A 72,089-nucleotide genomic window follows, 5' to 3' on the forward strand; every position below is an offset into this window, starting at 1 on the left:
AAGAATAAAAGTGTTATGAGAAATGGAAGCAGAATATGACTAAATACTGGGAATACTAACTCCACTTACGGTTAAAGTTCTGCTTCTCCTACAACGACATCTTATCCCCGGGGATGATGTCCGAAGTTCTTACTCTAACGAACCAGATCATCCAACCCCGATATTTGGGTTCGTCAGTACTGGCAAAAAAGGATTTTGTTGTTCGGCACTACAACTTGATGAGCCCTCAAAATAACTATGGACGATACAATCGAACCAGGTGGCTGAGGGTGAATTCCAAACCTTTGTCCTTTTTAGAAAAATATCGCAACATGATCACGATACGCCAAAAGGAAGGGTGGATTTGACCGAGGGTGACTTCGTACGTCTTGCAGAAGTCGATCACCACCGAATCGAGGGGATCTAGTGTGAAGGGGTAAGTGTAAACACTCAAAAACCCCTCCTTATGGGTAGTAATGCTTTCGTCAAGGTTCGAGATCTGAACCTCAACCTCATCTCCCCATCGACAGTCCCTCTTTACATCCTTGATAAGCTTCTTCGTTATCAAGCTAATATATCGAGATGCGTGCTCAAATCGGTCGGGGACATTGGGAGGATTATCGATGCTGAAGTCATTTTTAATAATGCAATTACCGAGGGTGATTTCCTCAAGTGTTGATAGTACTACCAGTTTGGCCGGCGGGGAGGCAGAAGAAGACAATGCTTTATCCTTTTTAGGGACCATCTTGGAAGTTTTGGCCATGGATGTAAACGATACGGGTGCACAGGGATGTGGTGTTTCTGGCAAAAGCTTGGCATTTTCCGGCGCTTAAAGAGGCGGAAGAAATGGGTGATTGGAGAAAGAGATGAAGATGGGAAAGGGTGAAGAAAGAGTAAAGTTCTTTAATCAGAGGAGTCACCTCATATTTATAGAAGGGCAACGACTGTTCGGCGGCATTAGTGGCCGACCAATGCTGGCATGCATTTAATATTTTTAGGGAAGTGGGTCGACGGGACATTTCGGTCACTTTGAACGCTTACATCACGCGGATGATGCCATCACCAAGGACTTCGGGAATCCAAATCGTTTCATTCTAAGAAATGCGGGGACTATCTGTATACGATCAAGGAACCTGATTTCGAAGTCTTAAATTGGGCTATGAGTCCGGGTTCGGGTGATTCCAAGTGGGGGGTCAGACCCGGCTGAAGGACACACACCTCGAGGGAGAAGATCGAAGGCCTGACACGACCTACATCGAAGGTAGTACAATCTTGAAGACACTCAAGAAAGAGCGAAAAATTCTCAAGGACGCGTGGATCAGGGCATAAATTAAGGATAAGATTTGTACGAAATGGCACAGGTCCGTCCTAGGTTATTATACACCTGTACCAATAGAATTTTTTTACCACAATTAGGAATGTGCTATATTGGGGTTTTCTCCTCCTATATAAAGGGTACCCCAATCATTTGTAAAACACATTATTTACTGCAATAGAACATTCTACTCTGCTTTTCTTGTTTACCGTGCTCAATATTTATTTTTCAGCTTTATTATTTTTACTTTATTGCTTTTAGCTTACCTCGAGGCCCCTGAGGTGGTCGAGCTCAAGGTCCTTACTGCTCTAACAACACTGATTTGGTTCATCAATTCTTCTTATTTAAACTTAATATTACCCGTATATTCACTAGTATTGGAATAAATCACATATCTTTAAAACCACAAATCTTTTTTAATTGTTACTCACATTTTCGAGGTAAACAAAGCTGCAAATCTGCTTACTTTTTAGGTATAACTTACCTTCACTAAGATAATGTATTTGCATTAAAATATCCACCTAATGTTTATAATAATTTATCAAAGAACACAATAAGCTAATTTTTCTTGTAGCCATAATCATAAACCCAAAATTCTAGCTCTGTTTCTAATTATTTGCATCAGTTCATTTTTGTCCAACAAGCAACAAAGTTTGAAGGACAAAAGATAATAAAGAGAGAGGTGGTGTCATATCTCAAAATCTGGCTTATCTTTCTCCTTCAAGTACGTGAGAAATATTGGTTAGATTATCTAATTTGCTTGGTTTGACCGCTCCCATTTTTACGAGATCTCATAACTTTCATCTCAAATTGTTTCAGTGATCCTATGAAATTATAACGAGTATTTTACTTTTTTATATTTTTTTTATCTTCTCTACCCTACAGACCAGTTAACTTTGCTACCCAGGCCACCTCATATTTCCATCCGCCCATCCGGAGAGTTTCTGCTGCTCCAGCATGTTCCTCAATTTTCTTTATAATTTTTGGTCATGCCCTTATTTGTGTCAATTTGATTTGGATTGAGATGTAATTTCATTGTATTATTATTATTATTATTATTATTATTATTATTATTATTATTATTATTATTATTATTATTATTATTTTGGTTTCTCGCCCAGGCCTTATTTACTATATGTGTTTGGGGTAAAATTGGTTAGCAACAATTGGACGAATACCGAGATAACACGTGGAACTAAAGACAGGTAAGATGTGAGTTAGAAAATAGATGGCACCGGACAAGCATGTGACCGGTGCTGAGCGAATCCCGAAGGCATCAAATGCGAAGACAAATATTGAAAGTAAGACGTCGGTTGGAAAAGACAGTAATCAATAAGTAGTCGTTACAAAGAATCTTTGCATTTATACTCAGCCGTTATGCACTCATCAATAGCGATTTTATTCTCATTCAAGAGGAGCTTGATTTTAGGGATCTTGTCTCCCTAAATAGAGCTATAAATAAGAGAATTAGTATCCATTGTAGGACGAAAACAATATGTATGCAAAAGCTAAAATCAGCTCGCATTCTATAAGACTGCTCTTTTACTTTGTTCTTAATATTGTTTTTGTTTCTACTACCAGAGAAGCTAAATTCATAGTCAGGCTCGTATTTCTTTCAAGTTTATTTTATAATCTTATTTCTGTTCTTATTTATTTAATATTCCGGTTCAAATTAATTTGCGTTTCTATAAACTATATTACAAATTCAACTGTACCGTTTTACAAGTAAACAGTTTGACGCCCACCGTGGAGCATAGATAATTGTGTAATTCCTTTGATCCATTCATTTGTTATTAACAAATTTTGATTCCTTTCTTAGCAAAAGAAAAATCAGATATGGGAGCTAATGAAGTCAACAATTCCTATAATGTTGGAGCACACAACGAACGTGAGGATGTGTTCCAACGTGATGATTCAACTAGCGAAACCCGCAATAAAAGGAGATGAAATAACTCCGGTTCGCAAAGGTAAAAATCCTCGGCATGTGAGGAGTGCAACTCCTGATAGCGCGGATGACGAACACGTTGTTGAATGGTCTCGTCCAAGTCACACCTTTATTTGAGGTTATAAAACGGTCGATGCAATAGTAATACCTAACAAAGAGTCGGGGTCAATTTTCCACAGGGAGCTGTGAATGGGACTTAATAGCATATATTATAGTGAATGAACTCGAATTATCTCAAATTCCACTTCCACAAAATTAGGTTGTTTCTAAGTCTAAGTTAAACTAAGATTACCAACTAAGAATCAAAACTAGGAAATTATTTTTGTTATTTTTCAAATGATGTAAAAGGCCTAGGGATATGACCTTCACCTAGGTGTTTGTCTAACGGGTTGTAAACTTTAATGCTTGTTTTATTGGTCGGGATGTATTATATCTATCAACACTCGAATACCCACTCAATACCTCTTGGTAAGAGAGTGATTTTGTCCAATTTGGCTTTCTCAAGTCCAAATGGGTATTGAACAAAACGGTTAATAAAAAGCTCAAGTTATCTCTAGGTTCAACCCTTTAATTGGGACTATCAGTCTCTTGAATTATCCAATTTCTTGTTATCCAAGTTTTCCTAGACTAAGTCTCTCTTTCTCAAGTAGATACTAAGTCAAATAGGTATGAACTAATATTTACAACCATTAATTCTACAATTAAAAGCAAGAACAATGCTAAATAATAAACACCCAACCATAAATAAGCAATAAATCAAACACCCATTAGGTTTACACTCTAGGGTTGGGTCACAAACCTAGTGAGAATCTAGATACTCATACTTAAAATACAAGAAATAGAAGAAGAAATGATAATTAAACTCATATTGATAATTAAAATAATGAAATCTATGTTCACAAAGCTCAAAATGGAAAAAACTCCCAAAGAGGGTATAGAAAAACATCTACTGTGGCTGCTGATATCACAACTTGACCTAAAAAAGTGAAACTCTTCTATTTATACAGAGCTGAAATTTTCGGACAAAAATGCCCTTTCGGAGGTTCTGCGGCCGCACAATTCAATGTGCGGCCTGCACTTTGCTTCAGCTTGACAGGATTGGAATCTTGCGGCTGCACAATTCTAAACTGTGGCCGCATCTCTCTCTTTCTTTGGTCTGCACATTTTTGAGTGCGGCCACACATGGCTCTTTTACGGACCGTACAAATGCAACTGCGGATGCGTAGCTGATCTTCTGTGGCCGCACAATAATTGTGTGGTCCACAATTCCGTTGAACTTGATATGCATGTTCTCTGAACTTTTGTTCTTGCCTAGCTTCTGTTGCCGCACATTTCATGTGTGGACCACACTTCTCACAGATCTCTGATGAGTTCTTCTGCATAATCTACCGCCGCAGATGATATTCTACGGTTCACACTTTAAGCTTCTATGCTTGTTTTTTTCCTTGAGTTCAGTTCACTCCTTCTTGAGTTGGATTTCATCTTAGTGGCTCATTTTCCAATAATCCTACAATTAAGCATATTTCATCAATTTTCGGGAACACAATTAAACACTTTTGGACTAAAACACAAGCTAAAAGGCGCTAATAAGTAGTCAAAATCCCCACTTATCAACTCCCCAAACTTAAGCTTTTGCTTGTCCTCAATCAAATAAGGTAATTCTCACCTCCACAAGTTAAGAGCTATTCCAGCTAATCAAAGATGCATCAATCACACATCAATTGGGACCAACAATTACCCACAACACTTATGAATTACTCCCTTTGTTCCAATTTATGTGAACCTATTTCCTTTTTGGTCTGTTCCGGAAAGAATGACCCCTTTCTAAATTTGGTAACAATTTAGTTTAAACTTACAATTCTACCCTTAATGAGAAAGTTTTATAACCACATAAATACTCTGGGTCCCTTTTTGACTTGTTTAGGACCACAAATTCTAAAAGTCTTCATTTTTTCTTAAACTACGTACCCAATCAAACAGGTTCACATAAATTAGAACGGAGGGAGTATCAAAAAGGCAATGATTTGAACTTTTAAGCACAAATAGTTATAATCTGACACTTGAGAATCAAGAGTTGACTTTATTCATCAAGGAAGCTCGCTCTTTCATGTAGTTCATTGTGGATCCCAAACTCCTCCTCTTCTCTGCGTTAGCATATCTCACTTAAGAATGTAGCATTCAATTCAAAGATTTGTGAAAGGTTTGCTCATGTCTCTCAAAAGAATGTCACAAGTACGGCTCTAAGTACCATATGCTTTCCCCTCATGTAGATCACACTAATGTAAGTTCACTCGGCTTGAAATCACGTAGGGCTTTTTCAGAAAGCAATGAAGGCTTTTGGGCTAAGGTTGGATATATTGTAATAGAACTAGTTTATCTTTCCTTAAGCACTCCATTTTCTCTTATCGGCTCATGTTTTGCCTTTTTGAGGCATTTTCTTTTCCTTAGGGGAACTAGAGAGACTTAACATCACTCTTTCTTGGTCATGATATTCATTTTTTTTTGTTTTCTCCATGCTTTGCATCGTTACTTTTCTTTGAATCTCTTCAGCTCTTCAACTTATTCACTTTCTTTTTGCATTTTTCTTTTTGTTCTATCTTTCTTTTTATTGCCTTCCCTTTTCTTAATTTCTTTTCTCTTTTTCTGCCTTGATACTTTTTTCAAACTTTTAGCCTCTCCCCCAAACTTATATTTTAGCCAATTATTTCTCAAGAATATTAAGGAAAGCTCGGGTGCCAAGAGAGTATCACAACAAGCTGGTAAATGCTTGTAACATGGTTATCACATGAAATAGAAAGGTTTAGGCTCAAATGGGTTGACTAGGGATAACACCATTGGTGGGACATGGAAAATTTCAAGTGGGTCAAAGAGAGCCTACAATCACTTCTCAAGCCGAGCAAAACTTAAAATTTTGCCTAGAAATACATTCGGGGCAAGTTCTAGACCATTCACACGGGTACTTGGACTTGCAATAAAAACCTCTCACCTCTTACACAACTGGATTATTAAAGAGGATAGAGTCGAGGGCCCACAACAACCATATTCAAGATTGAAAATCATTAATGGTTCGACTAAACCACTCGATGATTGCTTAAATAAACACAAGAGTCAGAAGATCACTACCTAGAGCTATTTCTTTCCAAGAACTTGTTTTTAATCATAAGCATGTAGTTAAGTGTGTTGGTACCAAGTAAAGCATGTTTGACTCTTCGAGTTTTACTCAATTAGGTCTTTTTATTCATTATTACTACTATTCTTACCTAAACACCAAAAATGGACTCAATCCCTTAAGAAGGTTGTCACACCATCCATCGTTGGGAAGAGTCACCCGCTTCACACAAAAACTACCTTTGGAAAGAACCGTGGCATTAAGAAAACCAAAGGCTTATTGTCCACTTAAACATAAAAAGAAACTACTAGATTAAAAAGAAGCTACTAAATTAAACATTGACTACTAAGAAAATAAAATAAAGAAGCTACAAGGCAAGTTACTGAAAGCATAAATGAATATACAAAATGAGAGAGGAAAAAAAATATACATCAATAGAGAGAGAGAAAAGAATATATACATGCTAAAAAGAAAGAGGAAAATGCTATCAGTTATTACAGTCCAAATGACAAATCATCTAAATATCAAATAAAATCCACCCCTCCCTCCTCGAATAAAAATAAGCATTGTCCCCATTGTGTAACAAAATAAGAATACAGAAGGGTAAGAGTAAAAAGGACTCCCCATGTGGCGCTGGACATCTTTGTGTCCATAGCAGCGTGACTGCCCTCAGCCTCCCCTAATTGGATCTCTTCATCCTCGGCTCTGGGAGTAGCTGGGTTGTGAACATCTGTCGCACCGCCTTAGCAGTGTCGGCAGCCAGGTCTGGCCCCTCAGACTGGCCAGCAGTTGGTTCCACTGGTATTGATGGTGTTGCTGGATTTACTGGTGCTGCTAGATCTGTTTCCATTAGCATATCAAATGGAAGGTCTCCAACAACTACTCTCTTGGTGACCTCTCTCCTCAATCTATCTACTGATTTATTGGATGCTTGAGATTTCTTCCTTCTTTACCTGCTTCCTAAGATTCTCAATTACTGCTCCATGTGCTACCAAAGTGTTCATGATGATCTCTTGTTTTTTCAAAATCTTCTTCAATGTATCTTCCACTATCAAAGGAATCTAGGGTGCCGGGGTAGATATCTAGGCTACAAAAGCACTAGATAAGTCAGACAGCTTTGCAGTAGCTATCTGTATCCAGTTGTTGAGGCTCGCCAATGTTTGGGAGATTCGCAGCGCAGATAGTGGATAAACGGGCATAGACACTAGCCTCAAAGTTGAGGTGGAGGGAACTGATGCTGAAGGCCCTGAAGAAGGAGGTGGAGGCATGGCAGCTGCACTGTTAGAAGGCACTGTTGAAGTGGAAGGCATGTCTACTGACTCTGCAGCTACCACCGAAGCTCATCAGATTAGCCTATGGTAGTAGTCGGCTGCCCCTTATTCTTTGGGTTACTCGGGTCCTTCGGAGAATACCAAGTGAAAGGTTTCTTTGCCCGAACCTTTATGTCAAAATTCTTTGACTCTACCCCCAGATCCGTAAGGTACTCCGTGATAGTGTTGGGATACGGGTAGGAGCTATCACCTTACCTGCCAACCAAAGACATGTTGGCCGACATCACGACACCCACATTGATTGGGTACCCAGCCATGATAGAGGGGACTAGCACTGCCCGCGGGACTGGGAGATTTGTTTCATTTGGCACGGGTCTAGTTTGCTACACACAAATGTCTGCCGTCCTTTTGCCTCACAATTTAGGGTGTTCCGCTGAATAGGAACCCCTGCTATGATTCATACTGGAGGCGGCCCTGGAGCTGCAAGAATCTCAGCTAGCAGTGAGCAAGCTGCATCACCCATAGCCAGCGTTTCCAAGTATTGCACTGGCTCAACATTCTCCAACCCTAAGTATGTGTTCAAAGTGTTCTGGTCAAACCTCACTATCCGATTTCTCACTTTCGTCACTTTGGTCCCCTTCATTATGTGCGCCACATTGGCGTAAAATTCCCGGACCAGGTACTCTTTGGCATCCACCACACTTTGAGTGAACCATCTATACCCCTTTCGTTCCCAGAATTTTCTCGACACCGCCGAGTTGTATTTGTTATGGTGTTTCAACAATAATTGACACTCAAGAGTGAGCGATATCGACGGCCACCAGTCTCGGAATCTATTAAATGCAGTTAGACTGATGAACCTATCTTCCTAAATTTCTTTCTTCTTCGACCTCTCAAGGCCGGCAACTCTAGTATCACCCCCTCAGCCATCATCGGGAATATCATCCACATCCACTATAGTAGCTGGTGTGTCGGGGGAATGTGTAGATGAGGGCTCTGAAGCCTGGCTGTCACCTTCCGAACTCTCGAAAGTGCTCTCTGAGGTGGAAGGTTCATCTCGGAGCTAAATCTTCCCTGAAGTTGTTGTAGCTATGATTGAATAACAGGCTGCTCTTGCACAGAGTCACCCTCCAATGCTTCCCTATGAGGGACATAAGAACTTGATTCAGCGGGCTCTGCAGCTATACCTTGCCCAGCTGTCGCCTTTTTGGATGTAACTCTTTGAAGGGTAAGTGGTAAGATACTCTTGCCTCAGCCTCGGGAGGGTTCACCCCCCCCTTTGATGTATCACCACGACCATGTGATCTAACTATATTGTGTAATAGACATCAGCAAGAGTCAGTTCTAGTTCAAGTGCACATAAGTAGAAAGTTGCAGAACAAAATATGTTGTAGGGTGGGGAAATATGGTCCGCACAATTGCAGGTGCAACCGCAGGTTGGGTTATGCGGACCGCACAATTTGAAAGTGCGGCCGTAGTGAAAAAACTATGGTCAGCATAATTTTTGAGTGCGGCCGCATAGTGGATACCTTAAAAATGGCAACTCTATAAAGACAGAGAATGCCTTGATCTGCAGCTGCACACACTTTTCTGCGGTCGCGGTTAAATTTCTGTGGACCGCAAAATTTTAAGTGCGGCCGCACATTCTTGCCAAACCAAATGCCCTAACCTATACTTATGCGGACTACACATTTCAAAATTCAATTGGACAGAGTCCTATAGGGTTTCGATATTACGCACAATTTGGACATGGTAGTAGAAATCAATCATGATAAACAAATACCCATTCCCCCTATTAGCAACTAAGAGTTTACCCAACACATTTTACTCCCCACATAGAGATGAAATTGACAAATGGTCTAAAATATTTAATAAATTATAAACTAACTCAGAAAATTGAAGAATTCTAGAAATGATTTGAACATACTAGTGATGAAGTGGTGTTAAGGAGTGATCAAATATGCTTAATTAAGTGGCAGATGATGGAATCAATAGTGTGTAAGATTTTAGCCTTTGTTTTAAGTTCTCAGAAAATAGAACGTCTCAACAATAGCCTTAGAACTACTATTTACACTATACGGGATTGGCTAAGGGTTCAAGAGACGAGTGCAGCAGCAGAATTCCTTCTTCGGTTCGCACTCTGTTACCTGTTGTGCTATTTCCCTCTTTTGATTTGTGGTTCGCAGAATTACGTGTGCGACCACAGATTTTGGTGCGGATCGCAAATTTCCTTGTGAGACCGCACTTTGGCCATTTATCTAACAAGGAAACTTCAGAGAGATTTCATTTCTCCATCTCAAGTTGTGCGGTCCGGTTGCTTTTTGCTGTAGAATTTAAAATTGTGCGGTTTTCACAATACATGTGCGGTCCACACTTTTTCCATACTTAACCAATTTTTCTGAGCACAGTTCCTATATAGTACACTCATTCCTGCAACACACTTCAAAACCAGTTAGTACAAAATAAGACCTATCTAAAGAAGAAGGAAATGAAAAAGAAAAAGAAACATGGGTTGCCTCCCAAGAAGCACCTGATTTAACATCGCGGCACGACGCAGATTACCATCTTTTGAAATGAATTACCACCACAACGTGGCCATCACCAACTTTTCCCAGATAATGTTTCACCCTATGACCATTGACTCTAAACACCTCATCATTTTTATTCTTCAAGTCCAATGCATCAAAGGGTGTCACACCCATAACCTCAAACGAGCCACTCCATTTAGACTTTAACTTTCCGGGAAACATCCGTAACCAAGAATTGAACAACAACACAAGATCGCCTTTTTAAACTCTTTGTTCCGAATGTACTTGCCATAAAGGTATTTCATCTTCTCATTGTATAAGGACGAACTTGTGTATGCATGGTACCGGAACTCATCCAACTCGTTCAATTGTGCCACCCTTAAGTTGGTGGCTACATCCCACTTAAGATTCAACTTCTTTAAAGCCCACATGGCCTTGTGCTCAAGTTCCACCGGAAGATGACAAGATTTTCCAAACACCAACCGGTATGGAGACATTCTAATAGGTATTTTGTAAGCTGTCCTATAAGCCCATAAAGCATCATCAAGTTTCTTGGACCAATCCGTCCGATTAGCATTCACTATTTTGGACAAAATACTCTTTATCTCCCACTTGGAGACTTCCACTTGACTGCTTGCTTGTGGATAATAGGGAGTCGTGACTTTATGAGTGACACCATACTTGGTGAGTACGGTGTGGAAAGATTTGTTGCAAAAATGCAACACCTATTGCTTATGTTAGCCCTTGTAGTGCCAAATCTTGTGAAAATATTCTTCTTCAAAAATGCCACCACACTTCTCACTTCATTATTGGGTAAAGCAATGGCCTCAACCCATTTGGACACATAATCAACCGCGACCAAGATGTAGGTGTTTCCACAAGAACTCACAAAAGAACCCATGTAGTCAATACCCCACACATCGAAAATATTAATCTCCAAAATGGTGGTGAGGGGCATTTCATTTTTCTTTGAGATGCTACTAGCCCTTTGACATTCATCACAATGCTGGACGAGATCACTTGCATTCTTGTAGAGAGTGGGCCAATAGAAGCTACATCTTAGTACTTTGGCCGCCGTTCTTGCTCCACCATGGTGACCACCATATGGCGAAGAATGAAAAGCCCTAAGAATTTCACATTGTTCCTCCTCCGGTACATATCTTCTAATCACTCCATCCGTACAAATCCAAAAAGGTATGGTTCGTCCCAATAATAGTCTTGACAATCCCATTTGAGCTTCTTCCTTTGGTTTGAAGAGAACTCAGTCGAGATGATACCACTCGTAAGAAAATTTGCTAGACTCGTGAAACATGGAACCTCTTTCTTTGAAATATCCAAGAGTTGCTCATCGGGGAAGGAGTCATTGATTTCAAGTGCTGCTTCCCCTCCTCATCCAAATTAGATAAGTGGTCCGCCACTTGGTTGTCGCTTCCTTTTCGATCTTGGATGTCTATATCAAACTCTTGCAACAGAGGTACCCATCTCATCAACCGAGCTTTGGAATATTTCTTGCTCATAAGATAACGAAGTGCCACATGATTCGTATGGACAATTACTTTTGTACCCATTAAGTACGGGCGGAACTTCTCAATAGCAAACACAATGACAAGAAGCTCTTTCTCCGTAAAGGTGTAGGTGACTTGGGCACTATTCATGGTCTTACTGGTATAATATACCGGATGAAACATCTTGTTGATGCGCTGCCTCAAAACAACCCTTACTACTACATTACTTGCAGCTCACATGAGCTCAAAAGGAACACTCCAATTTGGAGCGGTGATAATGGGAGTAGTAGTCAACTTGAGCTTTAGCAATTTAAAGGCTCTCATGCAATCATCATTGAAATGCAACTGGGCATATTTATCCAAAATCTTGCACAACGGGTTCACCACTTTAGAGAAATCCTTGTTGAAATGCCGGTAAAACCCCACGTGGCCTAAGAAACTTCGCACGCCTTTCACTGAAATTGGAGGTGGAAGTTTAGAAATCACCTCAATCTTTGCCTTGTCGTCTTCAATGCCATTCTTTGAGATCTTGTGGCCGAGGACAATGCCTTCCTCAACCATGAAATGACTTTTCTCCCAATTAAGCATCAAGTTTGGTTCTTTGCATCTTGGCAACACTTTATCCAAGTTTGCGAGACAATCATCAAAAGAATTCCCGACCACCGAGAAGTCATCCATGAAAACTTAAAGGTAATCCTCCACCATGTCCATGAAAATCGCCATCATACACCTTTGAAAAGTCGTCGGTGCATTGCATAACCTAAATGGCATCCATGAGAAAGCGAAAGTACCATAAGGACATGTGAAAGTAGTTTTCTCTTGGTCCTTCGGAGCAATAAGAATTTGATTGTAGTCGGAATACCCATCAATGAAACTATAAAAAGCACGACCGGCCAATCTATCAAGCATTTAATTTAGGAAGAGAAGTGGAAAATGGTCATTCCTTGTGACTTTGTTGAGCTTACGATAGTCCATACACACTCTCCACCGGTCACTATTCTTGTAGGAATCAACTCATTCTTATCATTGGTGACCACCGTCATTCCCCCTTTCTTTGGGACACATTGAATCAGAGAAGTCCATGAACTATCGAAAATGGGGTAAACAACCCCGACATCCAACCACTTGATGATTTCCTTTTTAGCAACCTCTTACATGGCTTCATTTAGTCTCCTTTGATGTTCTACAGATGGTTTGGCATCTTCCTTCAAGTTAATCTTGTGCATGCAAAAAGCGAGGCTTATCCCCTATGTTGATACCTAATTTTTCCCTATATATTTTTAATATTCAAAATACTTTCAAAATAGCATATATAAGCATGTCCAAATGTTTTATTATTTTTTCATAATTTTGTAAGTTTTTTAAATTGACTTATTTCCCTTTTTCACCCATAAAATCCCAATAATTATGTCCAAAATTATCATTTTTGATGATTTATTTATGGATATTTATATTTATGCCAAAATATGGCTAAGATAATTTTTACATATTTTTACAATTTTATTTAGTATTTTTAAAGCTAATTGCATATAATTGCAATATTAGCCTTTTTAAGGTTTAATTGTGTTTTATATTTATAAAATTAATCCCTATATTTTTAAATTGTTATTTAAATGTTTTGAATCATTTTAGCACTTTCAATTTATTTTCAAAAATTTATTTACTATTTTTTATAATTTAAAGGGAGAAAATTGGCTTTTTAAATAATAGCCCATTTGTATTTCAATTCTAACCTAAACTGAACCCCAATTCCCCAGCCCCAATTTAATTAAACTCGATGCTAACCCAATTTTAACCCTACCCAAATCCGGATCGCCACCTACCCTTTTAATCTAGGTCGTTGATCATTCAGATCAACAACCACCGTTACCCCTTACCTTAATTAATCCCAAACGACCCCCCCAAACCCTCTCATTTGTTACAATCCGCTGCCTTAGAATCCCCTCTCCTCTCATATCTCTCTGCAGCTTCACATAAACCCTAGCCGCCGCCACCCAATTCCACCCTAGTTCCTTGCAATCCCTACCTAATCCATGGACTCCCATGGTTGCTTGAGAGGTGTATCGGTCTCCTATGGCTCCTATGTGTTTGTTTCTGTGGTTTCATGGCCAGATCTCAAAGAGATCTGGTCCAGTCCTTGCTCAACCTCTATCTCTGGTCTTTCTCCGGCCATCCATGGCCGTTCAAGTCAGATCCTTGACTTTTCTGGCTAGATCGGTAACTTTCAAAGTCTTTCTCACTTTTTCTGGGCTCTCTGAAACCCTAGCTTTAAGGTCTTTCGATTTTCTTTCAGATCTATCTTAGATCTGTGCTTATCATGAACTTCTTAAGTGTTTTCTCGAAGGTTCTTTGATTTTCTTTCAAAAATGACTCTTCATTTTTCAACGGTTAGGGTTTTCTCTTAACCTCTTTTAAAAGATTTCTTTTCTGATTTTTGGTGTTGTTTCATGATTTTTGCTATGTTCAAACGACTTGGTTATGCTTTCCTTCTATTTGATTCATCATGTTGAAAACCCTAGGTTTGTTTTGGTCTTATCCGAGTTCTGAAACTATTTGTTTGAATGTATACTTGTTCGATTAAGTTTTTGTTTCTGACTCTCTTTTCTTTGTTTGACTTATCTGATTCTGAGTTCTTATCATCTCTTAAACTCTACTATTGTTAAAACCCTAATTTCTCAAAATGATTTCCTCACTTGTTACTGTGAGACTTTTACATGTTTCTGACTCTCTCTACTTGTTGGACTGGTTTCTTCATTTTGGCTCTACGTGTGAGCCCTGACTATTTGACTTTATTGACTACTGAGCCTTAGCGTACTCTTGTAATTGCTACATGTTTGTATGTATCCAGTTATTTCTTTTGCCAATGCGTTTGGCCTTGCATGTCTGATATTTCTGTTCGTTCTATTTATATGTCAAGGTGCATAATCATGTTTCTTTCTTGATTGATCTTGATTTCCTCAATATTACGATTGATTGCAAAGGGTTCCCTTATAAACCCTAATTTTTATTCATTTGTTTAAAATTAATTGATTCCCCTCCTTTAATTAATATGATGTTTTACCCTGCTGAATCCTTTCCTAAAACTAAGCATACTTCGTACGTAGACTCAATTATTTACTTCATACTTTTACTGCCACCTTATATGGCAATAGTCAATCTGTCTCAAACTGATTTTTTTCCTTAATTAACCCTGTTAGTATTTGTTTGAGCAGTAATCCCTTGATTAAAGGGGAGTACTTGTGTTAATTGATTCTGATTGTGGTTATTTCCATGTTTGAGTTGAAACTTTTCTGGTTACCTTATTCTTCACTCGTTTTCAAAACTATAAATACCCTAACCTCCCTTCTTTCAAACACACGAACAATCGAGTTCAATACACACTTACACTCAAAACTCTCTCTTTCTCTATTACTACTTGTGCTATTGCTTTGTCTAGCCGGCTAAAAGCCAAGGCTAGATTGTGGAATCCTGGTTACTTTACCTTTCTGCACCTTGATTTCTCTACTGGTATGTCCTAATTAATTTTTCAAGCCTCAACAACAACATGCTTCTTTAGTTGTTTCAATTTCTGTTATTCTTGTCTACTCCTGTTTATGGTTCTGCAGTCAAGTTACATTATTATCATGTTGTAATATGTTCCCTTCCCCCTTAGATTAATGCTTCCCCTATGTGTGTTTTGAAGCATACACTGGCAATCACTTGTTGCGTACTTACTGTCTTGTGAATCCCAAACCCCTATAACCCCTCTATGTGTTCGTGTTCTTTTGGCTGGTTTGTGACCATGCCAGCATTAACTATTACTGTGCATGTCCAAACCAGACCCCTGCTGGGGTTATGTTCTTGCAGATGAGTGCATTCCCAAAATCCCTTGACCCCCTTGTATGACTACTGATTCTGTTTGTTTGAGTTTTGAGTTTTATTACTACAACTGCTTTCAAATTGCCTCTGTTACTGATTACTTTCAACTCAATTTTAAACAAACTCTTTTTTCCAAACTATGTCAAGCACTCTCACCTATTCCTAGAATCTAGGTTCTGCCCCTCTTGTGTGAGCCTTGCCTTGGGACCCTTGAGCTCCCCTTGAACTTGGACACATAAGAGCTGGCCCTTCCACACTGCACTAATTCTATTTGGTTATGCAAATTTGGGTGTGAGCACTGCCCGAGATCCCTTAAGATCCTTAGGGAACTCCGACACACCCATATATGAGAAAGGCTTTGAAATATTGGTATTGAAGTGGTTCATCACATAACTAGAGAGGAAGTCAAGATCAGGCTTCCTTTGGTTGTAATTTCTTATTTCTGCACTTTTTTTGTAATTCAATCATTTGGTCTGTAATAATTTGTAAACAATTATCGGGGTGACTAGTGAAAAAGGGCGGGTAGTTGTAAATTGGGTAGACAACATGCCTATAGGGTCTATTTTTCATATATGGTCCGTTAGATAATATGCCTATAGGATCTGCTCTGGTTTAAAATGAATTCTGCGTGCTTTACTTTCACATAATTAAAAAACCATGTCTATAGGATCTAAATGGCTTTAATAATAGAGATCATCCCTATAGGGTTAAAATCAGCTTTATAATTAGATATCATGCCTATAGGGCTAAAATCAGCTTTATAATTTGATATCATGCCTATAGGGTGTAAAGTAATTAAAGTTCAGGTTTCATTACAACATGTATTCAGATTCGTCTCCCTAGAAAGCATGCCTATAGGTCCAAAGTTAGCTTTAAATACTTAGATACCATGCCTATAGGTCTAAAGTCAGCTTTTAATACTTAGATACCATGCCTATAGGATCTAAGTAGCTATAATAGAAATCGTGCCTATAGAACTTAAAACTAGTTTAGTTGGAGAAGCCATTTAGTTCACGATGTTTATTCTGAATTGGATTAGTTAATTAATCTGCCACTTCTTTAATAAGTTTTCAAACACTGCCTTAAGTTAATACCGTTAGAAGCATGTCTATAGGATCTCAAGTTGTCTGTTTTATATTAATCATTGCTCCGCTGCATTCCTAATCAATATAGATATCATGCTCATAGGGCATCACTATTTCACCTAGGCAAGCCTTAGGTAATTACTCGAATAAACTTAGAACTGCCTTTGTTTAATTACCAACTGCTTTAACCAGCAGGCAAGCCTGATTCGGATTTCTTTCTTAGTTATATAATGAATCTGGTTCTGACTCAAACCCTGCTTTAGGATTTTTAAAATTTAGACCTTAACTATGTTTAAGTCATGCTATTTATATGTATAGTTTGCGGAGATATACATGAGCCTTCTAATTGTTTATATGTTCCCCCTCTAAATGCAGTCCTACGTGTTTTTGTATGTCGCCTTAGCCTTTTACCTTTAAACCTAAGCGTCAGCCTAAAATCTCCCTCTTATAGGGAATAGTAGTCCTAAATTCCTTCGGAACTGATAGGAATGGGACGAGTAACATCATGCAATTGAGGTCGAGACCAATCCGCGCTTTAATACCTTCACGGGGTGGGAAGGGTAGATTTGGATATGATGACCAGTGTGCTAATACCACGTGTATTCCCTCTTCTGAGGAGTGTCATACAGGGTATTGCATTGAGGTGATCCATATTACAAACAAACCTAGGACTTCCCTCTTTTTTTACGAGCATGTCTAGCCTGTAACTTTTTTCAAAACCCTTTTAAATCATTTTTTTATGTTTATGTATTTAAACTTAAATCCCCATTACCTGAGCCTTTATTTGTTTACTTGCTAATTGCACAAATTCACAAAAATCTATCTGGCCGGGAACCACACTAGTGGATCCTGAGGGGTGCCTAACACCTTCTCCTTGGGATAATTTCAAGCCCTTACCCTATCTCTAGTTAATAAACATAGTTGTAGTTAAGTCTTATAGGTGCCCTAATGCACCTTAAGATCGTTAGGTGGCGACCCTTCAAAATACCCAATTTCCAAAAGGAAATGAGTTATTACACCCCATAAATGGCGAAACCCGAACTCCTTTCCGACGGAAGGGAAAAAGGGGGGCGCGACAGCATAACGACTCTGCTGGGGATAATTAGGCTTTTACCATTTCAGACTGTTCTTGTGAATTTGTACCTCCTTATGCGCAATTACTTGTTTAAATTTCTTTATGCATTTAATTTCTTTTTCAACTGCAAAACTGACATATCTTCTTTGTTTCCTTCTTTTATTGCTGCTTTAAATTATAAAACTGCTGTATTTATTGCTTTCTTAACGTGCAAATATATGTCAATATATTTTTTATTTATTTATTGCATCATCATGCTCAGCATCATACTCCACTCGTGACAAACAAATACTATAGCAACGTTTTTAATGAGTGGTTGCGCTCTTCCTATATCATTACCCCTAAATTCGGAAAGGCATATTTGAGGTAAAACTAGTCGATCAGCGGTGCATTCGACAGTTCTGTGCCTTCCCCCTTGAGTTGTCCACTCAAGGGTACCAGTCTAAAACTCCATAGAAACCTTACTCTATTCAAATTGTGCATGCATCATGGTCAAACCTAGCCGGGTCAGTTATGTTGTCCACATAATGATCCTTTAAGATAGCCTTGTCCAAAGTCCACTGGGTTTCCCTGAACCCAAACGGACATCACCACGTTCTGTACATTTATTTGGAGAACTAAATGCTTCATACTAATTTTTGGTATTAAATAGTCGAGTCCGGTGGGGGTATAGTCTTAACCCTTTTGCTTTGCAGAAATGAAGAACGAGGTCCCCAGCTTCAGTATGGTTAGCACACCCTCACTCTTGCTAGACTGGTGGAGGAATCTTCCATCAAATGACCAAATCAATGAATGGAAAGAGAGTGCCGCCAAATCCAGTGAAAAACTAGAATATTTGGAATACAGCCTATTGGAATTGGAAGGAAAGGTGAGGAAGAGAGTCACCGATTGCCAGAAAGCTGAGGGAAATGAAGGAGAACATTTGGCAAAGGCATTTTTACTGGTGAACCTACGCGAATTGGAGGACTTAATCAACGAGAACATTCAACCTGAGGAAGGTCCTTCTGGGACCAAATAGATAGGAATTTACTTTTTCGCTTTATGAATGTAATAAGGCCAATGGCCATTAGTGACTTTTATTTTCTTGCTTATTTAGTGTTGTTTTGGGATTTGTCTGTTATTATCAATAAAATGAGGCATTTAGCATTCTAAGTTCTCCAAACCAATTTGTCACTAGGCCTACCTCGGACACAAAGAGGTCCCCAAATTAGGAGATGATTTACATTCCTGCACTATGTGTTTAAATATTGCAATACCTTTTATGATTCTCACTAACTTGGTTACCTTTTTGTTTTTGTTCTTTGTTTTTGTTTTTATTATTTACCTCCCCAAAGGTTAGTTCGTGCACTCTGGTATCATCATCTTAATCCACGAGATCCAGGGGCCCTCCACCAACTCCTCCTCTTAGTCCTGTCAAAAACAAGAACAAAAAGAAAGATGGAAGATTTGAACAACGTCAGGAAGGAGAATCCAACTGAACGGGTAGAGCCACCAATGGCCATGGTACCTAGGTTCCTAATGAGAATGTGTCACAACTCGAACAAAAGCTGCTGAAATTTCAAGAAGAGCTTGATCAGGTTCGAAATCTGGCAAGCCTGTCATTTTCCCCCAGCACCCCAGATATCAATTTCCCCAACACTCAAAACCCTACACCTCCTCAAAATATCCCAAAGCAACAGAATCATCCCGCTCCTCACCATCACACTGTTCCACCAAAGACCCAATGCAACACCTGCCATATCCCAAACAACACTCCACTACTTATTCCAGAACCTCAAAACTCCATAAATGTCCATTTCCACACCCACACACCAGGCCACCATAATACTCCTATCTACGTGGAGACCATGCCATACTCCACCCAACCTATCTCCAGCACACCTAAGTCTGATGAAAAGGATCTGCTTATCAGGAACCTAGCTGAGGAACTTAAGAAATTGACTAGCCGGATTCAGTGCGTTAAGGGAAGCAAAGGAATCGAGGGGTTGAACTATGAGGATCTTTGCATATATCCTGATGTCGAACTGCCCGAGGGGTACAAACCTCCTAAGTTCGAAATGTTTGATGGTACGGGTGATCCAAGGGTCCATCTGAGGACATACTGCGACAAGCTAGTTGGAGTAGGGAAAGACAAGAGAATCCGCATGAAGCTGTTCATGAGGAGTTTGAAAGGAGATGCGTTGTCTTAGTACATCAGCCAAGATCCTAAGAAGTGGTCAAACTGGGTAGGCATGGTATCTGACTTTATGGACAGGTTCAGGTTTAATACAGAGAATGCGCCAGACGTGTTCTATATTTAGAATCTAAAGAAGAAGCCCACAGAGTCGTTTCACGAGTATGCTACTTGCTGGAGGTCCAAATCTACTAAGGTCAGACCTGCCTTAGAAGAGGAATAGATGAACAAGTTCTTTGTCCGGGCTCAAGACCCGTAGTAAAATGGCTGATGATGATTGAGAACCAAAAATTCTCCGACATTATCAAACTGGGTGAGAGAATTGAAGAAGGTATCAAGAGCAGAATGGTTACAAACTTCGAGGCCTTGCAAACTACAAATAAGGCCTTACAATCCGGTGGTGTGTCTAAGAAAAGGGATGTAGGGGCCGTGATGGTTGCACAAAGGACCAAGTCTCCCCTCAAATACCAAACTTATCCAACACCTCCACTCACATACCAGCCAACTCCAAATTACCAAGCACCTTCACCCTCATACCAAGCTCCACCACCAACTTATCAGTCACCTTCACCCCTTACATATCAACCTACCTCACCCAGATACTCCCAACCTGCGCATGTCTACCAAACCTATAATGCTCAACCATCCCACTATCAATCATCTCCTACAGGCCAAAACTTCCCTAGACCTCGACCTAATTTTGATCGCAGACCTCCAAAACAATATACAACCATCGCTGAACCCATTGACCAGCTGTATGAGAGACTCAAAGCTGCTGGTTATGTAACCCCCATCCTTGCTGCAACCCCTGAGAATCCTTCTCAGTGGGTTAACCCAAACAAATCCTATGCATACCATTCTGGTATGAAGGGGCACACCATCGTTGAATGCCGTTCCTTGAAAGACAAGATCCAGTCTTTGATTGACAATAAGATCATTGTGGAAAAAGAACCCGCTCCAAATGTTCGCAACAACCCCTGCCAGACCATAAGGGTCGAGGTATCCACATGATTGAAATAGAAGATGACTGGGATCCCGAGCGATCAATCGGGTTGATCGCAGAAGGTGATGGCCTAAAGAAGCCAATAATTACTCTCAACCCAATCATAGTCCAGATTCAACTGTCTGAGGATGCTGAGGTGAATGTGTTTGTACCACTTGAGTTTGAAGCAACATCATCCGCAAAAACACTGACACCAATTGAGGTTAAATTCGTGTCTCCAGCAAATGCACCCGCATCATTTGAGGTTGCAGTTTTGCCACCCAAGGTGCATGTTCTATTCGGAGTAAGGATAGCCACGCCGATCCCAGTGGCGATGTCAACCATGACACCATTCCATACGAAGGATGTACCCTGAGACTATACAGCCGAGGCAAGGAGGAAAGGCAAGGTTAGAATTGAGGAAATTATCGTAGCACAAGGCATGACAAGAACTTGTAGAGTCTATACCCCTGAATATCTAGCTGAGTCAAGAAAGCAGGCCTCCAATCGGCCACCCATCATTGAGGCAGGTCCAGACGACCTTTGGAGGAAAATACATGCCAAGGAGTATTCGGTCATCGACCAGTTAAACAAGACGCCAGCACAAATATCCATCCTCTCCTTGCTGCAAAACTTTGAGGCACACAAGAATGCTCTGTTAAAAGTGCTGAGTGAAGCATACATACCAAGTAACATCACTAGCGGGGAAGTGGATAACATGGTAGGACAAGTGCTGGAGAGCCATAAGATCACCTTTCATGAGGACGAGCTACCACCTGAAGGGTTGGGGCACAACAAAACATTGTACATCACTATGCAATGCGAAGATTATTTCATCACCAGAATCCTGATTGATGGAGGTTCCAGTCTCAACATTTGTCCGTTGGTAACACTCAAGAAACTAGGTAAAGGACTGCACGAGATAAAAGATGGAGCAATTAGTGTGAAAGCCTTTGATGGTTCTCAGAGGTCCACCATCGGCGAGATTGTTCTATTCTTACAAATGGGACCAACATGGTTCGATGTCGATTTCCAGGTGATAGACGTGCCAGCATCTTACAACTTACTGCTGGGACGACCATGGATTCATGCCGCTGGGGCCGTAGCATCAACACTGCATTAGGCAATAAAATTTGAATGGAATCGCCAGGAAGTGATCATTCACGGCGATACTAGCAACCCTATATACAGTCGTCAGACCATTCCTGCGATCGAGGGAAGAAGAAAGCTGGGTGGAGAGACTTACCACCACATTTAACGGGTCAATGCTATTGACAAAGAAAATGGTGGGATAACAAAATCGAGAGTATACTGAATTGGAATGTGTACGAACCTGGAAAGGGGCTCATTAAGAACCTCCAAGGAATCGCTAAGCCCATAAAACTCAAGATACATGGCACTACTTTTGCTCTAGGATATGAATATACCTGGGAAGAATTCAACAATTTGTCGCCACCATGGCACGGTCCTTACTATACACTGGAGTAGCCAATACTGTGTCTGGAGAAAACTTTCCAACAGGCCGACATTGTTTATGGGTCAGATGAAGAAGAGGCACTGGCAGCGGTGAAGAACTTGTTCCTAGAGGACAACAACATGGACTGTTGTATTGTTCTCGAGGAGGAGGGGGAGGGAGGCCCTTCCATACAGGTTGTAAGCAGAGGTGCACATATCAATAACTGGACCATTAGGACAACCAGAGCCCGACGAGCCTCGGGGTAGCAAGGCTAAAACAAGCATTATCCATTGTTTTTATTAAATGATTTTCTTTTCGCATTTTCAATTCCCGCAATAAGATCTTCAATGTTCAAAATAGTTATGCAATTTATCAAAGCATTTTGACTTTTCTTATAAATCAACACTCATTATCGTTTTCTCTCATTACTTTACTTATACATCATTACTGTTACTTATCTTGATGAACCAATGACTATGACATGCAATGAGACAACGCGACAAACAGACATTGATTTAGAGGAAAATGACATACCTGGCGAGATTGTCAAAGAAGTTGAGAATTTTGAGGATAGACCTAAGCCCAACCTAAACAAGACCGAAATTGTTAACCTGGGAGATGTAGAAAATGTTAAGGAAACACGAATCAACGTTCACCTAACACTATCAGAAAAGAAAGAATACACGGAATTTCTAAAGGAATATGAGGACATATTTGCCTGGTCGTATGATGACATGACTGGACTGAGTACTTCTATTGTGGCTCACAAACTGCCGACCGATCCAACATGTCCGCCGGTAAAGAAAAAGCTCAGAAAGTTCAAGCCTGATATGAGTTTGAAAATCAAGAAAGAGGTCACCAAGCAGGTCAAAACTAAGGTTCTCAGGGTAGTAGAATACCCAACATGGTTAGCCAACATCGTGCCAATGCCAACGAAGGACAAGAAGGTCAGGGTCTGTGTCGACTACCGGGATCTCAACCGGGCTAGTCCAAAAAATAACTTCCCTTTGCCAAATATACACATCCTGATTGACAATTGCGCCAAGCATGAGCTGCAGTCATTTGTAGATTGCTTCGCTGGTTATCATTAGATCTGGATGGATGAAGAAGATGCTGAGAAAACGGCTTTCATTACGTTGTGGGGAATGTACTGTTACAAGATGATGCTGTTCGGCCTGAAGAATGCAGAGGCAACCTATATGAGGTCATGACTACCATTTTCCATGATATGATACACAAGGATATAGAGGTATATGTAGATGATGTTATCATCAAATCCAAGAAAGCCACTAATCACATGGAAGATCTGAGGAAGTTCTTCAATAGATTGCGAAGGTACAGCCTAAAACTGAATCCTGCCAAGTATGCATTTGGGGTTCCTGCTAGGAAATTGCTTGGGTTTATTGTGCGTCACAGAGGAATAGAACTGGATCCATCAAAATTCAAAGCCATTCAAGAATTGCCACTGCCAAAGAACAAGAAGAATATGATGAGTTTCTTGGGAAGGCTCAACTATATCAGCCGCTTCATAGCACAATCTACAGTTATTTGTGAGCCAATATTTAAGATGTTGAAGAAGGATGCCGCTACCAAATGGACTGATGACTGCCAAAAGGACTTCGACAGAATCAAGGAGTACCTGTCAACACCACCAGTCTTAGTCCCGCCCGAGCTGGGTAGACCCTTACTACTCTACCTTGCAGTGTTAGATGGAGCTTTTGGCTGCGTTCTGGGACAACATGATGAAACGGGGAGGAAGGAACAAACCATTTATTATCTTAGTAAGAAGTTCACCCCGTACGAGGCGTGGTATTCTATATTAGAGCACTCCTATTGTGCTCTGACTTGGGTAGCTCAGAAGCTGAGACATTACTTCTGTGCCTATACTACATATCTCATATCAAGGATGGATCCTTTGAAGTACATCTTTCAGAAGACCATGCCCACTAGCAAGCTAGACAAGTGGCAAATCCTGTTGAGTGAGTTTGACATTGTCTATGTAACTTAGAAAGTGGTAAAGGGACAAGAACTAGTTGACCACCTCATTGAGAATCCCGTGGATGGAGAATACGAACCCCTGAAAACGTACTTTCCTAATGAAGAGGTTTCATTCATAGGAGAAGACATTACAAAATCCTATGATGGTTGGAGAATGTTTTTCGACGGAGCAGCAAATTTCAAAGGAGTTGGCATAGGGTCAGTCCTAGTATCAGAAACCGGTCAACATTATCTAGTGTCTGCCAAACTCAGGTTCCCGTACACCAACAATATGGCCGAGTATGAAGCCTGCATCTTAGGACTCAAAATGGCCATTGACATGAACATTCAAGAGTTTCTAGTGATTGGAGATTCAGAGCTACTTCTATATCAGGTGCGAGAAGAATGGGCAACCAAGAACTCCAAGATATTCCCGTATCTGCATCATGTACATGAATTGAGAAAGACGTTCACGAAGATGGAGTTCCAACATGTTCCCAGAGTCCAGAGTGAGTTCGCCGATGCATTGGCTACCCTATCATCTATGATACAACATCCAGAAAAGAATTTCATTGATCCCATTCCAGTAAAGATCCATGATCAGCCGGCTTATTGTGCCCATGTTGAAGAAGAAGCAGTCGAAAAGCCTTCATTTCATGATATCAAGGAATATTTGGCAAAAGAAGAGTACCCAGAGCTTTCAAATCCTACTCAGAAACACACACTTTGGAGATTGTCCAACAACTTCTTTCATAGTGTAGGAATCTTGTATAGGAGGACTCCCAATTTGGGACTATTAAGATGTGTTGATGCGAAGGAAGCATCCAGGCTACTAGAGGAAGTTCATGCTGGGACCTGCGGTCCACATATGAACGGTTTTGTCCTAGCAAAGAAGATACTTTGGGCTGGTTACTTTTGGATGACCATGGAAACGGACTGCATCCAGTATGTATGGAAATGCCACCACTGTCAGATACATGCAGACATGATGTACCTCCAAAAGACCTTAGTGCAACAAGTTCACCATGACCGTTCGCCGCTTGGGGGATGGATGTTATTGGACCAATCGAGCCTGCTGCTTCCAATGGACACAGGTTTATCCTGGTAGCCATAGACTATTTCACCAAGTGGGTAGAAGTAGCATCTTATAGAGCAGTGACTAAGAAAGCTGTGGCAGACTTTGTCCACAACCGCATTGTTTGTTGATTCAGAATTACAGAGTCAATTATTACTGGTAATGGCTCCAACCTCAACATCGACTTGATAAAAGTTATGAGTGAAACTTTCAAGATCCGACGCAGGAATTTCACAGCCTACAAGTCTCAAATGAATGGAGCTGTAGAAGCCGCCAACAAGAATATCAAGAAGATATTAAGGAAAATGATAGAGAATCATAAACAGTGTCACGAAAAGTTATCATTTGCTCTATTGGGGTATTGCACCACAGTCTGCACATCAACCGGTGCAACCCCCTATATGCTGGTTTATGGTACAAAGGCTGTCATTCTCGCTGAGGTAGAAATTCCTTCCCTAAGGATCATACAAGAAGCTGAGCTCGACGATGCAGAGTGGGTAAAAAGTCGTTATGAGCAACTATCCCTTATAGACGGGAAAAGAATGAATGCAGTTTGCCATGGTAAACTCTATCAGAATAGAATGTCCAAAGCCTTCAACAAAAGAGTCAAGCCAAGACAGTTCACACCGGGGCAACTAGTGTTAAAGAAATTTTTTCCGCATCAAGAAGAAGCCAAAGGGAAGTTCTCTCCAAACTGGCAGGGTCCATAAATGGTTCACCGGATTCTGATAGGAGGAGCCCTCATACTTGCAGAAATGGACGGAGAAGTCTATCCAAAGCCGATTAATTCAGATGCAGTCAAGTGTTACTATGTGTAATTTTTATGCTTCCCTTATATGATGTAAATTGAACTATGCCTGACCTGATTCCCGTTTAAGAGGGGATACGTAGGCAGCCCTATAGGTTCGATAACAATTCAATAAAATTTTCATTTCCCCCCCGCAATTGGAAACTGGGGCAGAATTTTGAGGAGGACCCTCAAAATTCCGAAGTAATTTCAGCCGATCGTCGCACAAGTAATAGTCAGAAGCATCAACCCATTAAACTGGGGCAGAATTTTGAGGAGGACCCTCAAAATTCCGTAGCAAGAGAGGTTGCAATGTCTCGAACCATGTCACAGTCGTCGGTCCATCTAAAAGCTATTTTTAATAATACACTTATGTCATATCTTTACAAAATCATAAATGATTATTGCTGAAACTGCTTTGTTTAGCAACGCTACCCCAATGATACAGACAGTATCACCAGATCAAAGCCGAGCAAGTCAAGCAAAGTCAGCGGGGATACGAACTGACCTTCCCCCTTAAAAAATCATGATTTTTCTTTGGATGCAGGCACTAGGATTGCAAAATCATCAAACATACTGTACACCCATGGGACAAACATTATTTAGGAATACAACTCTCAGAACCGTTGCACTTACCAACATTTGCTATCTGCACACACCAGTGATGTTCCGTCTGTCACAATGCTCTCAGTTATCACAATACCACAATCCGGTATCATCTAAGAAAACTCTACTATCATTCATTATTTCGTTTTTTCATAAGGCTACTATTCTGCCTTCCAACTTGCATAAGGCTACCATTCCACCTTCCGAAGTTAAGCACTACCTCCATCCGCATCTACATTGCATAAGGTTGCTATTCTGCCTTCCAACTTGCATAAGGCTACCATTTTGCTTTCCAAGGTTAAGCTCTACCTCTATTTGCATCTACATTACATAAGGCTACTATTCTTCCTTCCAATCTGCATAAGGCTAACTTTCTATCTTCCGAGACTAAACGCTGTCTCCATCTGCATTGCATTTCATGAGGCTACCATTCTGCCTTTTGAGACTAAACGTTGTCTCCATCTGCATTTACATTGCATAAGGCTACCATTCTGCCTTCTGAGACTAAACGCTGTCTCCATCTGCATTCTTGCATAAGGCTACTATTCTACCTTCCAATCTGCATAAGGCTACCTTTCTGCCTTCTGAGACTAGACGCTGTCTCCATCTGCATCTTGCATAAGGCTACCATTTTGCCTTCCGAGAGTAAACACTATCTCCATCTGCATTTGCATTTCATAAGGCTACCATTCTGCCTTCTGATACTAAAGGCTGTCTCCATCTGTATCTTGCATAAGGCTACCATTCTACCTTCCGAGGTTAAGCTCTACCTCCATCTGCATTCGCATCTTTGCATAAGGCTATCATTCTGCCTTCCGAAGCTCTGCCTCCAATTTTCTTCGACACTAAGCACTATCTCAAACATCATTTATTTCATTTCTCTTACAGGCTAAGCTCTACCCTCAATTTGCAAGACTAAGTTCTGTCTTGTCTGCATCATACTACTGCATCTTTCATGGGCTGAAATATCGCCAAATCATCCGAATGCATCATCGTTCGGAGGCACCATTTTCATAGCCCGAGAACACCATGTCATGGACTAAGGATCCCTTTCAATCTTTTGCATATCATTATTCAAAGGCATCATGGTTCGGAGGCACCATCCTCATAGCCTGAGAGCATCATTTCATGGCCTGCGAATCCTTTATCATACGCTTCATGGCCCAGGACATCATGGTCTAAGGACGTCATCCCAACCGTCCAAAGGCAACATTCATGGTCCGACGAGAATTTGCATCATGTTTAAATTTATGCACATAATACACTTGTATTGTTTCATTGTAGGTAAACCTAAAAGCAATGGCCATCCCGGCAGAAGCGATCGCGCTCCAATCCCTGCAGCCATATCAAGTCTTAATCATCCCCGAAAACCTACCACGCACCCTGCCTTGGATATTGCGTCTGTTCTTGAAATCGCTTCATCGGTCTACTTCGCCGGTGGATCCTGAACTACATACGGCCTGATTCCTGTAAAACCAGGGATATGTAGGCAGCTCAGAAGCCAGGGTGCAGCCTAAATCTTCTTCAAACCTTTTTGCTCGGTCAAAATTGGCCATCATATCTTTACGCGACAACTCTTTTATCCTTTTCGGGTAAAGAGGGGCAGCTGTTGATACCCAATTTTTCCCTATATATTTTTAATTTGCAAAATACTTTCAAAATAGTATATATATGCATATATAAGCATGTCCAAATATTTTATTATTTTTTCATAATTTTGTAAAGTTTTTAAATTGACTTATTTCCCTTTTTCATCCATAACATCCCAATAATTATATCCAAAATTATCATTTTTGATGATTCATTTTTTGGATTTTTATATTTATGCCAAAATATGGCTAAGGTAATTTTTACATATTTTTACAATTTTATTTAGTATTTTTTAAAGCTAATTGCATATAATTGCAATATTAGCCTTTTTAAGGTTTAGTTGTGTTTTATATTCATAAAATTAAGCCCTATATTTTTAAATTATTATTTACATATTTTGAATCATTTTAGCACTATCAATTTATTTTCAGAAATTTATTTACTATTGTTTAGAATTTAAAGGGGGAATATTGGCTATTTAAATAATAGCCCATTTGTATTTTAATTCTAGCCTAAATTGAACCCCAATTCCCCAGCCCCAATTTAATTAAACCTAACCCTAACCCTAACCCAATTTTAACCCTACCCAAACCTAGATCCCTACCTACCCTTTTAAACTAGGCCGTTGATCATTCAGATCAACGGCCACCGTTACCCCTACCTTAATTAATCCCAAACGACCCCCCAAACTCTCTCATTTGTTACAATTCGCCACCTTAGAATCCCCTCTCCTCTCAATTTTCTCTGCAGCCTCACATAAACCCTAGCCCCCGCCACCCAATTCCATGCTAGTTCCTTGCAATCCCGACCTAATCTATGGACTCCTATGGCTGCTTGAGAGGTGTATCGGTCTCCTATGGCTCCTGGGTGTTTGTTTCCATGGTTTCATGGCCAGATCTCAAAGAGATCTGGTCCAGTCCTTGCTCAACCTCTATCTCTGGTCTTTCTTCGGCCATCCATGGCCGTTCAAGACAGATCCTTGACTTTTCTGGCTAGATCGGTAACTTTCAAAGTCTTTCGCACTTTTTCTGGGCTCTCTGAAACCCTAACTTTAAGGTCTTTCAATTTTCTTTCAGATCTATCTTAGATCTGTGCTTGTCATGAACTTCTTAAGTGTTTTCTCAAAGGTTCTTTGATTTTCTTTAAAAAATGACTCTTCATTTTTCAACGGTTAGGGGTTTCTCTTAAACTCTTTTAAAAGATCTCTTTTCTGATTTTTAGTGTTGTTTCATGATTTTTGCTATGTTCAAATGACTTGGTTATTTTCCTTCTATTTGATTCATCATGTTGAAAACCCTAGGTCATTTTTGGTCTTATCCGAGTTCTAAAACTGTTTGTTTGAATGTATACTTGTTCGATTAAGTTCTTTGTTTCTGACTCTCTTTTCTTTGTTTGACTTATCTGATTCTGAGTTCTTATCATCTCTTAAACTCGACTATTGTTAAAACCCTAATTTCTCAAAATGATTTCCTTACTTGTTACTTTGAGACCTTTACTTGTTTTTGACACTCTTTACCTGTTGGACTGGTTTCTTCATTTTGGCTTTACGTGTGAGCCCTGACTATTTGACTTTGTTGACTACTGAGCCTTAGCTTACTCTTGTAATTGCTGCATGTTTGTATGTATCCAGTTATTTCTTTTGCCAATGCGTTTGGCCTTGCATGTCTGATATTTCTGTTCATTCTATTTATATGTCAAGATGCAGAATCATGTTTCTTTCTTGATTGATCTTGATTTCCTAAATATTACGATTGATTTCAACGGGTTCCCTTATAAACCCTAATTTTTACTTATTTGTTTAAAATTAATTGATTCCCCTCCTTTAATTACTGTGATGTTTTACCCTACTGAATCCTTTCTCAAAACTAAGCATACTTTGTACGTAGACTCAATTATTTACTTCATACTTTTACTGCCCCCTTATATGGCAATAGTCAATCTGTCTCAAACTGATTTCTTTCTTTAATTAACCTATCCGTTTGTGCAGTAATCCCTTGATCAAAGGGGAGTACTTGTGTTAATTAATTCTGATTGTGGTTATTTTCATGTTTGAGTTGAAACTTTACTGGTTACCTTATTCTTCACTCGTTTTCAAAACTATAAATACCCTACCCTCCCTTCTTTCAAACACACGAACAATTGAGTTCAGAACACACTTACACTCAAAACTCTCTCTTTCTCTATTACTACTTGTGCTATTGCTTTGTCTAGCCGGCTAAAAGCCAAGGCTATATTATGGAATCTTGCTTACTTTACCTTTCTGCACCTTGCTTTCTCTACTGGTATGTCTTAGTTAATTTTTCAAGCCTCAACAACAACATGCTTCTTTAGTTGTTTTAGTTTCCCTTATTCTTGTCTACTCTTGTTTGTGGTTCTGCAGTCAAGTTACATTATTAGCATGCTGTAATATGTTCCCTTCCCCCTTAGATTAATGTTTCCCCTATGTGTGTTTTGAAGCACACGCTGGCAGTCACTTGTTGTGTACTTACTATCTTGTGAATCCCAAACCCCCATATCCCCTCTATGTGTTCATGTTCTTTTGGCTGGTTTGTGACCATTCCAGCATCAGCTATTGCTGTGCATGTCCAAACCAGATCCCTGCTGGGGTCATGTGCTTACAGACAAGTGCATTCCCAAAATCCCTTGACCCCCTTGTATGACTACTGATTCTGTTTTTTTGAGTTTTGAGTTTTATTACTACAACTGCTTTCAAATTGCCTCTATTACTGATTACTTTCAACTCAATTTTAAACAAACTCTTTTTTCCAAACTATATCAAGCACTCTCACCTATTCCTAGAATCTAGGTTCTGCCCCTCTTGTGTGAGCCTTGCCTTGGCACCCTGGATCTCCCTCTGAACTTGGACACATAAGAGCTGGCCCTTCCACACTGCCTTAATTCTGTTTGGTTATGCAAATTTGGGTGTGAGCACTACCCGGGATCCCTTGAGGTCCTTAGAGAACTCTAATACACCCAGATATGAGAAAGGCTTTGAAATATTGGTATTGAAGTGGTTTATTACATAACTCAGAGAGGAAGTCAAGATCAGGCTTCCTTTGGTTGTAATTGCTTATTTCTGCACTTATTTTGTAATAATTTGTAAACAATTATCAGGGTGACTAGTAAAAAAGGGCGGGTAGTTGTATATTATGGGTAAATTGGGTAGACAACATGCCTATAGGGTCTATTTTTCAGATATGATCTGTTAGATAATATGCCTATAGGATCTGCTCTGGTTTAAAATGAATTCTGCATGCTTTACTTTCACACAATTAGAAACCATGTCTATAGGATCTAAATAGCTATAATAATAAAGATCATGCCTATAGGGTTAAAATCAGCTTTATAATTAGATATCATGCCTATAGGGTTAAAATTAGCTTTATAATTAGATATCATGCTTATAGGGTGTAAAGTAATTAAAGTTTAGGTTTCATTACAGCATGTATTCAGATTTGTCTCCCTAGAAAGCATGCCTATAGGTCCAAAGTCAGCTTTTAATACTTAGATACCATGCCTAAAGGTCCAAAGTCAGCTTTTAATACTTAGATATCATGCTTATAGGATCTAAGTAGCTATAATAGAAATCATGGCTATAGAACTTAAAACTAGTTTAGTTGGAGAAGCCGTTTAGTTCACGATGTTTATTCTAAATTGGATTAGTTAATTAATCCGCCACTTCTTTAATAAGTTTTTAAACACTGTCTTAAGTTAATACCATTAGAAAGCATGTCCATAGGATCTCAAGTTGTCCGTTTTAAATTAATCACTGCTCTGCTGCATTCCTAATCAATATAGATATCATGCTCATAGGGCATCACTATTACACCTAGGCAAGCCTTAGGTAATTACTCGAAAAAACTGGAACTGCCTTTGTTTAATTACCAACTGCTACAACCAGCAGGCGGGCCTGATTGGACTTCTTTTCTGAGTTATATAATGAATCTGGTTCTGACTCAAACCCTGCTTTAGGATTTTTAAAATTCAGACCTTAACTGTGTTTAAGTCATGCTATTTATATGTATCGTTTGCGAAGGTATACATGAGCCTTCTAATTGTTTATATGTTCCCCCTCTAAATGCAGTTCTACGTGTTTTTGTATGTCACCTTATCCTTTTACCTTTAAACCTAAGCATCGGCCTAAAACCTCCCTCTTATAGGAATAGTAGTCCTAAATTCTTTCGGGACTGATAGGAATGGGACGAGTAACAGCACGCAATAGAGGTCGAGACTAATTCGCGCTTTAATAACTTCACGGGATGGGAATGGTAGATATGGATATGATGACTGGTACTCTAATACCATGTGTATCCCCTCTTCCGAGGAGTATCATACCGGGTATTGCATTGAGGTGATCCATATTACAAACAAACCTAGGATCCCTCTTTTATTTTTTTATTTTTTTTACGAGCATGTCTAGCCTGTAACTCTTTTCAAAACCCTTTTAAATCATTTTTTACGTTTGTGTATGTAAACTTAAATCCCCATTACTTGAGCCTTTATTTGCTTACTTGCTAATTGCACAAATTCACAAAAAACTATCTGGCTGGGAACCACACTAGTGGATGCTGAGGGGTGCCTAACACCTTCCCCTTGGGATAATTTCAAGCCCTTACCCTATATCTAGTTATCAAACATAGTTGTAGTTAAATCTTATAGGTTCCCTAATGCACCTTAAAATCGTTAGGTGGTGACTCTTCAAAATACCCAATTCCCAAAAGGAAATGAGTCATTACACCCCATGAATGTCGAAACACGGACTCCTCTCCGATGGAAGGGAAAAAGGGGGGTGCGACACCCTAAATATCCGCCAATGTCCATCCAATAGCCTTCTTCCTCTTTTGTAGCACTGCCAATGTAGAATCTACCTGCACGTTAGTCAAACAAAAGGAAAGGATAACTAGTAAAGTAGAAGAAGGTCCAAGAAATTCATATCGAAGATGTGGAGGCAATGGCTTCAACTCTAAGATCGGCCATTTGTAATCTCATTGTTGTGGGTCTTGGTTGCCCAATTCCCAAAGTCTTGAAGACCGAATTGGGCATCAAGTTAATACTTTCCCCAAGATCACAAAGAGCTTTGGCAAACTTGGCACTTCCAATAGTATAAGGGATTGTGAAAGCACCAGGATCTTCTAATTTGGGAGCCATGGAATGTACAATTGCACTCACTTGATGAGTCAATTTTATAGCTTCACAATTCATAAAGAATAATAAATTTAGAATGTGGGTGGATTATAAAGATTTGAATAAGGCATTCCCTAAGGACTCTTTCCTGTTGCCATACATTGATCAAATGATTAATGCTACGGCCGAGCATGAGTTAATGAGTTTTTTCAATGCATATTTCGGGTATAATCAAATTATGATGCATTTGGAAGATAAAAAAAAACCTCATTTATCACAAATTTTGGCTCATATTGCTATAATGTGATGCCTTTCGGGTTTAAGAATGCCAGGTTCACTTAGCAGAGGCTCATTAACAAAATATTTGAACAACAAACTGGTAAGATAATGGAGATTTATTTTGATGACATGTTGGTTAAGTCCCTTAATGCAGGGGATCATTTGAATCATCTCCAAGATACATTTGACATTCTGAGAAAATACAACATGAAGCTCTACCTAGAGAATGCTTTTGGAGTTGGTTCTTGTAAATTTTTGGGAGTTTTGGTCTCTCAAAGAGGAATCAAAGTAAACTCTGATAACATAACATCTATCAAGGATATCCTGGGTCAATTGACAAGTGTAAAGGAAGTTCAAAGTTTGACCGGTAGGTTGGCTGCCCTAAGCAGGTTTATCTCGAGGTCTTAAGAGAAATGCCATCATTTCTATTCAATTTTGAAGTAGAAGAACAATTTCTTATGGACTCCGGATTGCCAGCAGGCACTGAAAGACATAAAATAGTACTTTTCTAACCCTCATTTGTAATCAAAACCGAAGGAAGGAGAACAAATGTTAGTTTATTTGGCGGTTCAGAGGTAGCATCAAGTATTGTCTGGTACAAGAGGAAGAAGATACGCAATTTATTATGTATTATGTTAGTAAAATTTTATCAGGAGTGGAGACACGTTATCCACACTTCGAAAAATTAGCCCTAGCTCTCGTAGTCGCCTCTCGAAAGCTTTGGCCTTATTTTCAATATCATCCCAGAGCCGTTGTGACAACCTTCCGTTTGAGGAATTCCTTCATAAACCTAATTGATTGGCTAAATAGGCAATCAAAGTTAGTGAGTTTGACATTTGATAAAAACCTAGGATTGCGATCAATTCACAAGTTTTGGCCGACTTTATGACAGACTTTAGTCCGTGTTTGATGTCGTTAGCTGCTAATGAAACGGTTCTAGTATCGGGGACGGTATCATGTATTTGGACCTTGTTGACGGATGGAGCTTCCAACATAAAAAGGTCCAATCTCGGGGATGTTATTAATCACTCCCTCGGGAGAAACCATGCGACATTCCATTAGAACTGTGCCATTAACTAACAATAAAGCCGACAATGAGGCTTTCGTTGCAGGACTTAAACTAGCTTGGGGATTAGGCTCCGACTGAGTTTATCGAAATAAGGTATAACTCCCAGCTGGTAGTGAACCAAGTATATAAAACTTTTGACACGAAGGAGGAACGCATGTAACAATACTTGAATGAGGTTTAATCATTACTTTCTCGGTTCATGGAATGGTCAATCATCCATATTTCGAGGGAGAAAAACATGGAGGCAGATGCATTGGCCAATTTGAGGTCGTCCACAGAAATAAAAGGATCTGATTCCAGTGTGGTAGTTCAATTGTTGCATTCAATTTTGGATATTGACGACTATTGTGATATTAAATCAACCAACCTAATTTAGGATTGGAGAAATGAGTTTATAAAATATCAAAGGCATGGAAAATTACCTGAAGATCCAAAAGCATCCTGGGCTCTACGGACTAAGGCAGCTTGTTACTGTCTTATTAACAGTCATTTATACATGAGATCGTTCCAAGTACCATCGACTTGGTGCTTAGGGACATCATAGGCTTACTATGTGATGGGGAAAGTTCACGAAGGACTGTGGGGGAACCATTTTGGTGCAAACTCGTTGGTTCTCAAATTGATAAGGGCAGGTTATTACTGGCCTCGAATAGAGTAGGATGCGAAGGCATTTGTTAAAAAATGTGATAAATATCAGCGCCATGCACAGTTAGTACATCAACCGATAGAACTTTTGCATTCGATGGCGTCACCGTTGCCATTCAAGAAATGGGAGATGTACATAGTCGGTTCCTTACCACAAAGACCCGTTAAGGTAAAATTACTTTTGATTTTAACTGACTATTCTTACCAATAGATTGGAGAACGAGAAGTGATTGATTTTTTATGGAATAACATCGTTTGGTGGTTTGGAATACCAAAAGAAATTGCTTGTAACAATGGGCCACAATTTATAGGTTCTAAAGTCACAAAGTTTTTGGAAAGATTGAACTTCAAACGGTTCACATCTTCACCATACCACCTAAGTAATAATGGACAAACGGAGTCAAAGAACAAGATAATAACTCAAAACCTTAAAAAGAAGTTAGAAGATGCTAAAGGCAAATGACCAGATAAGCTTTAGGATGTGTTGTGGCCATATCTAACAACAGCTAAATCGAGCACGGGTGAAACACCTTTTTTACTAGTATACGGTACAGAAGCTTTGATTATAGTGGAGGTTGGGGAACCGACCCTAAGGTATTCCCGAGAAAACGATGAGATAAATAATGAAACATTGCTGGTTAAACTGAATTTGCTAGAAGAGCATCAGAATTTGGCATATGTGAGGATGGTAGCACAAAAGCAAAGAATGAAAAAATATTACAACCATAGAGAAAACCTTTGAATTTCAAAGTTGGAGATTTGATTTTGAGAAAGGTAACTTAAAGTACTCTAGAGGTTAACATTGGGAAGCTGAGACCAACGTGGGAAGGACTTTACCGAATTTCAGCTATAACTGGTAAAGGTTTATATTAGTTGGAAAATCAAGATGGAGTTAAATTGCTAAGAAATTAGACTGTAACTCACCTCAAAAGGTATTACTACTGAATATCCTTTCTTATACCGAAAGTATGTGCTGAACTCTTTTTCCCTTCGTCTAGTTTTTATCCCAATTATGTTTTTTGGCAAGGTTTCTAATGAGGTAGCAATGTATAACATACTACAAAGAAAGGGTCGTCGACAAAAATAAGACTTCAAGTATTTGAATTCTCATACTTACCATCCAAACACTGAGGGAAACTATTACACATTAAGGCACAAAAAATGTTACGAAGATCGGAGACTGTTAGAACCGAGATCTATTGTCATATCAAGATTGGAGACTACATGATCAACCCCGTAGTAATAAGTTGTACAAGTTAGCCACATGTATTGGCAACTTTATTTACTTAAGCAAATAAATATTTATGTAAATGTACATTTAAATATAGAAGGAATAAATCAAAATCCTTTTGTTTTTATCTTATTTCTTGTCCGAATAATAAGTAGCTTCTAAGAGTAGAGTATCTTGGAAGCTCGTTCATTACATTATGTACAATCGGAGTCGTGCAAAAGAAGGAAAGGGATAGCCTCACATACCTTGTATATACTGCCCCAATCTCAAGCTATGCAATTGTCAAAACTCCTTAGTCTACAATAAGAGAAACGATACTATCGTTATCATTTAAGCGTCATAACTATTATGTATCGACCACAACCTATTTTACGATGAAACGGACTGCACCTCCCCTATATATATGACCTCACACCATTCAAAACAGTCACCAAATATCCCAAACAACATCAATAATAAACATATTGAGCCTCCCAAAATAGTCCACACATAGCCTAATCACTCCATACATACGACGACCACCGTAGTCGTGTCAAACAACCTGGAAATGTTACGAATAACTATCAGCCCATAACCCTACATATATATGGTGTTTCTACACACCCTTCCTCCTCCAAAACTCCACAAGATAGTAGTAAAATACGCAACCCAACAACAACGCAAAACAGTCCACAAAACAATAACATTACTACCAAGCCTTTCGATATATATCTCACAAGTTCTAGCTTCAATGGCTTAGCCGCAACTTGGATAATCTTAAATACATATAGAGTAAGAGGTTAATTACCTTTATACAGAAAGAAAAACTCCAATTTGACCTTAAATTTCCATGAAATATCCCTCCAATGCTGCCACAACAACAAAAAAGTGAAACTAGCGATCAATTAGTGTTTTTCGGCACTAGAATCACTTTAGAAGGCTTGAAATCACCTAGGATTGATATTAAGAACATGAGGGAGTATTTACAGAACATAAACCCTTTAAAACAACCTCCCACATGAGCTGGAACGACACAAAAATGAGCAACAACAAGAAGAACAAGAGACTTACTAGCGCCACGGAATTCCCGACACTTGATTTGTGTTGTTTGCCCTTTTTTGGGTCTTGAATCTTGAGAGAACCTTGAGAGGATGTTCCTAGGGTTCTAAGGTCTGAAAATAGTGAGAATAAATGACTTAAAATGGGTTGGAGGCATCCTATATAGGTCCAAACATCTTAAACCGCCTTAGTGGGCCCCATAGAGAGGTGCTTGGCGCAGTCTCGCGAAAACGCGAATATCTCTCTACTCCGAGATCGTATCGATGAACGGTTTAAAGCGTTGGAAACTAGACTCATAGATATTTAATTTGGTTGGTATATAACCCCGTAATTCCTTGTAAATTATGAGAAAATATTAGAAACATTTGACCTAATGTTTAAGTAAAATTATGAACCTAAGTTGCGACAACTTTTGTCGACTTTTGTTTCATAACTCGTTTGACTTCAAGACTTATGATACGGATATTATATGATTAAAATACCTTAATAAATGAACTCTTGAGTGTATTAAGCACCGCTAGATTACCTGAAAATACGAGTTACAACATCCTTGATTCGTTTAACTTCTAATACTGGTTAATCACCTTTATACACTCTTGTATCGCTTAAGACCAATAGGATTGACTTCTTATCATCTCAAAGATAATTCCTTCTTGGATTTATGTTAACTAATATATGGCATGAACTAACACATGTGGATATGGGTTGTAACAGAGGTTCTCGAGAGTAGTTGTCTCCAATTCACGAGCTTTGGAAATGCAATCATCAATATTTTCAACGCCTTCTTTGGCCTCCTCCAAGATTTTCCTCTTCATGTGATAAATGTCATAGGTTTTCTTTAGAATGATAGAATCTTTCTGGTCTTGGAGTTTAGCTCGGAGCTTCACAATTTTTGATTGGAGCTTATCATATTCAGCCTTTACATTGTTGATCCTGGAATCAAGCTTAACATTGGTTGTCACATAAAGTTAGTTCTGCTCCATGACCATTTGGAGTCTCTCTTCCATTTTGCTCGCTTTTCCTCGGAGGCATTAGACTCTTTGATTTTTAGTATATGTGTGCTTCCAAGTTATTAATTTTCTCCATAAAAGCAGACTCACGCTTGGCCGTTGCAGTTACGACATCATGAAGCTCAGTCGATTTGGCCTTTGCCTCGTTAAGATCTTCATGTAATTGAGCGGCTTCTAGGCTATGGGCCATTTTATCTTGCTTGGATTGCTCTATTCGAGCTTAGAGCTCATCCATTTGAGCAATTTTTGCTTCCTTCTCCGGGAGGCGCTCGACAAACTGATTTTGTTCAGCCAGAAGTTGATTTCGTTCTGAAGTAAGTTCTTGTTTCTCCAACATCAAACCTTTTAGGTCCTTGAAAGTAAGAAGGTTGGCCAGAAAAGGTTAAAGCTAAGGTTATTAATGCAAAGTATAATAAATGAAAAAGGGATATAAGAAAGTTAGATTGATAAACACAGAACAGTGTATGCTATTGTGTAGCAGACACTCAGTAGAAAGAGAGTCCATCTTTCTCCAATATTTTTCCACGGCCAACAACTTCAGATAGTGGGAAAGCTCTATCGGCTTGGAAAGTACGCGACACTCATTCGAGACCGTGAGGATGACACTTCGTTTGCCATTATGCTTTTGAGTGGGTACCAGAAAAGTATTCCATATATTCCCATGATCATATGACCGCGGGGAAAGAACATTTCTTATTTATTCAGTTAGGGTCGTGGAGAGGTAGCAGCTGGTGTAGAAGGAGATGTGGTTGTAACTGGCTCAGAATTTGATGGTGGAAGAAAGTCAGGGTAAGAATACTTTTGACCGGAAGCAACAACAGGGATTCAAAAATGAGTTGAAGCGTTTTCGGCCAATCCCATTTCTCTGAAGAGTCCTTAAACTTCTTCCTACTGTAGAGTTTGAAGCTCACCTCGCTGAGCATCTGGTTGAGCTGATGAAGGTCTTTTTCTTCTTTGAAGAGGAGTTGGTTCATCATTAGTTCCTTCATCAAGGACCACTATGGTGTGTCTGGCTGGTGTTTCTTTTAGAGTCTTCTCCCGAGTCCCAACCGAGGAGGAATGCTTTCTCTTTGGTTTCTTGTGTTTGGGCTAGGGACTCTAGGAGGAGGCGCATTCACCAGAAGCGAGAATGGCTTTACAAGATTTCTTCCGATCAAGAATATTTTGCAATGCTCGTTGGGCTTCCTCTGGGTCATCATGAACCTCAAGGGGGAGGCAAACAAAAGTTCCTTTCTGAAGTCCTATGTGTTGCAAAAAGAGAGTTAACAAGTTGATTATGAGTCATGCTAAAAGATGAAAGAAGGAAGGAAGAACCTTCACTTACCATGATTTTCGGCTTACCACCCAAATCTAGGACCATTTCTTTCCACCTTGGAGACTCCGGTGTAGAAATATCTAAAATTTTTTGTACTCATCGGGCCAGGTTCTTAACATGTGATGGTTCCTAATGAGTCACTCAAAGGAGGAAAATATAAAGTTAAAAAAGGAGGAAAGTCTTTTCAGAACACAGAAAGAAAAAGATATCTGAAGACTTACCGAAAAGGTTCCAAGATTCAGGAATGTCTGGTGTTGTTGTCGGGAGGTTAACCAGTTGGCTAGTTTGGGAGTTCGCTTTGCGGACTTTAATGAAGGAGGAGTAATTGTGTAGAATAGGGTTGAATCATCGCTTGTGGTGGAGGTAAAAGAGAAGTAATTCAATGATCCATTGTTGGCACAGCTGAAGGAGGGGATTCATAAACACAAGACCACATCTTTTTCTTTTGGCATGAAAGATGGTACCCTACGGTACCAAGGGCGCCTATGTGTTCCAGATGTTGACGGTCTTCGAGAAAGGATCATGGACGAAGCTCACACTTCTAGGTATTCTGTACACCCAGGTTTTACAAAAATGTATCATGATCTCAAGAAAATTTATTGGTGGAACAATATGAAAAGGGATATGGCGAACTTTGTGGCAAAATGTTCGAACTGTCAGCAAGTGAAGGCCGAACATCAAAGGCCCGATGGATTGGCTCAAAGCATAGAAATTCCAATGTGGAAATAGGAAATAATCAATATAGATTTTGTGGTAGGGTTACCGCGCACTCCGCGCAAGTTCGACTCAATTTGGGTGATCATGGATCGACTCACGAAATCAGCACACTTCTTGCCGATCAAATCTTCCAACACAGCGGAACAATATGCTTAGTTGTATATCAAAGAAATAGTTAGGTTGCATGGCACTCCAGTCTCAATCATTTCAGATCAAGGGGCTCAGTTCACAACCAACTTTTGGATGAAATTTCAGCAAGGTTTGGGTATGTAGGTAAATCTTAGTACAACTTTCCATCCTCGGACCGACGGGAAAGCGGAACGGACTATTCAGATGCTTGAGGACATGTTACGTGCTTGTGTTCTTGATTTCAAAGGTAGCTGGGATGATCATTTGCCATTCATAGAGTTTGATTATAATAACTTCTTCCATGCTAGTATCCAAATGGCACCATTTGAGGCGTTGTATGGTAGGAGATGTAGGTCTCCCATTGGGTGGTTCGAGGTTGGAGAAGCTGAATTGATAGGGCTGGACCTCGTGCATCAGGCTATGTAGACAGTCAAAATTATTAAGGAGAGGTTGAAAACTGCTCAGGGTCGCCTAAAGTCTTATTCAGACATTCGTCATAGAGATTTGGAGTTCAAAGAAGATGATTGGGTATTTTTGAAGGTTTCCCCTATGAAGGGTATCATGCAATTTGGAAAGAAGGGAAAATTGAGACCGAGGTATGTCGGGTCATACAGGATCATTTAGAGGATCGGTCAGATGGCATACAAGCTTGAGCTACCACCCGAGATGTAAATGGTACATCCAGTCTTCCATGTGTCTATGTTGAAGAAGGTAGTGGGAGATCTGTCCACTATTGTGCCAGTTGAAACTATTGAGGTTAATGAAGAACTGTCATATGAAGAAATTCTAGTTGCCATTCTTGACAGGCAAGTCCGGAAGTTGAGAAATAAGGAAATTGTCTCTGTGAAAGTGCTATGGTGAAACCAACAGGTTGAAGAAGCCACTTGGGAAGCCGAGGAAGAAATAAAAAGGAAGTACCCACATTTGTTTGTATAGCCATGTAATAGCTTCTATGAATTTGGTTCCTATGAACTTTGTATCAGTCTATGTAAAACTGTTCTGTTTTGATTATATATTGCCTATGAGGCCGTGATTAGTGTGGTTATGAATTATGTCATGTCAATAGATTGTGTATATGCTGTTCGGATATGTTTCTAGGGCTGTCTGGCAGGTGGATAGGCCTAGATACAAAGGAAACTCTGGAATTGTTTTTGGAAATCTAGAGAGTTAGCCAAATTTGGGGGCTGTCGGTACATGGTGTGGAACTGAAGTTGCATAAGGTGTTGATAAGTCAACCTTGTTCCTCATTCGAGGACGAATGATATTAAGTGGGGGAGGATGTAAGGCCCTGTGAAACTTTTACTCAAAAACCTGAAATCTCGTAGTGCCAAGTTAAGAATATGTGTTAGAAATTTATAAAACTCTTTGCGGTGAGCTTGCTCGCCACGGTTTGGACCTTTTGGATTGATTTGTGCATTAAAAGTTAAGGAAAAATATTTTTCAGAAGGGCGCGTTTCTGCGGCCCATTATGCAGCCGTATAACAACAATGCAGGCCGCATATCTGCCGCAGAGTGAGATAGAATTGGCTAATTTTGAGGAAAACTATGCGTCCAATTATGCGATCACATCATATATATGCGGGCCTCATAGTCGTCGGATAACCTCCTTGGAATTTTTGTGAAGGGCAGTTCTGCGGTGTATTATGCGACCGTTGTATGTGGACCGTATATTGGTCGCATACCCGGGCAGAATATTCAAGTCTTGAGGGCTACTTTTGTTGTCCCTTTTGCGGGTCGCATATCAGTTATACGGTCGCATATGCGACCGTAGATTGAGTCAGGGCTCCTATTTTCTAACTTTTAAAACCCGACCCCATTCCGTTAAAAAACCCCATTAGACCCTTTTGTGCTATTTTCTACTACATCTAAAGTGAGAGAAAGTGTTCTAGAGGGAGAGAGTGATCCTCACCAAGTCACTACTCAATCCTTGCCCAAATCTTTGAAGATTATCAAGAAAAGTTGCTAAGCCTTCATCCTAAGAGGTAAGAACTTGTGCCGTAATCATTGATTTCGAAATTCCTACTAGAATAAATAATTAACAAGTGGGTTCATGGGTATAAGGATTGATTATCTTGAATGCATTTTTGATAAATGGGTATGGGGAGAATGTGAGTTAAAAATGTAACAAATGGGGTATAGGATGATAGAATCTCTCACCAAAAAGGTCCTAAAATCATAATGCACACCTAGTGCTTGATAATGTGCCCAAATGAGCTAGAATCTTGATTATCCCTCTAATTCTCGGTTCAACTTGTAATTCTCATAAAATAGATCGAAGTTGCTAGGAGTTCCGGAATTATTGTAAGAATTTAAGGAAAGCTCTTTTGAGGTATGTATGGCTAAAACCCCTCTTCTTAGATATTGAGCTTCCATGGTGTCCATGCAGAAATTTGATTGATATAGTACGTATTATTTCAAATGAATTGGTGTTGCAAGAATATATGTGAAAGGTGTGTCTCAATGTGTTCAATATGCTATTCTTGGTAAATTGAAGATGCGTGAAGAATGTGAACTATATGCTAAAATGCCTAGATTTCAAGTCAAGTTTAAATTGTGATTATTATGCCGAACTACGTGAATTCCTATCTATGCTTACAACTTGAATTTCTCTCGTATGTGCCCATTATCTTAAATTGCAAGGTTAATGTTGAAAGTGGAAATGATGTTAAATGTGGGGTAAAAAAATTGAGTTATGATATGTGGCCTAGTCCAAGTATGATGTGATAATTGTGGCTCTAAGTGCCGATAAACTGATATATGTGTGAACAAAAATTGAAGTGAGATGATTGATAGAAAAGGGAAACATCTTAGTAAGACGGCTTAGTCGATCGGGCAGTGATCAGATGCCATGCTACATACATGGTGGTATTGTGTTGATATTGAAACCGGAAAGTAAGAATGGAGTGGTGATTAAGGTGTATGTCTCAAATGAGGCAGCTTAGCCGATCGGGCCGTGATAGGACTCCGCGCAAGAAAGTGGTGGTATTTGAATGATGATGCAACAGTATGAAATGTCCTAATCTAAAGTTATGGAAATTATGTGAAAGCTATGTGATCCCTTTTTTATTTGATGATGTGGTGATTGTTTAAAGCTTTTGTTGATCCCTAAGATATCTTTGTTCTACTGTGGTTGTTCTTTCTAATGAGATGGTGTTTAGTTATACATACTAGGTGGTTCCATAGCAGACAGTGCCGATCGCAGGTAGCGGAGCATCCTCCTCTCGGCAATCTCGATGAGCCCATTTTCTTCCAGAGGTTATGCAGTATATCTTTTGTTATAAATTACCACCTTTTGAAGTATAGTCGGGGCCTTGTTGCCAGCATTATCATAACTATCTTTTATATCTTTAGAGGCTCCGTAGACGTTTGTGAGGGTTATGTACGAGCATTAGATGAGTGTCGCACCCCCTTTTTTCCCTTTTTAACGGGAAAGTCTAGGTTTCGACATTCATGGGGGAAACAACTCGTTTCCTTTTGCGAATTGGGTATTTTGAAGAGTTTCCACCTAACAGATTATGGTGCGTTAGAGCACCTTGAGCAATTAACTCATGGACTAGTTTGCATTACCAGATATTTAGGGTAATAGCTCGAAATAACCTTGAGGGGAAGGTGTTAGGCACCCCTCGCGGTCCACAACGGTGGGTCCCAACCGAACTTAAACTATGTGAATTAGTCATTTTAACAAATAAACAATTTTAACACGTACTTGCAAGTAAAGGCATGTTTTGACATTCTAAGCACATATATGATTCAAGTAATGAAACAAGGGAAAAGGCTTGAACAAGTTGCACATTTATAAAGAAAAGTAAATTTGTTTAAACAACATGAGTTGGTAAAGAAGGGTCCTAAGTTGGTTAGCCTACAGGATCATACCCACACAATGCCCGGTAATCACTCCTCAATGAGGGGCGACACGTGACATAGCGCGTAGTCATCATATCCATACTACCCAATTCCCTCCCTTGGTCATAGCCTAAAGCGTTCTAGCAACCTTTAAAAAATCCTATGCGTGCACTACCCGTCCCTTCCTTGTGGCCCTGGAGATATTTAGGACCTCTAATTTAGGTAGTTATAGACCATCCTAAAGTACTTAAAGGAGAAAAATCTAGGCTTCAATCAAAACAGTTAGGACTGCATTTAAATAGGGAATAATTAAAGGCTCACATTTACCTCCGCAAACAGAACAAGTAAGTGCACGTCTCAAACAAAAGTTTCAGGTATTTAAGAGAAAAACTTAGAGCATGACATCTAGGTGAGCAGAGAATATGCAGTAATGAATTTGGACCAAAGTGTCAAAGAATTGAATCCTACTTGCCTACTGATTCTTTTAAACCTGTTGATTATGAAGAGTCACAGATAATAGAACACATTTTTACATTTGCAGGACTCTTAATCGTCCTATAGGGTTGCCTAGGCGCGAAAAATTGATATCCTTGGAGCATGATATCTATTATTGATTAAGAATGCAACGAAACAACAAACAGTTTGTTTTGTTTTTAACGACAGTTTAGATCATATAGGCATGTTCTCTAGTAATATTAATTGAGGCAGTGTTGGAAATTTATTAAAAGAGCGGACAGATTAATTAACTAAACCGATTTAGAATAAACATGAATTAAACTGATTTTCTAACCAAACTAGTTTTAAGTCCTATAGGCATGATTTCTATTCAAACATAATATGAAGCAAGCAGAATTCATTTGACCAAAGTGAAACCCCTATAGGCATGATTTCTATTAAAGCTGATTTTAACTCCTATAGGCATGGTACCTAATTATTAAAAGCTGATTTAGATCCTATAGGTATGGCTTCTAATTGGGTGGAAGTAAAACAAACAGAACTTATTTAAATCAAAGCAAATCTTATATGCATGTTATCTAAAAAGCACATTTGAATCAACATGGACCCTATAGGCATGGTATCTACCCAATTTTACCCACAATATACAACTACCCTCCCTTTTTCACTAATCACCCCACTGTTTGTTTATAATTAATTATTACAGACCAAGAATTGAATGAATTACATAAACAAAACAAAAATTAAACTATAGGGAGCCTGAAGTAGGCCCAAAATGATTTCCAAGCCTCCAGTAGTCTCAAATGCCTAATAGTTCCATAGCCAATTTCATGTCTAGGTGTGTCAGAGTTCCCTAAGGACCTTAAGGATCCCGGGTAGTGCTCACACCTAGAACTTTCTCAAATAACAACTGAATATTGTACAGTGTGGATATGCCAGCCTTGATATGCTAGAGTTCAAAGAGATCTCAAGGGTCTCTAAGTAGTACCCATACCAGAGGGGCAGGACATCGTATTCTAGGAGTAAGTGAAAGTGCATAATGGTTTGAAAGAGTTTAAAAGAAATGTCTTCGGATTGAAAGGAATTTCTGAAAAACCATTAGTGATAAAACAGGATGAGAAAAGTGTAAAGAAACAATTTTGCAATCAGAACATAAGTCATAGAACAAACAGTTTTAGGGAGTACTTTGGCAAGCAGCCTTCACAAAAGGGAAGAGGGATTGGGAACATAGAGAGTACACCTTAATGGAGCACACAAACAACAAAATGCATAGAGTTTTGAGGGGGTTCTATAGAACTAGTAGGTAGAATCAAGGTCATGCTGTAAAGATCACAATAGAAATATGTTGGAGCCATTCTAGGGAGAGCAACTAACATAGCAGGAGTGACGCAGAATAGGCAAAGACTTAGATGAGCATGCTAGGCAAATATTAACAAGTGGAGGCATGCTAATTACATAGAAGCAGAGTTTAGGCATGCTAGATAAACAATAGTCAGTCAAACATGCTAGTTACATATGTAGACATGTTAAATAGGATAGCAAACAAGCAAGTAAAGTGAAAACATGCTAATCACAGGTTTGAATAGGCAGTATTAGGCATGCTGAGTAAGTAGTAAACAGAGGTAAGAATGGACTCAAGCCATATGGGCTAAAGCAGTAAGTAAACACATAGGTTTTGATTCTTAAAATTAATCAGAAGCATACCTAATTAAAGAATGAGAACACAAGATATGAGAAATGTATTGTGCAATCTCCAGCCTTGGCTTGCAGCCAGCTAGAACATTAGAGATCACACGTAGCAATGAGAGCAGAGAGAGACTTTTTTTAGAGTGTAAAAGTGGTAGTTTCGAACTATTGTTCATGTCCAGAAGTTAAAATAAGAGGGAGTTTATATAATAATCAAGAGTTAAGCAAATTAGGTAAAGTAATGAACAATCAGTAATCAAGGAATTTTAGAATCAATTACATGAAGATTCAATCTAGTTTTCTACCTTAGTTAAGGAAAAATCAACCAACAGTAATGACAAGGACTAAATAAAGCAACATGTTCAATCAGACCAAGTAAAGAAGTAAGAATTAGAGATCTTATTAAGGAAAGGAGTTCAAATTAAACAAAGAACTTCAAATAGAGAGTCAAGGGTTTAATTAAGGAAAGGAATCATGCAAAGAGTCAGCAAGTATCGCAGAAAATTACAAATAAGTCAAGAAAGAAATAGTCAGGAAACAGATTGATAAATCGAGAATCCAAATTAACATTGATTTAAGGGTGAAAATATAAGTTTACCATGAATAAGCAAAAAAAATGAATATAGACACATATAATCAGTAGAAAAGTCGAACCAAAATTTTTAGTAAAGGCACATTAGGATAAAAATCATGAGATATCGAATTAGGCTAAAGAGAAATCATAAGAACTAAAGCAAGGATAAAGTCAACACACAAGCAACTCAGAAACCAAACAAAAATATCAAAAATTAGGCTTTTAGTATAAACGAGTTAAGGTTAGAACAAACCTTACGAAATCAGTCAAGACACATAAGAAGCATAAGATCAAACACTCAAAACTATCAAACATTTTTAGAAAAGAAATTTTTGGGAAACCCTAGTTTAGGAAAATGGAAAACCATTCGAAAATTAGAAGGTCCTTGTAAAAATCAGAAGGTTTTTTGTAAAAAATCATATGAAATAGGTCCAAACATCTCAGATCTATACAGATCTAGGAAGTTTAGGGTTTTTGAGAAGAACAACATAGAGGTGATGAAGCAAACTTAGAAACCCATAGATCTAAGGCGATATAGGAAGATCTTACTCGGAATCAAATCGGAGTAGCCTGAGACAGGCGAGAAAGGCCCATAGATGCAAGTAGACTAACCCTGGTCCCTTGAGGACCCTGGAGATGGTGATACCTGTACCAGGAGAAACCATTAGAGGCTTGGGGGTGGTGAGAAACCACCATGGGTGGCCATAGATGAGTGACGACGAGGTCCGATTATGGTTTAGACTTGAGAGCATTTGAAAGATGAGAGGATTAGGTGACGGCGGGGGAGGTGAGGGAAATGAGAGGGTTTGGGGGGGTCATTAGGTTTAATTTAGGAAGGGAAAAACCTGGACCGTTGATCAAAACGATCAACGGCCAGGATTTGGCCGGGTATTGGGTTGGGGCAGATGGGTATTGGGTTGGGGTAGATGGGTATTGCATCTGGGGTTTCTGGGTTGGTTTAAGGGGTTAAAAATTGGGATAGTATCGGGTTAGTTTGGGTAGTTTTAGGTCCGAAATTACATAAAAATGGGGCCAAATTTTAAATACCCATTTTTAATTAATAAAATAATTTGTAAAATAACAAATAAAATAATAGAAATATTATTTCTGCATAAAAAATGGTAATAAACAATTATTTAACACTGTAAAAATATAAAATTTATTTTTTTGCATGAATATGGCAATTATGAGTATATATGGGCTATTATTGTAAATGTACAATTCTAGCCTTTAAAAATGCAAATGTATTTATGATAAATATGTTAAAGTATTTAAAAACTAATCTGGGTGTAAATGATGAAATTAAATAATAAAGAAAATAATTTGCGATGCAATTAACGAATATTTATATAGTAAAATATAGGAATAAATTGCTTTAAAACTCTTTTAAATTATAGAAAATTATGAAAAATGCTTGTATATGTCTTAAAACCAAGTGATGATGTATATGCACTATTTTGAAAGTATATATGTATATTTACAAAACTATGAGGGAAAAATTGGGTATCAACAGTTGCCTCTCTTTACTCGGAAAGGATGAAAAGAGTTTTCGGGTAAAAAAATGATGGCCAATTTTGACCGAATGGGATGTTTTGAAACACAGAATCCGGATTATGGTCTTTGAGCTGCCTATATAACCTTGGTTTTATAGGAATTAGTCCACATGTAGTTTTGGATTCATGGCCAGGTAGGGAGGCAAGGATTAGCCTCTTGCAAATATGGAGGCAGGGATTAACCTCATGTAGGTAGGGAGGCAGGGATTAACCTCATGCAAATATGGAGGCAGGGATTAGCCTTATGAAGGTATGGAGGTAGGGATTAGCCTCATGCAGGTATGGAGGCAGGGATTAGCCTCATGCAAATATGGAGGCAGGGATTATCCTCATGCAGGTATGGAGGCCGGGATTAGCCTCATGCAAAAAGGGAGGTAGGGATTAGTCTTATGCAAATATGGAGGCAGGGATTAGCCTCATACAGATATGGAGGCAAGAATTAGCCTCATGCAAATATGGAGATAAGGATTAGCCTCATGTAGATATGGAGGCAGGGATTAGCCTCATGCAGGTATGTAGGCAGTGATTAGCCTCATGCAGGTATGGAGGCATGGATTAGCCTCATGCAAATATGGAGGCAGGGATTAGCCTCATGCAGGTAGGGAGGCAGGGATTAGCCTCATGCAAGTATGGAGGCAGGGATTAGCCTCATGTAAGTATGGAGGCATGGATTAGCCTCATGCAAGTATGGAGGCAAGGATTAGCCTCATGCAAATATGCGGGACAAGGCTTAGTCCCATACAAAGAGCGAGTAGCAAATATGAGTAGTATGTTTCTTAGTTGGAGATATATTCAGTGTCTGATGGCCTATTTGATAGTGATTTTGCTTTATGTATACATGTTTGTGAATGCTATCACTACGTCAAATGTGCCTGTGTTCAAAGAAAAATTGTGAATTTTGTGAGGGGAAGGTTGGTCCTTCCTTGGAATTTTGAGAATCCTTCTCAAAATTTTGCCCCAGTTTCTTAACCGATTTCTGACCATCTGACATACGTTGGTGTTGGCTGAACTTGCTCCAGAATTTTGAGGGTCCTCCTTAATATTCTGCCCCAGTTTCTGATCTTGGGGAAAATGAAAATTTTATTATGATATGACCGAACCCATAGAGCTGCCTATATATCCCCTCTTAAACAGGAATCAGGTCAAACGTAGTTCAATTACATCAGAAGAAGAAATGTAAATAGTCTAAGCATAGTATCTTTTGACTGCGTCTGAATTGATTGGTTTTGGCCAAATTTCTCCGTCAATTTCTGCAAGTATGAGTGCTCCTCATGTTAGCACCCTGTGAACCATGTAAGGACCTTGCCAGTTGGGAGAGAATTTCCCTTTGGCTTCATCTTGGTGTGGGAATATCTTCTTTAGCACTAACTGTCCCGGTGCAAATTGCCTTGGTCTGACCCTTTTGTTGAAAGCTCTAAACATTCTATTCTGGTAAAGTTGACCGTGACATACTGCGTTCATCCTTTATCCATCTGTGAGGGCCAATTGTTCATAACAACTCCTTATCCATTCTGCATCGTTGAGTTCAGCTTCCTGTATAATTCTTAAAGAAGGAATCTGTAGCTCGCCTAGGATGATAGCCTCGGTACCATAAACCAGCATGTAGGGAGTTGCTCCGATGGATGTGCGCACTGTAGTGCGGTATCCCAACAGAGCAAAAGGAAGTTTTTCATGCCATTGTTTGTGGTTTTCTACCATCTTCCTTAGTATTTTCTTGATGTTTTTATTGGCGGCTTCTATGGCTCCATTCATCTAAGGTCTATAGGCTGTGGAATTCTTGTGCTTGATTTTGAAAGTTTCACACATGACTTTCATCAGATCGCTGTTGATATTGGCGACATTATCAGTGACAATAGACTCCAGAACTTCGAATTGGAAAATAATACGATCTTTGACAACGTATGCGATGAATTTCTTGGTTACAGCTTTGTAAGATGCAGCCTCTACCCATTTCGTGAAGTAATCAATGGCTACTAGAATAAACCTTTGCCCGTTTGAACTAGTGGGCTCAATCGGACCAATGACATCCATTCCCCAGGCGGCGAATGGCCAAGGTGAGCTTATTGCATTGAGCTCATTTGGCGGAACTTTTATCATATCAGCGTGCACTTGGCACTGGTAGCATTTGCAGACATACTAGACGCAATCTGTCTCTATGGTCATCCAAAAGTAATTGGCCCTGAGTATCTTATTGGCTAAGACAAAACCATTCATATGTGGGCCGCAGGTCCCAGCATGTATTCCCTTAAGTAGCTTAGAAGCCTCTTTTGCATCGACACATTTTAGTAGTCTCAAATCAGGAGTTCTCCTGTACAAATTTCCTCCGCTTTAGAAAAAGTGATTGGACAATCTTCAGAGTGTGCGTTTTTGAGTGTGGCTTGCATGCTATGGATATTCTCCTTTCACCAAATACTCCTTGATATCATGTAACCAAGGCTTTCCATCTGTTTCTTCTTCAACATGGGCACAATATGCTGGCTGATTATGAATCCTCACTTAGATAGGATCAATGAAATTCTTGTCCGGATGTTGTATCACAGATGACAAGGTGGCCAATGCATCGGCGAACTCATCTGAATTCTGGGCACATGTCGGAATTCTATCTTCGTGAACCTCTTTCTCAATTCCTGCACATGGTGCAGATACGACAATATCTTGGAATTCTTGGTGGCCCATTCTCCTTGTACTTGGTGTACAAGCAGATCTGAATCACCGATTGCCAGTAGCTCCTAAATATTCATGTTGAATGCCATGTTGAGTCCTAGTATGCAGGCTTCATATTCTGCCATGTTGTTAGTGCAGGGAAATCTGAGTTTAACAGACACCGGATAGTGTTGACCCATTTCTGATACCAAAACTGCTCCAGTGCCTACTTCTTTGAAATTTGCAGCTCCGTCAAAGAACATCCTCCAATCGTCGTATGCTTCGGTAATGTCCTCTCCTACGAATGACACCTCTTCATCAGGAAAATACATTTTCAAGGGCTCGTATTTCCTCCCACCGAGTTTTTAGCAAGATGATCTGCCAATGCTTGCCCTTTGACGACCTTTCGAGTTACGTAGACGATATCGAACTCACTCAACAGTATCTTCCATTTGGCTAACTTCCTAGTTGGCATGGGTTTCTAAAATTTGTACTTCAAAGGGTCCATCCTAGATATGAGGTATGTGGTATAGGCACAGAAGTAATGTCTCAACTTTTGGGCTATCCAGGTCAAAGCACAACAAGTTCGCTCTAGCAAAGAGTACCATGCTTCGTAAGGCGTGAACTACTTACTCAAGTAATATATGGCTTGCTGCTTTCTTCCTGTCTCGCCATTATCCCAGAACACATCCGAAGGCTCCATCCAACACAGATAGATAGAGTAGCAAAGGCCATCCTAGTTTCGGTGGGACCAGAACTAGTGGTGTGGACATGTACTCATTGATTTTTTCAAAAGCTTTCTGACAATCCTCAGTCCAGCTTGTCTCAGCATCTTTCCTCAGCATCTTGAAAATGGGTTCACATATGACTGTGGACTGTGCTATGAAGCGACTGATATAGTTGAGACGTCCTAGGAAGCTCATCACATCCTTTTTGCTCCTAGGTGGCGGTAACTCCTGAATAGCCTTGACTTTAGATGGATCTAACTCAATCCCTCAACAACTGACGATGAATCCCAATAACTTTCCTACGGGAACCCCAAATGGACACTTTGCGGGATTCAGCTTCAAAATGTACCTCCTTAACTTGTCAAAGAATTTTCTCAAATCTTCTATGTGATCTGTGGCCCTCCTGGATTTGATAATAACGCCATCCACATACTCCTCTATTTCTTTGTGTATCATATAATGGAAGATGGTTGTCATGGCCCTCATGTAGGTAGCCCCAACATTCTTTAGACCAAATGGCATTTTCTTATAGCAGTATACCCCCCATGGTGTAATAAAGGATGTTTTCTCTACGTCTTCTTTGTCCATCCAGATCTGATGATAACCCGTGAAGAAACCTACAAAAGATTGGAGTTCATGCTTGGCACAATTATCGATCAGGATGTGTATGTTGGCAGCGAGAAATCGTCCTTGGGACTTGCTTTGTTTAAATCCCGATAGTCAATACATACTCTGACTTTCCCATATTTCTTCAGTACTGGCACAATATTAGCTAACCATGTTGGGTACTCAACAACCCTGAGAACTTTGGATTTGATTTCCTTAGTAACTTCCTCCTTGATTTTCAGGCTCATATCTAACTCCTCTTTATCTTTCGGCGATAAATGAATACTGATGCAAATCTCCTTGACGATCTCGGCGTCCCCAATTTTACTGCTTTGGTCTCATCCAGGTTGGACTTAGGCTTATTCTCAAAATTTTCAACTTCCCTCTCAACTTCCTCAGGTATCTCATCTTCTTCACCTGAACCACTATTCTCATGTTGCGTTGCCTCGTTACATGTCACAGTCACCGGTTCATCAGGAAAAGTAACAATAACAATGTAGAAAGAAAAATATGAAAGATAACAATAAATAATAAAGAGCAATGCATTTGATTAATACTTAAGACATCCAAACGGGTATGACTCGATGAATCGAGCATTTATTTTGAAACAAGTGAATCTTAAAAACAAATTATGGAAAATCTTAAATGCCTAGAATGGCTATAGGAATGAAATCTGCCAAGCTACCCAGGGACTCGACGGGCCCAGGATGGTGTGGCAGTCCAGTTCCTAAGAGCAGCTCCCTTCTCCATAGTCTAAATAGTGAGGCCTTCTTCCTTATCCTCTTCAATTATTGCACCGCAGTCCATGTTCTTATCCTCCGAGAACATATTCCTCTGCCCGGCTAATGCTTCCTCTTCTGCAGTTCCCCGTATTGTGTGGGGCTTGGTGAAAAGCCAGATCCATATGTGGCACTGGTTGCTCGAGAGGGTAATAAGGTCCACACTAAGGAGGCAACCAATCATTATACTCTTTCCATGTATACTGATATCCGAGCCCGAAGGTAGTACCATGATGCTTCAGCTGTATTATCTTAGTAATGCCCTGGAGATTCTTCCCAAGCCCCTTGCCGGGTTCATACCCAGACCATGCTAGTATGCTTTCTATTTTGCTGCTCCACCATTTGTCTTTTTCAACGGCATTGAAACATTCAATATGATAATAGGTTTCTCCTCCTAACCTTCTTCTGTTTCCAATAACTGGGATGGTTTGACTAGTGTAAATAGAGTTACTCCCATCTCTATGAATGATCACTTCTTGATGGTTCCATTCGAATTTCACGGCTTGATGTAGTATGGAAGCCATGGCCCCAGCTACATATATCCATGGTCGGCCCAACAAAAGATTGTACGAGGCTAATATGTCGAGCACCTGGAATTCAACGTCGAACCAAGTTGGCCCCATTTGTAGACAAAGATTAATTTCTCCAATCGTAGCCCTTTGGGACCCATCGAAAGCTTTCACATTCATGCTCTCTACCCGTATTTCATGGAAACCTTTGCCTAGTCTTTTCAGAGCATCCAACGGACAAATATTGGGGCTTGAACCTCCATCAACCAAGACCCTGGCAATGAACTTATCTTCAAATTGCACTATGATATGAAATGCTCTGTTGTGATTCAACCATTTAGGCGATAACTCATCTTCGTGGAAGATTATCTTGTGACTTTCCAGCACCTGTCCTACGATATTGGACATCTCTCTACAGGTGATATTGTTGGGTATATAAGCTTTACTCAACACCTTCATCAAAGCATTCTTATGTGCCTCTGAATTTTGCAACAACGACAATATGAATATCTGAGCTAGGGTTTTGTTCAAATGATCAATGACGGAATATTCCCTTGCTTGCACTTTCCTCCACAGGTCATCTAGTCCTGTTTCAATGACATGTTGCTTGGTAGCAGCATCCTTACTTGGTCCTCCCAAGTGTTCAGGTGTATAGATTCTCCCAGTCCTGGTCATTCCTTGCGAAGCATCGGATTCCTCCATCTTTGCCTTCCCTTTTCCCGTAGCCCCGACAACATAATCCCAGGGTATTGCTTTTGAGTCGAAAGGAGGTATGGTTGATACTGTCACCATGAAAGGTATGGCCACTTCCACTTCAAATGGAATATGGGTGGCCGCAGGCGGAGCTACCTTTACCTCAAATGGAACTGATGCAGTTGTTTCAACTTCAATTGGTGCCTGAGTCTGTACTACAATGGGAGTGAGTTTGACTGCAAGTTAAAGTCATCGCCTTCCTAAATAAGCCTGATTGACCCCTCAAGATCCTACTCTTCATTTGTTTCTATCACATGTATCCCTCCACCCCTATGATCACGGAGGGGGTTGTTGTGAACATTGGTATGGCTTCCTTCGCCTGTAAGACCTTATTGTCAATCAACGTCTGGATCTTATCTTTCAATGTTCGGCATTCGTCAATGGTGTGCCCTTTTATACCGGAATGGTATGCACAGGTTTTGTTTGGGTTAACCTATTAGGATGGGTTCTCTAATGCCACAACAGGAATAGGGGTGACGTAACCAGCGGCTTTCAACCTTTCATACAGCTGGTCGATGGGTTCAGCAATAGCAGTGTACTATCTAGGTGGCTTATAGTCAAAATTGGGTCGTGGTCTTGGAAAATTTTGGCGAGTTGGAGGCGATTGGAAATGAGATGGTTGGGAATTATAGGTATGATAGGCAGTGGTTATTTGGGAATATCTGGGGGATGAAGGTTGATATGTGGGTGGTGGTGCTTGGTATGTGGGTGGTGATGCTTGGTATGCAGATGGAGGTGTTTGATATGTGGGTGGAGGTGTTTGATATGTAAGTGGACATTTTGGGCCCTAAGCTACCATTACTGCCCTAATGTCTCTCTTCTTTGATATGCCGCCTAATTGTAATGCCTTATTTGTGGCGTGTAATGCCTCAAAATTCGTTACCATCCCACTTTTGATGCCTTCCTCAATTCTTTCCCCAAGCTTGATGATATCATAGAATTTGTGGTTTTCAATAACCATCAACCTTTCATAATACTGCGGATCCTGTGCTCTGACGAAGAACTTGTTCATCTGTTCCTCGTCCAAAGATGGCCTAACCTTGGCCTCTTTCGACCTCCAACGAGTAGCATACTCGCGGAAAGTTTTGGTGGGTTTCTTCTTAAGATTCTGGGTGCAGAAAACATCTGGTGCATTCTCTATATTGAACCTGAACAGGTCCATGAAATTTGATGCCATACCCACCCAATTGGAGCATTTCTTGGGATCTTGGTTGATGTACCAGGAAAAAGCATCTCCAGTAAGACTGCTCATAAAGAGTTTCATTTGGATCTTTTCGTCTTTCCCGACCCCAAAAGCTTGTTACAGTGGTCCTCAGATGAACCCTGAGATCACCTGTACCGTCAAACATCTCGAACTTGGGAGGTTTGTATCCCTCTGGCAGTTCTACATCTGGCTATATGCATAGGTCTTCATAGTTTATACCTTCTATTCCCGTGCCCCCTTCGACACCCTGAACTCGACTTGTCAACTTCTTGAGTTCTTCAGCCATGTTTCTAATGAGCAGGTCCTTCTCGGAGAATTCTGGGGTATAGGAGATTGATTGGATAGTGTAAGGCACGATTTCCACGTATATGGGGTTTTTCTGGTGGGTGCTAGGTGCCTGGGTGTAATGATGGTCATTGGTAAAGTTTTGAGGGTCAGGAATGGGTTGTGGGGTATTCTAGGGAGTATGATAAGTGGCAGTTGGTGGGTACTAAATTGGTTGATGGTGGTGTTGTGTCGGAGTTAGTATTGGTAGGGGATTGAGATTTTGGGGTGGGGTTATGTATTGATGCGATGCAGGAGGGTTTTGCGGATGTTGGTTTGGTGTGTTTTGGGGAGGTGCTGGGTTCTTTGTGTTTTGTTGGTTGATGTCGGGGACATTCAGAGTGAGTGACAAGTTTGCCAAGTTGCGGACCTGCTCAAGTTTTTCCTGTAGTTCTAATATCTTTTATTCCAACCTCAAGACTAGGTCATTTGGTGCCGGGGTACTGCGACCATATGATGCTTCTGCGTTCTCAGCATTCTCCTTTTGAATACCAATTAAATCATCCATTTTTTATTTTCTTTTGCCTTTTGTATTACTTGGAGGAGGAGGAGGTGTAGGGCCTCTAGATCTGGATGGTATACTGATGATGTCAGTATGAGCGAACCAACCTTAGGGGGTGGGAATAAGAAATGAAGAAAAACGAAAAGGTAAACAAGTCAGTAAGGATTCTGAAATGTTTGCAATATTTAAACACATATTGCAGGAATGTGAGTTCGTGTCCTAATTTGGGAGTCTCGTTGTGCCCGAGGTAGGCCTAGCGACAAATAAATTTGGAGAAATTTAGTGCGAATGATTGCCTCATTTCATTAAAGTAAAAGTAAATGAACCAAAACGAAACTGAATAAGATAATGTCACTAATGGCTCTTGTCCTTATTACATTTGAAAGGAAAGGAAATAAATTTGATATACTTGGTCCCATAAGGACTCTCTCCAGACTGTATGCTCTTGTCGATCAACTCTCCCAATTCGCGCGGGTTCAGTAGCAGGAATGCCCTTACAAGATGCCCTTCTTCGTTTCCTTCAGCATTCTGGCAGTCAGTGACCCTTTTTCTCATCTTCCCTTCCAACTCCATTAAACTGTACTCTAGGTATTCCAGCCTCTCGCTGAATTTAACAGCTCTTTATTTCAACTCATTAATCATCTCCATATCATCCTTGTGCAGTGCCATATGTTCTGCTTTAGACTCTCGAACTCTTTTCCGCAGCTTGTTGTACTTCACCTCAACTTCAGCAACCTCGTCTATGACCCTATTTCCTAGCCCAACCCTTGGCTCAACGACCCCAGTTATGTTGTCCTCCAACCACGAAGGGTAAAGGTATGAGTCGCCCGCGTGATATCGGTCGGGCTCAATAGTATCTTTCTCCACAATAATCTTTAAGGTCCATATGTGTTGCACTTCATTCTTATATGGGATGGCGTCACCTTGGAAATTAGCTATGAAGTGACACATTTTGGCGACCCGTGGTACGGTTTGTCTCCTTCCTACTTGTCTCATAACCCTGAGAGGAGCGTAAGGGTATATTCCCCTCAACCCGATCAACACCAAGTGCAGGAAATCCCTGGATCTGATGATGAATTCATCGGTAGGGAACCACTCGAACATCCACTAGACTTGATCCTTAGTCAAATTTTTGAAAAGCTGTACCAATCCCACAATATCCTCTGGCTGAGCAAACATGTCTGGAATGTAGTTCATTCTTTTGGGATGATGGAAGGCTATATGATCATTCCACGGCCTTCGCGAAAATTCTTGACGGTATTGCCCCTTTTAGAGATGTTCCAACAACTAGACTTATAGCAGCAAGTTGCAACCTTCGAAGAACCTGAACCCCTTTTAACATCTCTCCAAAGCCCGGTACATGTCTGCAACGATCATATGCATGATAGTATATGTCCCCCCCTCGATCCCGTCCATCAGAGTTTTGGTCATCATGGCTAACCTAGTATGGATCCTATCCCTTTGGATCGAGAATACCAGCATGCCTAAGAAACACATAATAAACACGAAGACCCTACAATGAATCAACCTAAAGAAGTGATTGAGAACTCATCATCAAAAATATGATAGGAACTGATGTGACCGTATCTTTCATAAAGGAACTCAAAAGGTATGTAGGAGTCTTTAAGGCATTTCAAGTTGTCATTCTTCTTTAGCCCTACCATTTTAAGAAATCCCCTATTAGTGCGATTTTTAGGTGCCAACAGATTAGTACTATCCCTAGGTAACCCGGCAAATCCTCCTATCTCTTCTAGAAGAGGTGTCATTTCTATGTTCCCAAAATGGAACACAACCCTTTCCTTGTTCCAAAACATAGTTGCAGCTTCGATCAACATTTTGTTGAGCTGAAGATCCATTAGAGAAGACAAGTTTCCTAGGACTAGTTTCTCATGGTTTTGGTCACATGAAGGAAGATCCCTCCACCAATCTAGCAAAATTGAGGGTGTGCTAACCATACTGAATCTGGGGACGTCGTGCCTTATTTTATGCAAAACAAAGAGAGTTAGGCCCTTTCCCCCTCTAGGTTCGTCTATTTATCAGTAATGATTAGCACATTGACACTTATTTCTCCAAATTAATGCATATAATTGTGGTTACGTCCGTTGGGATTATGTAAAACCCGATGGACTTTTGACAAGGCTTGTCTTAAAGGATTATTATGCGGACAACATATTAACCCGACTAGGTTTAACCATGATGCATGTACAATTTATCAGAGTAAGGCTTCTATAGAGGTCTAGACTGGGACCCTCAAGCAGACAACTTGAGGGGGAAAGGCACGGAACCGTCGAACGCACTGCTGATCTACTAGTTTTACCGCAAATATGCCTTTCCGAATTTAAAGGGTGATATATATGAAGAACGCAAACACTCATCAAGCGTTGTTCTAGGATTAACTACGCACGAGTGGTCTATGATGTTGAGCATGATTTATGCAGCAATAAATAGCATGTTGTCATATATTTGCACGTAAGAAATGATAAATGCGGTATTTAAATAATTGAAAGACAATTATAGAAAAGAAAACAAAGAAACAAGTTAGTTTTAGGAAAGAATCATAAATGCTTGAAAATAGACAGTTAAACTCAAATAAGGGGAAGGGTACGTGGGATAGAGCATGCTTGGACTAATTCACAAAAGATAAGTTTGTTATGGTAAGAGCCTAAAAATCTCCCCAGCAGAGTCGCCATGATGTCGCGCCCCCTTTTTTCCCTTTTTGACGGGGAAGTGCGGGTTTCGATATTCATGGGGGAAACAACTTGTTTCCTTTTGGGAATTGGATATTTTGAAGAGTCGCCACCTAACGGATTATGGTGCGTTAGGGTACCTTAAGCAATTAACTCATGGACTAGTTTGCATTACCAGAGATTTAGGGTAAGAGCTCGAAATAACCTTGAGGGGAAGGTGTTAGGCACCACTCGCGGTCCACAACTATGGGTCCCGACCGAACTTAAACTATGTGAATTAGTCATTTTAACAAATAAATAGTTTTAACACGTACTTACAAGTAAAGACATGTTTTGACATTCTAAGAACATGTATGATTCAAGTAATGAAACAGGGAAAACACTTGAACAAGTTGCATATTTATAATGAAAAGTAAATTTATTTAAACAACGGGAGTTGGGAAAGAGGGGTCCTAGGTTGGTTAGCCTACAGGATCATACCCACACAATGCCCGGTAATCACTCCTGAATGAGGGGCTACACGTGATATTAGCGCGTAGTCATCATATCTTTACTACCCAATTCCCTCCCCTTGGTCATAGCCTAAAGTATTCTAGAAACCTTTAAAGAATCCTACGTGTGCACTACCCGTCCCTTCCTTGTGGCCCTGAAGGTATTTAGGACCACTAATTTAGGTAGTTCTAGACCATCCTAAAGTACTAAAAGGAGAAAAATCTAGGAGTCAATCAAAATAGTTAGGACTGCATTTAAAGAGGGAACAATTAAAGGCTCAAAATTACCTCCACAAATAGAATAAGTAAGTGCACGTCTCAAACAATAGTTTCAGGTATTTAAGAGAAAAACTTAGAGCATGACATCTAGGCGAGCAGAGAATATGCAGTACTGAATTTGGACCAAAGTGTCAAAGAACTGAATCCTACTTGCCTACTGATTCTTTTAAACCTGTTGATTATGAGCAGTCACAGATAATAGAACACAAGTTTACATTTGCAGGACTCTTAATCATCCTATAGGCTTGCCTAGGCGCGTAATAGTGATATCCTAGGAACATGATATCTATTATTGATTAAGAATGCAACGAAATAGCAAACATTTTTTTTGTTTTTAACGGGAGTTTAGATCCTATAGGTATGTTCTCTGGTAATATTAATTGAGGCAGCGTTGGAAACTTATTAAAGGAGCAGACAGATTAATTAACTAAACCGATTCAGAATAAACATGAATTAAACTAATTTTCTAACCAAACTGGTTTTAAGTCCTATAGGCATGATTTCTAATCAAACATAGTGTGAAGCAAACAGAATTCATTTGACCAAAGTGAAACCCCTATAGGCATGATTTCTATTAAAGCTGATTTTAACTCCTATAGGCATGGTACCTAATTATTAAAAGCTGATTTAGATCCTGTAGGCATGGCTTCTAATTGTGTTGAAGTAAAGCAAATAGAACTTATTTAAACCAAAGCAGATTCTATAGGCATGCTATCTAAAAACACATTTAAATCAACATGGACCCTATAGGCATGGTATCTACCCAATTTTATCCACAATATACAACTACCCTCCCTTTTTACTATTCACCCTACTGTTTGTTTACAATTAATTATTACAGGCCAAGAATTGAATGAATTAAAATAGAACAAAAATTAAGCTATAGGGAGCCTGAAGTATGCCCAAAATAATTTCCAAGCATCCAGTAGTCTCAAATGACCAATAGTTCCATAGCCAATTTCATGTCTAGGTGTGTCAGAGTTCCCTAAGGACCTCAAGGATCCCGGGTAGTGCTCACACCTAGACTTTTCTCAAATAACAACTGAATATTGTGCAATATGGAAGTACCAGCCCTGATATGCCAGAGTTCAAAGAGACTCAAGGGTCTCTAAGAAGTACACATACCAGAGGGGCAGGACCTAGTATTCTAGAAGTAAGTGAAAGTGCATAATGGTTTGAAAGAGTTTAAACGAAAGGTCTTCGGATTGAAAATTTTTTCTGAAAAACCATTAGTGATAAAACAGTCTGAGGAAAGTGTAAAGAAATAATTTTGCAATCAAAACAAACAGTTTTAGGGAGTACTTTGGCAAGCAGCCTTCACACAAGGGAAGATGGATTGGGAACATAAAGAGTACACCTTAATGGAGAACACAAACAACAGAATACAGAGAGTTTTGAGGGGGTTCTACAGAACTAGTAGTTAGAATGAAGATCATGCAACAAAGATCACATCAGAAACATGTTGGAGCCATTCTAGGGAGAGCAACTAACTTAGAAGGAGTGAGGCCGAACAAGCAAAGACTTAGATGAGCATGCTAGGCAAATATTAACAAGTGGAGGCATGCTAATTACATAGAAGCAGAGTTAAGGCATGCTAGATAAACAATATCAGTCAAACAGGCTAGTTACATATGTAGACATGCTAAACAGGATAGCAAACAAGCAAGTAAAGTGAACACATGCTAATCATAGGTTTGAATAGGCAGTATTAGGCATGCAGAGTAAGCAGTAAACAGAGGCAAGAATGGACTGAAGCTATATGGGCTAAGGCAGTAAGTAAACACATAGGTTTTGATTCTTAAAATTAATCAGAATCATAGCTAGTTAAAGAATGAGAAACATAAGATGTGAGAAAGGTATTGTGCAATTTCCAGCCTCGGCTTGCAGCCGGCTAGAACAACAGAGATCACAAGTAGCAAGGAGAGCAGAGAGAGCCTTTTTAGAGTGTAAAAGTGGTAGTTTTGAACTATTGTTCGTGTCCAGAAGTTAAAATAAGAGGGAGTTTATATAGTAATCAAGAGTTAAGTAAATAAGGTAAAGCAATCAACAATCAGTAATCAAAGAATTTCAGAATCAATTACACGAAGATTCAGCATAGTTATCTCCCTTAATTAAGGAAAAATCAACCAATGGTAATGACAGGGACTAAATAAAGCAACAGGTTCAATCAGACCAAGTAAAGAAGTAAGAATCAGAGATCTTATTAAGGAAAGGAGTTCAAATTAAACATAGAACTTCAAAATAGAGAGTCAAGGGTTTAATTAAGGAAAGGAATCATGCAAAGAGTCAGCAAGTATCGTAGACAATTTTAAATAAGGCAAGAAAGGAAATTGATTAATCGAGAATCCAAATTAACACTGATTTAAGGGTGAAAATATAAGTTTACCATGAATAGGCAAATAAATGAATATAGACACATATAATTAGTGGAAAAGTCGAACCAAAAAGCTTAGTAAAGGCACAGTTGGATAAAAATCATGAGATATCGAATTAGGCTAAAGAGAAATCACAAGAACTAAAGCAAGGACAAAGTCAACACACAAGTAACTCAGAAACCAAACAAAAATGTAAAAAATTGGGCTTTTAGTATAAACGAGTTAAGATTAGAGCAAATCTTACGAAATCAGTCAAGACACATAAGAAGCAAAAGATCAAACACTCAAAACTATCAAACATTTTTAGAAAAGAAATTTTCGGGAAACCCTAGTTTAGGAAAGTGGAAAACCATTCGAAAATCAGCAGGTCCTTGTAAAAATCAGAAGGTTTTTTTGTAAAAACATCATATGAAATAGGTCCAAACATCTCCAGTCTGTACAGATCTAGGATGTTCAGAAGAAAGAATTTAGGTTTTTCGAGAAGAACAACACAGAGGTGAAGAAGCAAACTTAGAAACCCATAGATCTAAGGCGATATAGGAAGATCTTACTCGAAATCAAACCGGAATAGCCGGAGATAGGCGAGAAAGGGCCATAGATGCAAGTAGATTAAACCATTAGAGGCCTGGGGGTGGTGAGAAACCACCATGGGTGGCCATAGATGAGTGACGGTGAGGTTCAATTAGGGTTTAGACTTGAGAGCATTTGAGAGATGAGAGGATTAGGTGATAGCGGGGAGGTGAGGGAAATGGGAGGGTTTGGGGGTGTCATTAGGTTTAATTTTGGAAGGGGAAAATCTGGACCGTTGATCAAAACGATCAACGTCCGGGATTTGTCCGGGTATTGGGTTGGGGCAGATGGTTATTGGGCTTGGAGTTTCTAGGCTAGTTTAAGGGGTTACAAATTAGGCTAGTATTGGGTTGGTTTGGGTAGCTTTAGGTCCGAAATTAAATAAAAATGGGGCCAGATTTTACATACCCATTTTTAATTAATAAAATAATTTGTAAAATGACAAATAAAATAGTACAAATATTATTTGTGCATAAAAAATGGTTAAAAATAATTATTTAACACTGTAAAAATATATAATTTATTTTTTGCATGAATATGGCAATTATGAGTATATATGGGCTATTATTGCAAATGTGCAATTCTTTCCTTTAAAATGCAAATGTATTTATGATAAATATGTTAAAGTATTTAAAACCTAATCATGGTGTCAATGATGAAATTAAATGATAAATAAAATAATTTGCGATGCAATTAACGAATATTTATATAGTAAAATATAGGAATAAATTGCTTTAAAACTCTTTTACATTATAGAAAATTATGAAAAACGCGTGTATATGTCTTAAAACCAAGTGATGATGCATATGCACTATTTTGGAAGTATATATGTATATTTAAAAAAAATATGAGGGAAATATTTGGTATAAACAATGAGTCATTAGACTATGTTGTAATTCTAAACTCTTGTTCCGCTAAACAGTAACCGTATGAAATTTTTGGAAACTTAACTATGGTTTAAGGGTTGTAATATGAAATGAACTAGCGATGTTATATGTACGATCTTCCCTACTGTCTGTGAGCACGTGATTTTTGTTTTACACGACAATCGCTCCAAAAAAAAATAAAAATAATAACAAATGATCCTATTGTACAATATTTTGGATTTTACATGGCACTTTGTTAATTATTTATAATTTTGCCCATTTTATTTTTATTAAAGCAAAATACAAAAAATGTATGTGTCATGCGTAATTTGAAGCGGGATCCGGTTGTTAAATAGAAAATCATAAATAGGCATCTTTGTCCGTGATTTTGTTTTTGTTTGATTTTACCTACCTCAAATATTTTAATATGTGTGTGCAAATAATTGTATTAAGTGTCTATTTAATTTTAATTTGATTTACTTGGCTTTTGTTTTAAAAAATAAAATAAAAAAAATATATAAAAAATAATAATAATAAAAGAGAATGTAGAATTGGGTTAAAAATCAGTTTAGCTCATTTTTATTTTAAATTCGAGGCCCAAATCAAGCCCAGACCATGAGCCTGCCCCGGTCCAGACCAGCTGATACCCAGAGCTTCCAAACGACACCATTTTAGCCTGGTCTGATCTGGGCCGTTGATCTCAGATTGATCAATGGCCTAGATCACATTCCCATACCCATGAACTAACCCGACCCGTCTTATCCAAACCAACCCCCAAACCCTGAATGAGAAACGACACCGTTTCCTCATCAGAGGAAAGATCTGAGCCTTCCATTTCGCCTCATCCAACGGCTGAGATCAACCCCACCCATCTCATATATAAGTTCCCAACCATACCCTGCCCCCTATCCAATACCCCAGCCTTCGTCCTCATCCCTTTCCCCACGAAACCCTAGCCGCCCCCTTATTCCTCGCCATTAATCCCGGCGGCATGAACGCCGGTGACCCCACCCTTAACACCATAGATGCTCCTCACCGTCCTGAACCCAAATCCACCAACCGCACATCTCGAATCCCATCCCACCTTCTCGAATCTTCATTTGAAGATTCGAGTCAAAACTCGATCTACACCGGTCTGCCCTAAATTCATACCAGACAGTCCCCGGACCCCCCTCGTGACCAAACCATGCTTGGTTTGGTCCGAATCTGACCAGGGAAGCATGAATCCCGGATCTAATTTTTGGAACCTTAGGATTCCTCGTCACTGGTCTGTATCTCATTTAAACCAAGAGATTAAGGTCTAATGGACCTTAATCGAAGTGTTTCTCATATAAGAAACACTTCGATTAAAGTCCGTTCAGCCTTAAGAAAGGTCTGTTCGAGTCCAAGCTAAGGTTTTTGATTTTTCGGGTTTTAAGGTGAGTTTTGCTTTCTTTTCTTTATTTCGTTTTAGTCCATGTGATTGTTTAAGAGGCCGTTCATGTTTGGTGAAATTTGTGTTTCGAATTTTACCAACTGTGTCCTGTCCACCTTACTTGAATCTCTGCGTTTGATTGAGTCTTTCTTCTACTTGTTCTGATAATGCGTATGTATGTATGTGTTGTGAAATTAACTGAATCTCAAATTTGAACCGATTAACTGACTCCTCGAGTACAATTCTGCTTGGTCAGTACAATTCAAATCATGTGTCGATACTGTTAAATGTCTGATTTTTGGCTACGATTGTGCATGTCATGATTAATATAGTCGAGTCGACATGTGTCGTCAATTAGTTTCAACTGCCTGAACAATAACAAATCGATTTGCTTCTGGACACATTTGTTTGAATCAATTAGGAACTGAGTTTAGTACTTATAATTGTTGATTTGAATCAGGAATGTAAAATCAAATGTTTTGTTTAGTTACAGTTTCTGAAATTGCAGGGCATGTGCACTTGTGCACAACATGTGCATTGGTGCACCACAAGGTGCATTTGTGCACAGCCTGTGCCCTGCATAAGGGCTCTTGAATAAAATAGTTGATAGCACATGCTGTCAGATCACATTCTGCTGCCCATACTCTGCTTTAGTTTCAGAAATAATAAACCTTACTAAAAAGTAAGTTTGCCAGAGAATGTCATGGGGTTTGTTTTTATTTTAAATGGTAAGTGGAAACTGAAAAGAAGGCAGCACATGGGAGGGTGTTCTGATTGTCCAAAGAGGCTGTTAAGGGTCTGATTTGAAGCTATAAAAGGGGGGGATAGAAAACAAAAAAAGAGAGGAACAAATTTTGATATACACACACACAGACACAAGAGAGAAAGGATAGAAAAAATCAGGAACTATTTTCTTCACATTGTTGTCTGGATTTCATTTGTTCTTCTACTTGTTCAATCGATTCTGATCCTTCCAAGTTTAAACTGAGCTCACTGGTTGTAGTTTGCATTGGTTTATTTCCTAAAGTTTGGTCTATCTGGGGTTTCTATTTCCACTGCCTTGTTTGTTACCTGCTGTTACTGCTGCTGTTTGGTGTTGCTCCTATTGTTACTCTGCTGACTTCTATTCTTCTTCAACTGTAAACACTTCCAGGTACACACTTCTGAAATTACTTGTTGTTGAAAGCTTGAAACTTTGAAGCAGAAATAAAAGAAATGAATGTTGTTTCCTTCACAATACCTATGTTCAAAACATGGCCATAGGTTGAATTGTAGTCGGCCTGCATTTGTTTAAGTTCGTTCCAACAGCAATTGCTCTGTATAAATTAACATACATTCTGTTTGAGATGAAATATTAGATAGCATTGTTTATTAGATCAGGTGTGTTTTAATGTATATAATCATTGGGGTCTTGATTTAGTTATGACAGTATAACATAGAATCATGGCAAGCATATGCATGTATTTTGTCTAGACCACTGAATTGTCCAAATCTGTTGTATTTGGTCCGGGATAAATGTACCCCAAACAAACTCTCATGCGGTCACATTAAGAGTTTGGCCATGTACGCCAACTCTCTTGTCAGATTACTTGATCCGATATAGGTTCGATATTGGGCTTCGGTATAGATTCACTGTTTCGAAATAATGCGATGACTTTTTGAGGAAAACTAGCAGGCGTTTTTAGTTCAATAAGTAGTAGTTTTCCTAATAAATAGCCAATTTCATTTATCAAGTCCAAATAGGCTAGTTTTAAAAATCAAACTTGGAGGTCGTCAACATGAGTTTAGTATATGTTATTAGTTTGCTTGCAATCTCACTTAGCAAATTAACAAGCGTATTCATCGATGAAGACAAGGTATAAGGTAACTCTTACCTCATAAACAATCAATCAGGTAATCGAACAAAATTCGGATTCGGCAGACATAGTAAAAATTCAGTATGTACTTGTTTAAACAAGTAAGTTTGGCATCTTCCTTTTTTTTTTATTTTTTAGAGACAAACGTAATAGAAATGTAGTCACTTTAGGATATCCTTCTAAAAAATGAGATGAGCCTCGCCAAATAAAAAATGCAAATTGCGGGGCCCTCAATAATTAACCATAAAAAATACTTAGAATTCGGGACAGGCCGTTTAGCGAATTTTACGGCCTTCCCCAAAGATAATAATACGTTAGACTCTTTAGGCACGGTTTAATTAAATTACATTCTTAAATTCGGGTGTGCATTGATGTGACCCAAATCCAAATCTCAACGAAGTCAAAATGTGTTGACGATCACGGGCGCATTGATTGTGACGTGGTTCGAGATGCATTTTCACGACGTTGCAATTCTATAAAAATAAATGATAATGATAAAAGCGGTTTAAACTTAATAAAAGCACGTAAGTCATAACATATATTTAAATCAGATATTTAGCCATTATAACAATTTAAGCGACCGTGCTGGAACCACGGGATTCGAGGGTGCCTAACCCCTTCCCTCGGGTCAACAGAATTCCTTACTTAGAATTTCTGGTTCGCAGACTTCATTTGGAAAAGTCGAATATTTTCCTCGATTTGGGATTCAAGATAAACCGGTGACTTGGGACACCAAAAGCCAAACCTTTCCCAAGTGGCGACTCTGAATTAAATAAATAATCCCATTTCGAATATTGTCACTTAAATTGGAAAAACTCCCTCGCGCATTTAACCCTTCGGGGCGGGCGCGCAAAAAGGAGGTGTGACAGCTCTGGCGACTTTGCTGGGGAGAAGCTCCCTGAACCACTGGTTCAGGGTTCAAGAATTCGAGCTTAGAATAATTGTATATTTGGCTTTATTATCTGATCTTTATTACATGTTTTGCATAACGTGCTAAATGTTGTCTTTTACCGCTTTGATATTATCTGAACTGTATATAAACTGTGCCGAAACCCTTCTCTTCTTACCTCCGGGGAGAAGCTCGCTGGTCGAGACTCCCTATTCTGTTAGTGTCAATACCCGAAATAAGAAAGAGGTCGGACAAGTTACAAAGCCGGAGGATCTCGCGGGTCCCCGGTACGTAGCCCCCTCCTCGACTCGAGTTGTCCGCTCGGGTATACAGTCTAGAACAAATACCCAGGTTGTGAACCTAGTATAACGAAACTTCATGCCGGATCCCTAGTAGGAACGCTTATTTGCATCATGTTGCATTGGACTTAGGGGACTCAACACAGGGGTTGGGTCTGTCTAGGACAGGCAACCTGAGACGAAAAGACCATCCTGCTGCATCCTATTTGTTTTGCGCATTTATTTGCTTCAGTTCCGCATGCTGACCGGTTTCTAAAAATAAAAGGGAAAATAACAGCGTAGGGAGATAATTATTTCTTTTGGAAAAACCAATGTCCGAGTAATGACGAAACCTCGCCGGAATTTCTTCTAAAAAATATATAAAAAAAAAAAAAAGATTGTCTTCTACTTTGTTTTTTTTAAATATATATATATATATATATATATATATATATATATATATATATATAAGTTTTCTTTTTATCACTTTTAAAATCAAAAAAGAGAAGGTATTTATTTAAAAGTAAAAAAAAAAAACGGAAAATTCATAATTCAAAAAAAAATGTTGTTTCTTTCGCAGCACCCCTTTTTATAAATTCAGACTAATAGTCCAAATATTTCCTAAAAAAAAAATATAATAAATATTTTCTTTATGTCTTTATCTCTTTTCAAAAAAAATATAATAAAAATACGTATTCTTGATTTCTAGGTTTATTTGATTTTCTCTATTCACGATATTCCCGAACTACGCCGGTTTGATTCTCACCGGATGTGAGATACGTAGGCAACCCTCGTCGGGTTCAACCCCCATTTTTGCTAAAATAGCCAAAATCAATAAATAAATATAAAAAAAAGAAGAAAAAAAAGATGTGTCAAAATTTTAAAAGAGTCATAAATAAGTCGGGTGATGCTGTTTTGTCATAAAAAGCCGAATGTTCCCGAAAGGGGACGCCGGAAGGCTGACTTGCATAAACAGCCACCTTTGGGTCTTGTTTAGCATTTTTGTCCAGTTGACCCACACAGCCTTAAAATCTTCGTCCTCAAAGTGTTTAAAGGCCGTGTTCAAAACTTGATCCCCTTTGTAAAATATTTTTGAGTCAAGTCATATTTGTTAAAATCACCTTAATAAATGTGCAGGATGAGCACGATGCAAAATGAACATTTTTCAATAATGACCAAAATCCCTTTCAAGTTACGGCTATGGTGGAATGATCTGGGTGTTGAAGGACAAAATGAGGTCAAGAAATATCTGAAAGGTCTCGTGGGTTTGTTGGAAATCCAGCCTCGGGGAGATATCATAAGAGATTTGGTTACTTACTGGGACCCGGCGCACAATGTTTTCCATTTCTCTGATTTTGAACTCACCCCGACTCTGGAAGAAATGGCCGGGTACATCGGGAATGCTGAACTTCTGTTGAGGCAAAAATACTTGGTCGCCCCAAGAGTTGTCACGGTACATCGGTTCCTAGATTCATTGAAGATACCCAGAACAGTCCACAACCCGGATCTGGCAGCCGGATTTTGTACTCCATGCTTCATATATGATAGGTACGGTCATGAGGGGGGATTCAATAATCCAATCAACAAACTGTGCAGCAAAGGTGTTCGTCAGAAGTGGGACAAACACAGACGGGTAGCGTTCATGGTGATGTTCCTGGGCCTTCTGGTTTTTCCAAGGAAAGACAGAAACATTGATTTGAAGATATCCGGGATCGTCAGCACTTTACTCACACAGAATGATAGTACTCTCGCACCTATGGTGGTATCTGACGTCTTTCGAGCTCTTACAGCTTGTAAAGCTGGAGGAAATTTCTTCGAAGGTTGTAACTTGCTCCTACAGATATGGATGACCGAGCACCTCTGCCATCATTCCGAGATTTTGAGCCATGGTTCCCCGGAAAAGACTTGCATAGAAGAATCTTACACGAGAACCAAAGAGATCAGTTTGCCCAAAGGAGTCCTGGCATGGACCTCGTTCTTTCAAGCTCTTACGGCCAGCCAAATACAATGGACGCTAGGATGGTTGCCTGTTGATGAGATCCTATATATGTCGGCAGCTAAAACTCATTTCTTATTAATGGGGCTTAAGAGCATTCAACCTTACGCACCCTGCCGAGTTTTGAGACAGTTCGGAAGATGCCAGACAGTACCTCATGAGGAAGATCTTAGCACTCAAGCAGTTGAGATAAGTCCTAACGGACAATTCCCAGAAGCAAAGATTCGCCAAATCTGGAGTGAGTGTCAATATTTGAAATCAGATACTTGCGTGCGGGATCGAGCCAAAGGAGAGACGGCGCCAGGATACCTTGCATGGTATAGAAGGAAATTTGAGCATGAAAGGCCGGCTAAGAGACCCCACATCTGGAATTTCACCGAATCATCGCAAAAGCAGTGGGATTGGTTAGCGAAGGAAAGAGGCTATTGCGCCGAAATCAGCAGGTTGAAGCAACAAGTGGAAAGCTCGAAATATGAGCACAATGTACAAGTTGCTACCAATCTGGGAGAGCGGAACAAGTTAATTCAGGAAAACGAAATGCTCAGAGCCCAGATCAAACAGATAAGGGTGGATGCAGATAAACAGCCAAGGCGTCGATCAGACGAGCAGCTGATAAAAAGGTTAAAAAGTGAAATCAGGGAATGGCAAGATGGTTTGGAGAAATCTGAAAACGTCGTAGCGGAGCTCAAGGCACAGTGGGATACGAGAACAGATAAGCATCGCCGATGCTTGAATCAATTGGAAGGCGACCACGAGAAAACTGTTGCTAAAATAAAGAGAGAAATGGCTGCGCTTGAGATCAAAGCAGCTAATCAGGCCAAGGATTTCCAAATTGAGAGCAGATACTGGTACGACTCAATAGCCCAGATGAAGTTGGAAGTACGGCGACTGAAGCATCAACATATACAGGATGCTCAAGTATTCAAGATATGTAGCGATCAGATAAAACGCCTACTCGTAGAGAAGAAGCAAACCAGAGATAGGATCAAGGCCATTGCCCATGCCATCACCAGACGATGTCTACGATGTGAGAACATGTCTCGTAGCAATGCCGGAAGGACGCATGCTCTCGTAGCAAACATGTAGTAATCCACTTAACTGTATAGGTGCATCATGCCCAACGTGAGATTGACTATCTGTTATTTGCTGCAAAATTAACCGTGCGTTTGTCGTTGAGTCGCTCCAGGGTTTTTGAAAAGACGGTTGGTTTGGTGAAAGTCTGGCCTCGCACTCATATTTCACGAGGTCAAGGAGAAGTTTTCAACTACCTGTTGTTAGGACCAGAAGCAGTACTCACACTTACTTCACCAGGTCAAAAGGAAGTGTGGAAATGTCTTCAGAAATTCCATTGCAAA

This window comes from Nicotiana tabacum, chromosome 18 (assembly GCF_000715075.1).
Source record: "Nicotiana tabacum cultivar K326 chromosome 18, ASM71507v2, whole genome shotgun sequence".
Classification (NCBI taxonomy): Eukaryota; Viridiplantae; Streptophyta; class Magnoliopsida; order Solanales; family Solanaceae; genus Nicotiana; species Nicotiana tabacum.